This window comes from Trichechus manatus, unplaced genomic scaffold (genome assembly GCF_000243295.1).
Source record: "Trichechus manatus latirostris isolate Lorelei unplaced genomic scaffold, TriManLat1.0 scaffold00138, whole genome shotgun sequence".
Classification (NCBI taxonomy): domain Eukaryota; kingdom Metazoa; phylum Chordata; class Mammalia; order Sirenia; family Trichechidae; genus Trichechus; species Trichechus manatus.
Window position 1 is genome coordinate 2,672,510 of NW_004444074.1, and position 70,707 is coordinate 2,743,216.

The 70,707-nt window shown below is 41.5% G+C and overlaps 1 protein-coding gene across 2 annotated transcripts; it reads right to left on the minus strand.

Annotated features, from left to right (window-relative positions):
* Positions 1-32,561: 32,561 nt before the first annotated feature.
* WSB1 (WD repeat and SOCS box containing 1) lies at positions 32,562-51,666 on the minus strand. Of its 2 annotated transcripts, none has more exons than XR_002825452.1 (9): positions 51,254-51,666; positions 46,272-46,440; positions 45,141-45,406; positions 40,835-40,966; positions 38,872-38,972; positions 36,471-38,021; positions 35,584-35,697; positions 34,488-34,595; positions 32,562-33,995 (listed from the first exon to the last, which is right to left on the minus strand). XR_002825452.1 is itself a non-coding variant. In XM_004385387.2 (9 exons), the coding sequence occupies exons 1-9, from the start codon at positions 51,291-51,293 to the stop codon at positions 33,836-33,838; spliced, it is 1,263 nt and encodes a 420-aa protein (XP_004385444.1). In that variant the 5' UTR covers positions 51,294-51,666; the 3' UTR covers positions 32,578-33,835. The 2 variants fall into 2 exon arrangements, 1 of the variants encoding a protein (XP_004385444.1); XM_004385387.2 differs by having other exon boundaries at positions 32,578-33,995; positions 36,471-36,643.
* Between the last annotated feature and the right edge of the window lie 19,041 nt (positions 51,667-70,707).

Genomic DNA, 70,707 nt, shown 5'->3' on the forward strand with positions numbered 1-70,707 from the left:
CCGGAGGTGACTCAGTGGCCCCGAGCAGATATGCAGATGCTTCCTCTCTGCAGTGAGTGCATGTATGTGTAGGTGTGTATGTGTGTATGCATGTGTGAATGTATGTGTATGTGTGAATGTGGGTATAGGAGTATGTATATATGTGTATACATGCATGAATGTGTGTATACATATGTGTGTGTATACACATGTATGTGTGTGTATGTGTGTAAAAATGGCGTGGTGGCGTCAGAGGTCCTCGGCTAACTTCACAAAGCGGAAGAGAGAGAATCATTATCAGCAGCACAAAACTGATTCCTATGAGGTGGAGATCAGACATACCTCCACCCTCCAACCTTTTTTTTACCAATTCCGACACAGGCCATCCCTCCCACAGCACTCTCTACTTCTCTGCTGGGTTCGATAATTTGTTGCAATGACCACACAGAATTCACAGACCATACTCACAGTTATGGGGTTTCTTAGGCAAGTACCAGGTTACAACTCAGAATCAAGATCAACAGGCTACAACTCGGGATCAGGATCACAAGCATCTAGGCAAAGTCTCCCTTCTTCAATGCAGGACAGCCCTCTCGCTCCTCTTGGCCAAGCAGGGCTCCTCTCGACCCCCTCAAGACAGGCTTCCTCTCTTGGCCCTCAGCCGGGCCTCTGCCCTGGTCGGGCAAGTGTTACAAAGCTCTTTTAGCTCTGCTGATAAGTGCCAGAAGGCACCTCACTCTGCCAGTAAGCCTGCCCTAAGGCACTCAGCTCTCTCGCTCCATGGGTCCGCATGCCCACTGTAGCCACCTCGCTCAGTGGGCCAGGAAGCCCACCGCACCACCTCACTTTGGTCTCCTGGTTCTGCTGCTGCTGTTTCTCTGCAGCTGGATTCTGCTGTGCTTGCTGCTGCTTCTTCTTGTCTTCAGTATTACAGCTCTGTCTGTCTCCTGGGTCTAGGAGGTTCTCAGAGTAGAGACCCCATGCTCAACAGACACACTCCACTCCCGGCTCTCCTTCTTGGTGGTAGTGAGGTCCCCTCTTCCTACCTCTGGGACAGCTCATTTTAAGCCTAGGAGGATGGTGAAATTGACCAGTCCTCTGGTTAAGGTTCCATACACCTTATTTGCATTGTCCCACCCCCACAAGAGTTCCATCCACCTTATCTCCATAGCCCCACCCAGTCATTTTGTGGGAGTCACAAGACTGTGAATGGCTAAAAAGGCCACATTAAGTAATTCACCGCACCACGATGTGTATGTGGGTATATATGTATATATGCACATGTACATGTGTATGTGTATAGTGTGTGTGTAGTGTGTGTGTGTGTATATACACGTGTATGCGTGTGTGAATGTATGTGTGTATATGTGTGTGTGTCTGTCTCAGGCCAGAGATTCTCCCTAGATCTTTAATGCCAGCAGCGCATTTAGCAGTCCCCTAAATCCAACCACTTCTTTTTAGAGATGTTGAAACCAAGGTCCCAAAAACACAACTTGCCTAAGGTGGCACCATTTTCCAGTGATAAAGAAGGAAGTGGCTGGGACTGTGCATGGTCTCCCACAGTCACTCAGTGAAGACAGGAGGAGTTAGCAGGCCCAGCACTGATGCCCACCTTGGGCCAGGCCCTGTGAATGCAGCCACAAGAGCCACCCCAGCAGACAGTGAGCAAAGGACATCCAGCAACCCAGAGAATTGTGGGAAGTAACAAATAGTTGTTTGCTTTAGGCCTCTAAATTTTGGGACAATTTGTTGCACAGCAATAACTGATACATGAAGTTTGTATCTTCAGCAGTACAATGAGGTCCTGATGATCCTGGGGGTGAGCTGGTGAAAACTTTTCTAGTATTCTGATTTCTACGTATCCTACTGTCATGGCTATTTCTTTATTTCTGATTATAAAAAGAAAATGAGAACATACCAAAAAAAGTTTTTTAAAAAAGTTGATATAATCCCACACTTAAAAATAACTATATTTTACATTTTCATGACTTTCAGATTTTCTATGTGTAAGATACACACTTTTTTTTTACAAATAAGGATCATACACTATATGCAGTTTTGTGTCCTGCTTCCTTTATGTAACACTATATCATGAGCCTTCGTGGTGCAGTGGTCAAGAACTCGGCTGCTAACCAAAAGGTTGGCAGTTCGAATCTACCAGATGCTCATTGGAAACACTATGGGGCAGTTCTAGTCTGTCCTATAGGGTCACTATGAGTCGGAATTGACTCAACAGCAATGGGTTATATCATGAGCAAGGACCCCTGGTGGTCCGAGGGTTAACTGCTCAGCTGCTAACCGAAAGGTTGGTGATTCCAACTCACCTAGTATCTCCTCTTCCCCAAAGATTACAGTCAGGAAAACCCTATGGAGCAGTTCTACTCTGTCACATCGGGTCACTGTGAGTCGGAATCAACATGACAGCACCCAACAACAACATATCTTGAGCAATAGTTGATAGCTTGAAATGGCTTCAAGGACGTGGTTCTAAACAGCCACATAACAGTCTCTCATACGGATATACCATCTTGTATTTAACTAAGCCCCTAATGTTGAACATTTAACTTGGTTATTTTTTTTTATTAATAAAACAACACTGCAATCAAAATCCTTAGAAAGAAGTATTCCAGTGTATGGCAGATTATGTTCTTAGATAAGTGTGCCAGGGTGGAATTACTGCATGTTCTGGTTATTCTCCATTTGCTCCCTAGATATGTTCTACACCCTTCCCCTCCCTGCTGTGTGCCCCAACACTGACCCCTAAGCACCACAATCCACATCATCCAGATCCCCTGGCCTCTTTCAGTGGGGTTCAGCCACCGAGAGGCAACAGTAAGGAAAAGTGCAGACAGGAGGGAAGAGGGTATTTATGCCTCCCTCTTGCCCCCTCCTTGCTTTGCCACGGTGGTTCTGGCAGGGACTGTAGCCCAAGGACTGTAACTTCTGTGGGGCAGGCCCCAGTGGGACTCTGTACTGAGTGTTAATGGCTTCCTGCTGTTGTACATGCTGCAACTTCCTGCTGTTAGTTCCCTTAACCCTGTCCAAACCCAAAAAAACCAAACTCGTTGCCAACCAGTCGATTCCGATTCATAGCCAACCCTATAGTACAGGGTAGAACTGCCCCATAGGGTTTCCAAGAAGTGGCTGGTGGATTTGAACTACTGACCTTTTGATTAGCAGCCAAGCTCTTAACCACTGAGCCACCAGGGCTCCAACCCTGCCCACATCCTCTAAATAATTGCTTTATTAAAGATATCAAAATTTCAGCTGGGTGTGGGATATTGGAGAGTATTTCTAGAATATTCTAAAAAATATTTAGAAATATATGATTTCTTTATTCTAGAAACGTGGTATTTCTAGAGTATGTAATATTTCTAGAATACCTTCTGTCATGGATTGAATTGTGTCCCCCAAAAATGTGTGTCAACTTGGCTAGACCATGATTCCTAGTATTGTGTGGTTGTCCACCGTTTTTGTGATTAGGTATGATTATCCTAGGTTATAAATCCTAACCTCTCTGATGTTAATGAGGAAGGACTAGAGGCAGTTATGTTAATGAAGCAGGACTCAATCTACAGGATTAGGTCATATCTTGAGTCAATCTCTTTTGAGATAAAAAAGAGAGAAGCGAGAAGAGAGAAGAGGGACCTCATACCACTAAGAAAGAACCTCCGGGAGCAGAGCGCATCCTTTGGACCCCAGGGTCCCTGTGCTGAGAAACTCCCAGACCAGGGGAAGATTGATGATAAGGACCTTCTCCCAAAACCAATGGAGAGAGAAAGCTGGAGCTCTGAATTCAGACTTCTAGCTCCTAGACTCTGAGAGAATAAATTTCTCTTTGTTAAAGCCATTTACTTGTGGTATTTCTGTTATAGTGGCACTAGATAACTAAGATACCTTCCAATATGAACAAGTTCCCCTTTGCTGGTCATCTTTTTCAAAATGTTATTGACTCCATTGCCTGTGACCTTTAGATTCATTACGTGAAATTCCCCTCAAAAAATCCAATTAAAATTTTTACTAAAATTGCAGAAGACCTAGATATTAATTTGTGAAGCATTGACATCTTTTCATTATTGAGGCTTCTCATTCAGGAATATATGTCTCCATTTATGCAAATTGTATTTAATGCCTCCTAGAAATCTTTTGTTGTTTATAGGACATGCACATTTTGTGTTAAATCAGGTGTTTTATAAATGGCCACTAAAAATGCAATCTCAATAGCGCCAAAGAAATGCAAATCCAGAGAGAACAATGACATGATATTTTTTAGTCTTTCAAGTTAGGACATGTTTTTAAAAACAATACTCAACTTTGGGATGGATTTAGTGAAAAGGGCATTCTCATATACTTCTGGTGGGATATAAATTAGTCTAACCATTCTGGAAGCAGGTTTGGCATTTTGTGTTATAAGAATTTAAAATGTTCACATCCTTTTAAATAAAATATTTCCTATCCAAATGCTTCATTCAAGGCTGCTTTTTAGTTCTCAAAGAAGAATGTGAATAAATGTCCTAAATCCATGATCAGTGGTTTAATATGATTTTTTAAAATAAAATTTAAAAAGTACATACCCTTTGACTCAGTGTATAAAGTCAGAGTCCTTCCCAGAAACAGACCCAAGTACATACAAAAATATAGTCTATATTAAAGGTGGTGTTTTAAATCAGAAAGGACTTATTATATTAAAAGAGAGAGACTGAATAATGGTGTCTGGGAAGCTGACTATGTGGAAAAAATAAGTTTAGATCTTTACCTCAGACTGTATGTAAGCTGACCTTACAAATGCCAGTAAATTTCCTTAAACTAGCCCAAGCCAGATTTGGCCTGCCCCGCATGCGCAAAGGGCCAGCTGTAACCGCTAATTGACCTTAACAGAGGATGCATCAACAGGTGGAATGAATCAGGAGAAAAATCATCACCTGGACCCTATTTCGAAGTGAGAGGTCGGACAAGAACCACGTCACCTCCTGTTGCTTGGCCACCTTCAGTAATTTTTCCCTCCGCAGTATGCCTGCGCAGCCACCATCTTGCTGCCCAAACCACATATAAGCCCTGCTTCCCCATAGCTCAGGGAGCTGGATCTGAGGAACTTCCTCCCGGCTCCTTGCTCTGCACTTGCAATAAAATTACTTTCTCTTTCTCAAAGACCAGCATCCAGATTTTTAGGAGGTCTCAGTGCGCCAGACAAGGACCCACCTTTCTGGGTTCAGCAATAAGATCTTATATGAAAATACATTCCAGATGGATTAAAAAGCTAAATGAAGAAGGAGGAGGAAAAGCGGGGAAAAAAGGGAGAGGGAAAAGAGGAAGAAGAGAAGAAGAAAGGAAAGGAAAGAAGAAGGAATCCAGATTTAGAAGAAAATTGTGGTAACATTTGTCTGGTACTCAGATAGGAACTGTCCTGTAAGCAAAACACAAACGGAGACAGTATAAAGGAAAACATCAGAAGGTCAGACCACATAAAAACTTAAAGGTTTGGTGTGTCCAGAATCACCAAAAACAAACCCAAAAGCTACCTAGGCACAACAATTGATCCCTATTCACCTGGAGCAACAGAGGAAGAAGAAGAGTCAGGAAGAGGAGGAGGAATTGGAATGTGTGGCTATTGTCTCCATGAACAACCACCTCCTTTGCCATGAGACCAGAAGAACCCGATGGTGCCCGGCTACTACTAGAGAACATTTTGATCAAAGATTCTATAGAGGAATCCTGATCAAAAGGGGGAAAACGTAGAACGGAATTTCAAATATTCATGGAATCTAACCTTTCTGGAGCCATGGAGGCTGGATGAACTTCTGAAACTATATTCCTGAAAGAATCTTTAAACCTTAAACCAAAAATATCCCCTGAAGTCTTCTGAAAAGCAAACAATAGTTTAGCTTAACTAGTAAAGAATGTTTGCCTTGAGCATTATGCTTTTTTAAGATCTATCTATATAAGATCAAACTGACAACATAAAAGATTAAATAGGAAATTTAGGGGACATCAAGTTTATGTTAATGGGAGAGGAACAACTCAGAAGAGGGTGAAAATGGTTGCATAATTCAAAGAATGTAATCAATGTCACTGAATTGCACATGTAGAAACTGTTGAATTTGTGTATTTCTGCTGTGTATATTCTCAACAGCAATAAAATAAAATAAATTACAAAAATACTTCAATCTGTAAAAAAATCAAAAGGTAAATTCTAAACATTAGAAAAATATTTGCAACATATATGACAGACTCAACATTATTAATATGTAATGAAAACCAAAAAAACCAAACTCGTTGCCATTGAGTTGATTCTGACTCATAGAGACCCTAAAGGACAGAGTAGAACTGCCCCATAGGGTTTCCAAGGGGCGCCTGGTGGATTCAGACTGCCAACCTTTATGGTTAGCAGCTGTAGCTCTTAACCACTGTGCCACCAGGGCCCCAATATGTAAAGAGCTTCTATAAATCAATAAGAAAAAATAGACAAATGGACAAAAGCTATGACTAGGCGATTCACAAAAGGAGCAATGCAGATGTTCACATCTATTTTTAAAACGCAGCAGACACATGGTCTTTGGTATGCAGAAAGCAGGAAAACAAATTAGGCTTTCAACAGAAAAGGCATTCACTCCTTTCCCATTTGCCCCTCTATTTGAGGCCATCTCAGGGAACAGGAGGTCTGGGATACCGCGGTTTGCCTTGTCCCAGGGTAGCTGGGAAAAAGGAGCCCTGGTGGCGCAGCGGTTAAACACTCGGCTGCTAACTGAAAGGTCTGTTGTTCAACCTACCAGACGCTCTGCGTGAGAAAGATGTGGAATCGAGAAAGATGTGGCAATCTGTTTCTGTACAGACTACAGCCTTGGAAATTTTATGGAGCCAATTCTACTCTTTCCCAGGAAGCGGCTGGGGCTGCCGGGGATCCGGAGAAACAATCCCATCCTTTGTTAAAGCTTTACCCAGGCCAGAGTCTATTTGTCCTTCAGGGAAGGGGTGATTCTTCTCCCAGTTTACCAGTGAGGACAGTGAGCCTCCAATAACCCACCCAGTTGGGGATAGGGCGAGCCCTCCCGAACTGCTTGGTGAGGCTGTGCAGGCAGAAGCGGGGCCCCTCCTCCCGGCTCCCGGCCCGGACGCCGCGGCCACTGGGGGGCGGTGCTGCCCAGGCAGACGCGCTCCGGCCGGCGCGGCGAGCGAGCTCTAGGCCCGGCGGCCGAGGGCGGAGCAGGGAAGGCTTACAGAGGCCCCTTTCTTTCCCTCGGTGGATGAGTCACAGCGGAGATCAGAGTCAGAAATGGCCGCGGATCCAATGGGACTCAGAGAAGGGCCAGAGTGTGGGCTTGGCTGGCGTGGGCGCTTCTGCGTCACCCTGGACTCGCTCTGGACGCATCTGGTTTCCTTGGGTTTGGCAGGGCGCGCAGGGAAAACTGGGTCAGGCGAGTGGCCTAGTTTGCTGGTGAGCAGGAAGGGCGTCCTGATATACCTCCTGGCTCATTCATCTGACAAGTATCTGAGGAGTTCCTGCTAAGTGCAGGGCCGTGTACCAGGCCAGGGAGGGAGAGTAGATGCTCTGACAAGCAACTTTTAGTGAACGCCTATGAGTTTAGTGAACTCACCTGAGTTCAGAATGTGCCATCTCAGGACCCTGGGGGCTGGGCCTGCTGGGGTTTGCCTTGGGCGGGTCCTCAAATCACTGGTCTCCCTGTCACATTTGAATTTCAGCTGCCCAAATTAGAGCTCCTCATCCTGGCACTGAATCCCTTTGTAATCCAATGCTGCCCCCCACCCCCCCAATCTGGCCCCAGCCAGATGGTGCTCACACACACAAACACACACACACACACAGACCCCACATCCTGTCCCAGTGTATAACAACCTCCTGCCTCCCACACCCACCCAAGCCCATCCAGTGTCCTCTCTGCTTCTGGCTTTGGCTTGGGATTGGCCAAGACCTCCACTGTTCTTTCTTTTCAAAATTCTCACTTTTTGCTAGTAAGAGTGGCCTAGCATAGGCTGTGGCTCACGTTGTTATTGTTAGCTGCGTCCAGTCAGCATGGCCACCCCACGTACAAGGGAACGAAATACTGCCCGGTCCTGCGCCATCCCCATGATCGGCTATGGGTTGGACCATTGTGATCCTCAGGGTTTTCACTGGTCCAAAGGCATGAGCTGCTGCCCCTCAATGAAGCTAGAAGCAGGGCCCGTATAGACCAGGTCTGTTTGGCTGGACTGAGGAGGTGGGTGGACCGCTGGAAAGAGCCAGAAAGGATGGGCCTCTAGGGAGAAGGAGAGGGAAGGGTCAAGGAAAGGAGGATTGGGTCAGACTGGCATACAGACCTCACGGGCCAGGAGGGAGGTCAGTGACAGAGTCAGATGGAGGAGGGACTGAGTCCGAAAGAACCTAACTCTTCTTTCTTCCTCTACCTCTTTCTTTCCTTCCTCTTCTCTACTGTCGCCTACTCCCCCACCCTACCCCAGGTTAGGGCTAGTGCCGGAGAGACATTGTGGTGATCTTGGAGTTGGGCTGCAACAGGGTTTCTCTTACAAGTTTTGCTAACAAAACATCATCTTATGCCCCTCAGCCCACCTCCCAGTGGCCCAGAAGCATCAGAGATGGCTCTGCCTGTATTATAGATGGGTACACAGAGGCTCAGAAAGGCTCAATGACTTGCTAGGAAACATGGCCACTTAGAAGGAGTCAGGCAGAGGGGATAAACTCTCAGGCCTCATTGCCCTCCGCATCTCAGAGGATGTGGCCAGAATGAGTGGGAGTGCAGGCATGCTGCACTTTTGCTGGGGAGATCTTGTTCATGGAAGCAAAGGCATCAGTTTGTCTTTGCTGTTGTTGTAGTTAGGTGCCACTGACTTGCTTCTGACTCATAGTGACCCTATGTCCAACAGAACAAAACACTGCCTGGTCCTGCACCATCCTCACAATCATTGTTACATTTGAGCCCATTGTTGTAGCCACTGTGTCAGTCCATCTTGTCGAGGGTCTTCCTCTTTTTTGCTGACCCTCTGCTTTACCAAGCATGATGTCATTCTCCAGAGACTGGTCCCTCCTGATAATATGTCCAAAGTACATGAGACGAAGTCTCACCATCTTCGCTTCCAAGGAGCACTCTGGCTGTACTTCCTCCAAAACAGACTTGTTCATTCTTCTAGCAGCCCATGGTGTATTCAGTATTCCTCACCAACACCATAATTCAAAGGCATCAATTTGTCTTCAGTCTTCCTTATTCATTATCCAGCTTTCTCATGCGTAAGAGGCAATTGATAATACCATGGCTTGGGTCAGGTACACCTTAGTCCTCAAAGTGACATCTTTGCTTTTCAATTTGTCTTTAGGATTTGAAAATTGTTCTTTAAAAAAAAAAAAAGTTTTGTTGTAGAATATCCAAACAATACAGAAGTGGGAGGCGGGGCCAAGATGGCAGAGTAGTCAGACGCTTCTGGTGGACCCTCTTACAACAAAGACGTGAAAAAACAAGTGAATCCATTATATATGGCAGTCTGGGCGCCCTGAACATCAAAGGCAGAGTTGAGGAACCAGACTGAGTGGCAGAGAGAGGGAGAGACGGTTTAGAAGCAGGGAGGAGTTGCCAGAGCTGACCTGGTCAGAGCCTGAGCACTTCAGGCCTGATCAGCTTGGGGGTGAGCGGTGAGGCAGACAAGCAGCCATGCTCAGGAGGCACGTTTTCTGCACTGGGAGAGACCCAGTGCCAGAGAGTCTACACGGCCACCCAGAACCAGTGAGAAGCAGCCCTGGATTGGTGAAAGATGAGTTAATTGTGTACAGCCTACCACATGGATCAAAAACAGCCCTCTTAGGGAAAAACCTCTCTCCCATTTACCTCCCTGCTCCCTGCTCTGCAATGGGTCCCAGGCCAGCTTTGGCAATTGCCAAGTCCCATGGGCTGGAAGTAAGATCCGTCACACGCCCAGAGCCATTCTCCCTGCCTTGGAGAGTGAACAAATTAACAAACAGGGGAATAAATAAACTGCTGGCTCCCCTAAGCCAGGAAACCAGGGTAGGCAAAGCTCCTTTGCCTAGGTATAGGCATAAGGGATCCACAGACTCTGAGTGCCTTTCCCCCTGCATAGACTTGTGTGGGCCCATCTCAACAGCGTAGGCCCGCATTACCACAGTACAACAGGATATGTACCGGAGCTGTGAAGTGGCAGGTTCTTGACATTTGACACTGCTTTGCCCATTACGCAGAGTCTTCACCTACCCACATCAGGGGCCTGAGGACTGGTGGCTCCACCCACACCACCTAGCCACCTGCGATAGGGGCCTATGAATAAGAGGTGCCCCCCAGTCCTTACAGCCAACAGCATTAGGTGCTCATTGTCCGGCTGCAAAACCCACCCACCTATGAGCTCTAGGAAACAGGGACACGCCTTCTTCCTGGACACTCGGGGGCAGCCATCAGTCCCCTGCCTTGCTCAGAGTGTGTCTCCCAGCTGCAGCCAGAAGCCTGTGCCTACACCAATCACCCATGCCTGTCTAGGACTGTAAGTGAGAGCTTACGTCACACACTTGGTGGCTATCTACCTGGACACCTGAGCTGAATCCATACAGGAGGAGTGGGTGGAGTCCTGAACTCCCATACCTAGTAACAGAGCTAACCACCTGGTGACAGGACATTAGAGCTTCAAAAGTGCCAGTACTCAAACTAGCTCGTATGAGCAGCCTATTTGGGCATATCAAAACAAAACAAGAAGCTAGGACACAGTAAGCAAACATAACATAAATGAATATAACAACTTATTGATAGCTCGGAGACAATAGTCAATATCAAATCACATAAAGAGGCAATCCATGATGGCTTCAGCAAGCTCCCAAAACAAAGAATGTAGAAGTTTTCCAGAGGAGGAAAATTTCTTGGCATTACCAGAGGCAGAATACAAAAGATTAATATACAGAACTCTTTGAGAAATTAGGAAGGAAATGAATCAAAATGCAGAACATGCAATAGAGGAAATTAAAAAGATTAGAGAAGAGCATAATGACAAATTTAACAGGCTGCAAGAATCCATAGAGAGACAGCAATCAGAAATCCAGAAGATTAACAATAAAATTTCAGAATTAGACAACTCAATAGAAAGTCATAGGAGCAGAATTGTGACAATGGAAGTCAGAATTAGTGAGATTGAAGATAAAGCACTTGACACCAACTTATTTGAGGAAAAATCAGATAAAAGGATTTTAAAAAATGAAGAAACACTAAGCATTATGTGGGACTTTATTAAGAGGAATAACTGAGTAATTGGAGTACCAGAACAGGAGCGGATAACAGAAAATACAGAGAGAATTGTTGAAGATTTGTTGGCAGAAACCTTCCCTGATATCGTGAACGATGACAAGATAACTATCCAAGATGCTCATCGAACCCCATATAAGGTAGATCCTAAAAGAAAGTCACCAAGACATATTATCATCAAACTTGCCAAAACCAAAGATTAAGAGAGAATTATAAGAGCAGCTAGGAATAAACGAAAAGTCATCTGCAAAGGAGAGTCAATAAGACTAAGCTTGGACTACTCAGCAGAAACCATGCAGGCAAGAAGGCAATGGGATGACATACATAAAGCCTTGAGGGAAAAAAACTGCCAGCCAAGCATTATATATCCAGCAAAACTGTCTCTCAAATATGATGGCGAAGTTAGGGCATTTTCAGATAAGCAGAAGTTTAGGGAATTTGCAAAAACCAAACAAAAAATTATAAGAAATACTACAGGGAGTCCTCCGGTTAGAAAATCCGTAACATCAGATAACCACCCAAGACTAGAACACAGGACAGAGCAACCTGATAACAACCCGGACAGGGAGGTCACAAAAGTAAATCAAAACTAAAACACTGAAAATAGGGAAACAGATGTCAATATGTAAAAGATGACAACATTAAAACAAACAAACAAAAAAAACTTAAAAAATGTAGACGTAGATTTTTCATATGGAGAGGAAGTCAAGGCAATACAAAGAAGTAAAAGACTGGTATAAACTTAGAAAAATAGGGGTAAATATTAAGGTAACCACAAAGGAAACTAACAATCCTACAAGTCAAAATAAAAAACTAGAAAAATGTAAAGACTCAGCAAACACAAAATCAACAACAATGAAAAAGATGAAAAGAAAATACCTAAAAAACAATGACTCAGCACAGAAAATTAGGTGGAACAAAGAAACCGTGAACAACACACAAAAAAAGACATCAAAATGACAGCACTAAACTCATACCTATCAGTAATTATGCTGAATGCAAATGGACTAAATGCACCAATAAAGAGACAGAGAGTGGCAGATTGGATAAAACAAACAATGCAGAAGTGTATGAAATAGAAGACAAATGATTCTGTTCTCCTCCAGTTCAAGTCTCACTATTAACAGTTCGGTGTAAATCCTTCTAAGCTTTTTTGACACATTAAAAAAAAAAAAATACACACACATATGTATGTGTGTGTATATATGTGTGTGTTCATGTGTGTATGTGTGTGTGTATATGTGTACACGCACACGTATATCATCTCATTGAGCATACCCATTGTGGAACTTGCTGTGTTCTCTTACTATAGTTCTACCTCCTTCCTTGCAAAGGCTCCTAACATTCCACCGTCTAGTTCACCTGGTCCTTATGCATGAGCACTTAAGGAGTTTTCTAGCTTTGTCTTTATGGATGCACAACCTTGGTACACTGTGGGAACATGTCTGGGGAGTAACTCTAAAAGTAGAGTTGCGAGAATGATTCTCTGCATGCTTCTGCTAAAAGCTTTAATTTAAAAGCTTGTAACTGCAAGGGGCTGACGGGTACAGGGCAAGCTGCATCGAGCCACCACGCTGAGCAGCTCCAGGTGTCAGCCTCCAATTACCTCTCCCTGGACACCTGGACACCTGCTCCCCTGCTCCCTGGGCCTGTTCTGCGTCCCTGAAGCAGGAAGCAGCTCCGTCTAAAGCTCTGCACGGACTGTGGACTCTGGGCTCCTTCTGCCTCCCCTGACCCCTCACAATCACCTTGTTTGCCATCAAACACCCTCTGGCTCTCAGAAGGACAGATGGACATCTGTCCCATGATGGAGGGACCACCCATTCAGCCATGCAAAGTCTCCCTTTTTCATCCTAGCAGCTTCTGCCTACTGTTTTCAGTTTTGTCCAGTCGATTCTAACCCACGGCAACCTCACGTGTGCAGAGTACAACTGCTCCATAGGGTGTTCATGGCTGTGACCTTTCAAAAGCAAATCTCCAGGCCTGTCTTCCAAGGTACCTCTGTGTGGGTTGGAACCACCACCCTTCTGGCTACTAGTCCAGCACTTAACTGTTTGCATCTCCAGGGACTCCTGCTTACTAGCTTTGGTAACAAACCTATCCACCACCTGCCCTTTAAGGCAGTGACAAAGATAAACAGTTTGTTCCCAAACACGAATCAGTCCACCTTCACTGTGGCAGAGCTGGGTTGTTAGGCCTAGCTCTGCCATGGCTTCTGTCTGCTTGTGTCTAAATGCAAGGTCCTGTGTACACAAAGGCTCTGGATATCTCTGAGAGTGGAACGCTGCCATACCCAGCATGATTTTAAAGAGTTTTTCTCCCCTGAGCCCTGCAAAAAGGAAAAAGAGTGCACGTGGTTGTGACTCCGTAAAAATGGTGTGGGGCGGTGTCTGACCTCCTCCAACCCCCAAGGGGGAAGGAGAACCAAGATCGACAGCACAAGGCTGACTCTCCTGAGGTGGAGGCCAGACAAGCATCCTCTCTCTGCCATCTTTACTAAGTCTGACACCAACCATCCCTCCTGTGGCACTCTCTGCTGGGTTTGATAATTCACTGCAATGGCCACACAGAACTCACAGACCATACTCACAACTACGAAGTTTATTAGGGAAGTAACAGTTACAACTCAGGCTCAAGAACACTCCGGATACAGTTCTTCCATCAGGATAGACTTTCACCAGCTGTGCTCACAGGCATGCTCTCCCTGGCCCTCAGTCTCTGCCCAAAGGCACTCAGCTTTCTCTCTCCGTGGGCCGGGAAGTCCACGACGCTGTCTCCTGCTGCCCTGTCTCTCCTGCTGGTCTCTCCTTCCTTGTTGGTGACAGGTTCCTCTCCACTATTCTGGAATTGGCTCTCTTTAAGGGAAAACTGACCATTCCCCTTGGTAGGCCACAATCACCCTATCACACAATCACCCGGGTGGGATTCACAAGCCCTTGGCTAGAAAGGCCACACACAAAGTAATTGCATCACAGACTCTTCTTCCACAGAACTACCCAGCAACTTGAACGCTAGTAACGAGCATCGTACATTAGTGGGGAACGTTCAGACCCACTCGCCGAGCATTCACGGAGAACCTTCTGTGTGTCGCTGTCTCTGCTGAGAAGCTAGATGTAGAAATATGGTCCCAGCCCTTAAGTCTGTCCTCTCGTCTGCAAGGGAGACAGATACGTAAACAATTCAATACCATGTGATACGTGCAAGAGTAGATGTAGGTAGAAGGAGGAAGACTGGTGATATTCAATGATGATGTGGAGTATTTATTACCTGTGAAATGTTTGGGGTGGGACAGTACCAGTCCATTTTCTTTTTTGGACTTGCACATTTTTACTGAAGGCTATATGTTCTCTGAAGTCCCTGAGTAGAATAAACCTTTTACGAACTTGGCTGGTAACCCAAAGGTTGGCAGTTTGAGTACATTCAGAGATGCCTCAGAAGAAAGATCTGGCGATCTACTTCCAAAAGATCACAGCCATTGAAAACCCTACAGAGTACAGTTCTACTCTGACACATGTGGGTTCACCATGAGTTGGAATCAACTCAATAGCCAACGGCAACTGGTCTGGTTTTAAGTGTTTTCTGCCTTTGCCTCTTGTTCTAGAAATTCCCATTGCCTCAAGGAAACATTTTAGATTAGACAAAGGAAAGATCGTAGCTTTCCCAGTCTAAAAGCAAAATCTCCATGACTCTGGCCCACCTCACTAAAACCTGTTGCTGTCGAGTTGATTCCGACTCATAGTGACTCTGTAGGACAGAGTAGAACTGCCCCACAGAGTTTCCAAGGAGCGCCTGGTGGATTTGAACTGCTATCCTTTTGGTTAGCAGTCATAGCACTTAATCGCTACGCCACCAGGGTTTGCCCCACTTCACTTGTGAGCACGAATTGTCTGTCTTCTCCATAACCTCATACTTCATCCATCATTCACAAGAAAAAGGACACTGCATGTTGAACTCACTGGGTGTAAAACCTTTTTTGGCAAAATAATCCCCAGTGCTGGTGAGGTTGTGGTGAAATTGTCCCACCCACACACTGCTGCGGTTTAAACCGACTCTGCACTTTTGGAAAGCCATTTGGCAGTATGCACAGGAGCTGCAAAGCATGACTTTTGACCCAGAAGTCCATCTTTGGGATTACAAAAGCTGTGTCACAGCACTATTTTTAATTGCAGAAAAGAGAAAGTAACCTTAAATGTAAAAAAAAAAAAAAAAAAATCCCACTGCTATCCAGTTGATTTCAACTCATGGCCACCCCATAGGGTTTCCAAGTCTATAAATCTCTACGGAAGCAGATTACCACATCTTTTTCCAGTGGAGCTGCTGGTGGTTTTGAACCACTGACCCTTCAGTTAGCAGTCAGTTGCTTTAACCACTGAGCCACAAGGGCTCCTTTTAAATGTACAACCACAGGGAAATTGTTAAGTAGACAGAAAGCTCCTTCGATATAGGGACTTTTTCCTATACATAAGGCCTAGTATATCCTGTAGCTCATATTTGTTGCTGTTAGCTGCTGCCCAGTTGGCCCCCAACTCCTGATGAGCTCATGCATAACAGAACAAAACACTGCCTCGACCATTGTGATCCATAAGGTTTTCACTGGCTGATTGTCAGAAGTACATTGCCAGGCCTTTCTTCCTAGTCTGTCTTAGACTGGGAGCTCCACTGAAACCTGTTCAGCATCATAGCAATGGCTCGTAGTAGGCCCTCAGTAAATGTGGACGAGCTGGTGAGAGGCAGTGTGGTATAGTAGTTAGGGGCACAGCTTCTGGAGCTAGCCTGCCTGATTCGAATCCCAGCTCTGCCACTGACAAACTGTGTGACCTAGGGAAAGTTATAGCCTCTCCCTGTGCGTCAGTTTCCCCCTCAATAAAATGAGGATGATGATTAGAGCAGGACCAATCTCATGGGATTATGAAAAGAATTAAAGAAGCTAAACTCTGTGAGGTAGAAATGGGTGTAAGTATTAGCTATTATTTTTATTATTATTGAATAAACTAAAAAATTCCAAAATATCACGTGGCATTTAAAAAGGATAATGCTTAACACTAGCAAAGCAGAAAAAATACTCATGATGTCATGGTCTCCTTCCTGCTGGCCCTGCCTCATGTCTTTGCCTTCTCTGGTACCTTCTTTCTCACCTGTCAGGTAGCTATCTCTGCAAAGCCAAACTAACCCTATAACTGCAGCGTTGGACTTCTACTGCTTTAGATGCCCTAAAATTCCTAGAAGCTTTTTACACCTCTACACTTTAACTATGAGGAGCCCTGGTGGCACAATTTTTAAGCGCGCAGCTGCTAACCGAAAAGTTGGAGGTTCAAACCCACCCAGCAGCTCTGCAGGAGAAAGACTTGGTGATCTGCTTCTGTAAAGATTATAGCCAACAAAACCCTATGGGGCAGTTCTACTCTGTCACATGGAGTTGCTGTGAGTTGGAATTGACCCAATGGCACACCACAACAGCAGCATACCTTAACGAACTACCCCTCCAAGCTGGCAAACTCCTCCTCATCCGTCCAGGCTTAGCATCACCTCTCAGAGCCTTCCTTTCCTGGCAAGGCTGAACATCGTTGCTCACCTTCTCTGAGTCATAACAATTGGACAGAAAGACAGCCTACTGCCCTGCCTGCCCCCCACCCCGCCCTGGTCAGATAGTCATGCGAACAAATACTGTCATTGTCAAATGTAAGCCAGTACCCTTTCTGGCCCCCTTGCTATCTCCCCTCCATCCTTAAGCCATTATTTTCCCAACGTAAGTATTTGCAAACCATCATCATAATTTGAGCCATATCTACCAACCATCTGTACTATAATTTACTTAATACTTTTTTTAAATCGACTTGCTTTTTAAAAACATAAATAAATTTATTTTAAAAAGGCTTGAGAGTAGGCTGGGGGGCTGGCTGGACCACAGAAGAGGAGGGAGGGGACCAGAACAGGAGTTGTGGTTCTGGAATGGCTAGAGGGATCGGGCAGGGTCCAGGTGGGCAGACGCCAGGGCAATGGGAAGTTTAAGCAGCCAAGTCACGGTCAGATTTGCATTTTAGGAAGATCTCCCACGGCTACAGGGAGCAGAGGGGACACTGGTAAGGGTGGGTGTGAGATTATAGCCAACATTTGGAAAACGAATTCAAAATTTGGAGTGCGTACATTTTTCTCTCCATCACCCTTCTATCAGTTTATCGTACGGTGATGACTGTGATGCAAGGTCACCCACAGTGAACAGGTTTCAGTGGAGCTTCCAGATTAAGATAGAATAGCAAGAAAGGTCTGGTGATCTACTTCCAAAAATTAGACAATGCAAACGCTATAGATCACATAGCGTTGTCTGAGACTTGAACTCACTCACTTTGGACATATCATCAGAAGGCACCAATCACTGGAGAAGGACATCATGCTGGTAAAGGAAAAGGCCAGCAAAGGTGAGGAAAACCTTCAATGACGTGGATTGATACAATGGCCGCAGCAATGGACTCGAGCATATCAAAGATCATGAAGATGGTGCAGGACTGGGCAACGTTTCGTTCTGTTGTATCTGGGGTTGTCATGAGTCAGAGCCAGCTCGGCGGCAACTAACAACGTTTTTCTCTGGGAAGAGGATCTCAGAAGGGTGCCTTACTACAAAAGGGTTAAGAATCAGGGCTCCCCCACCATGGAGCTCACTTCTAGGAAGCATAGAGGTCCAGACTGAAGCTGCCTGGAGGCAGGCAGGGCCAACTCCTCCGCAGTTAGCTCCCTGGTCTAAGGAAATCTTTCTGGCCCTGGAGTGTTCGCATCCACCCTTGACCTTCTCCCTGACTGGCTGACCGTGTGTGCTCAGACGCACAGGCTGCCACGCCCCTGAGGAATGAGAGGCTGCTGCATCTGCTCCTTCTCTTCAGGCCTTCCTCAGGCCAACTGTTATCTAAGGAATGTGCCGTGAGGGGTGAGGGGCGTGACCTGCAGAAGTGAGCCATTGAGTGTACTTTTGAACTGGGAACCAGCAGCCAGGTAGGAAGGCGGAAGTGCAGGGCAGCAGGCCCTCCCCAGGTGGAGTTTCTCAGCTTCCTCGCTGGTTTGTGGTGTGCTCCCTGCCCTGGTCCCCTCGCTTTGAGGGTTCCCAATCACTGTAGGGACTGATGGAGCAGTAGTTCCAACAATAGGATAGAAACAAAACAGCTCCTTGGATCTGAGTCCCAGTCTAGGCTCTGCTAGTAATGATCATCTTGTCTTGGTCAAATTGATGGTGTTAGGGATTGACTTGTGTCCCCCAAAAATGTATGCCAACTTGGCTAGTCCATGATTCCCAGTATTGTGTGATTGTCCACCATCTTGTCATCTCATGTGATTTTCCTATGTGTTGTAAATTCTACCTCTATGATGTTAACAAGGCAGGATTAGCGAGTTATGTTAATGAGGCAGGACTCAATCTACAAGATTAGGTTTTGTTTTAAGTCAATCGCTTTTGAGATATAAAAGAGAGAAGTGAGCAGAGAGACATGGGGACCTCATACCACCAAGAAAGTAGTGCCAGGAGCAGAGAGCATCCTTTGGACCCGAGGTCCCTAGGCAGAGAAGCTCCTAGACCAGGGGATGATTGATGACAAGGACCTTCCTCTAGAGGTGACAGAGAGAGAAAACCTTCCCCTGGAGCTAGCCCCCTGAATTCAGACTTCTACCCTCCTAAACTGTGAGAGAATAAATTTCTGTTTGTTAAAGCCATCTGCTTGTGGTATTTCTGTTATAGCAGCACTAGATAACTAAGACAGATGGATTTCACTAAAATTAAGGCTTTGAACCAAATCAGTGGTTTTCAGCTGGGGATACACCTCTGAGAGGCCTCATTGTAGTTCAGACTCAAAATCTCCAGGGAAGGGGCCTGACAGGCATGTTTTCTGGAAATTCTGCAAGTAACTCTGATGGCCAGTGCTGGCCTTAGCTCGTCTCGGGGTCCCTTGTAGACCCTCCATTCTCCGGGGAGTCATGAGGTATGATGTCTGTGAGCTTGGGGAGTGGGGTGGAGCCCGATGGGGGCAGAACCCAGGTGCTGTATTAGGAGCTAATAGCAAAGAAAAAAAAGACTTTAACACATTGAATTATGTGCCAGGGCCTATCCCAGTTTGTAATTATTAAATCCTTTAATCCTCATAACAACTTTATGAGGATGGGATTATTTTTTTTTTTAATTGTACTTTAGGTGAAGGTTTACAGAACAAATAGTTTCTCATTACACAGTCAGTACACATATTGTTTTACGATGTTGGTTAAAAACCCCACAACGTGTCAACACTCTCCCTTCTCGACCTCGGAGGACCTGTTTTCTTTTTTGGTGAAAATATACATAGCCAGAGATACATCAGTTCAAAAATTTCTACATGTACAATTCAGTGACATTGATTACATTCTTCCAGTTATGCTGCTATTCTATCTTTTTCCAAATTATTCCACCACCTTTATCTTCAACTCACTGCCCCCTAAACTTCCCATAAAACCTTTTGAGTTGCTGTTGTCAATTTGCATAGATAATTCTTTTTTTTTTTTTTTTTTGGTACTTTAGGTGAAGGTTTATAGAACAGAATAGTTTCTCATTAAACAGTCAGTACATATATTGCCCTAGGACAATGGTTAACAACCCCACGACATGTCAACACTTTCCTTTCTCAACCTTGGGTTCCCTATCACCAGCTTTCCTGTCCCCTCCTGCCTTCTAGTCCTTGTCCCTGGACTGCTGTGCCTCATTAGTCCCGTTTTATTTTATGGGGCTGTCCAGTCCCCGGCTGAACGGTGAACCTCGGGAACAACTTCACCACTGAACTAAAAGGGTGTCCGGGGGCCATACGCTCAGGTTTCTCCAGTCTCCGTCAGGCCAGTAAATCTGGTCTTTTTTTATGTTAAAATTTTGTTCTACCTCCTTCTCAAGCTCTGTCCAGGACCCTCTATTGTGATCCCTGTCAGAGCAGTCAGTGGTGGTAGCCAGGCACCATCTAGCTGTACTGGACTTAGTCTGGTGGAGGCCTTGGTAGCTGTGGACAATTAGTCCTTCAGACTAATCTTTTCCTTGTATCCTGTTCTCTTCATTCTCCCTTGCTCCCTAAGGGGTGAGACCAGTGGAGTATCTTAGATGGCTGCTCACAGGCTTTTAAGACCCCAGACGCTACTCACCAAGGTAGAATGCAGAACATTGTCTTTATAAACTGTTATGCCAATTGAGCTAGATGTTCCTTGGCAGCATGGTCCCCACAGAGAGGATGGGATTATTACCATCCCCATTTTACGGCCAAGGAAGCAGAGGCACAGAAAGGCTGTTACTTGCCCAAGGTCCCGCAGCTAGTAAGTAGAGCAATGTGGGCAGGTACGCTGCAAATTCGGCTGTCAACAGATTGTCTCTGCTATCTCCGGTGATTAATCAGTTAACCAGTTGCTGGTGAGTCCATTCTAACTCATGGTGACCCCATGTGTGTCAGAGTAGAACTGTGCTCCACAAGGTTTCCAATGGTAATTTTCCAGAGGTAGATCACCAGGTCTTTCTTCCAAGGCACCCCTGTGTGGACTAGAAAGTACAACCTTTCAGTTAGCAAACTGAGTGAGTCTGCACCACCCTTGGAGTTCTGCCTCTGATCAGCCTAGCATGTCAGGAGTGATTAGTGATTCTGCATCTCGCCCTTATAGCAATTATGAGGTTGTCTCTTCATTAGCTGTTTAGTAGTTTCCAGGTCTGTTTACCTCTGCCTGCTAGACTGGAATTCCTTGAGGGCAGGAACTGTTTCTTAGTATCTCCAGTGCTCAGCAAATTCTGGCATGTGGCAAGTGCTCAATGGCTGCTGAAAGAATGAGTGAATGAATGAATGGCGAGTGCTGGGATAAAGGGAGGCACAGATGCCGAGGAATGGTAGAACAACCTCTGTCTGGACAGAGGCTCAGCTGGTTCCCGGGGTAGTTCGTACTGATCTGTCTATACCCTAGTCAGTGGTTAAGAGGTTGGCTGCTAACCAAAATGTCTGCAGTTCGAATCCACCAGCTGCTCCCTGGAACATCTATGGGGCAGTTCTACTCTGTCCTATATACAGGGTTGCTATGAGTCAGAATCAACTCGATGGCAATGAGTTTGGTTTTTTGGTTTGGTCCATACCCAAGAGGCAGCTAAACGATGTTCTCTGATAGTCTCGGCACAAACAGCCCGTCTCAAGGAGTTGGCCCAAGTACTGGTTCCAGCAAAAATCTCCACCCAGCCAGGCTGCAGTCCCAACCCTCTCCTGCCTCCCGTCCTGTAGAACGAGGCTCCTTGCTCAGGCTCCAGGGTTTGAGGGCAGGAAGCTGAGTCTGATTTCCATCCACTTCTTGGTCTCCCCTCCCAGGCCTCCCCGATCACCTGACCGCTCACATGAGACCCAGAGTGGGGTGTGGCTTTTTTTAAGGCTTTTTGCATTTATTAAAAATATATATAATAATAATTAAACTGCACAATACACTCAGAAAATCTGATTTGCCTCCAATGTGTGTGGGGAAGGAGAGGGGCCATTACAAACACCCAAGGCAGTTCTGCGGAGACTGATCTTAGGCTAGGCACAGTGTTAAGTGCTGTTTGGGCTCGATCTCATTTAATTCTGTCAGATAACCCTGGCCTGTAGGTACCATGAGCATGTCTATTTCACAGGCAAGGAAGAAGAGGTTCAGAGAAGTTCAGAGATTTTCTCAAGACCACACTGCTATGAAGTGGTGACAGCCAAGACTTTAAACCTTGATTCTGCAGCTGAGGGTCTTACAGGTGCCCAACCAGCCTTCACCTTGGCCTTGGTTATTCTGGTGAATAACCAAGGATGTGTTTCGGTCCTTTCAGTATTTATTTGTTGTTGTTAACTGCTGTGAGTCAGCCCCCTACTCATGGTGACCCCCACGCACAATGGAACGAAGTGCTGCCCAGTCCTGCACGATCCCTATGATCAGTTGGGGGTCAGACCGTTGGGATCCATAGGGTTTTCATTGGCTGATTTTTGGGAATAAATCACCAGGCGTTTCTTCCTAGTCTGTCTTAGTCTGGAAGCTTCACTGAAGCTTGTTGAGCATCACAACAACACACACCTCCACTGACAGACAAGCGGTGGTTGTGCTTGAAGTGCATTGGCTGGGAATCAAACCCAGGTCTCTCCATGGAAAGTGAGAATTCTACCACCAAACCAGAAATATTCCCCAGTATTTATTTAGTGCCTGGAAAAAAGGACAAAGTGACAAAGTGACCCACTTTCCACAGAAAATCTACAGATAGGCACCCCACCTCTCTTTCTCTGTCATATACAAAGTGGGATCCCAGGCATGGAGTCTCAAACGTTGTTTCTGAGAGAAGAAATAGTATGTGTTTTTTTTTCTTTTTTCTTCGTACTTTTCTATATAGCTCGAGTGTAAAGAATCATGAGCATATGTCTTTGAAAACAACAAAGTCGTGAAGACATTACTTTAAAAACATTATGTGCAGATTTATACTTGTTGAGCATGTATTTACTCTTACATCCTTTTTTTGGTCTGACTGCCAGAAAGCTCAAAGTTGAATTTTGTGCTTAGTTGCACATTGAGTGTTCTGTGATCTTTCTTTCCAGGGTCTTGAATCAGACAGCCTTGGTTTGAATCCTGACTCTGCCATTTTTTAATCAAGTGGTTTTGGCATTAGTTAACTACTCTGTGCCTCAGTTTCCTCATTTATAAAATGGGGATATCAGTATCTATTTCACAGGCTGTTGTGAGGACTAAATAACGCAGGTTAAGTGCTTAAAACGGTGGCTGGATCATAGTGAATGTTTATAAATGTTAGCTATTTTTTAATTTTAAGAGATTTTGGTTGGCTGGATTATATTGTTAAGCCATTTTTCAGTAAGAGCTCACAGATGTTATATCCCTTAATTTGTCATGTTGCAGAGTCTGTATTATTGCCTTTATAAATAAATGAAACTTGACTGGTACAATATTCCTGGGTCACACATTCCTTCTCAGAACTGTTTGTCATAGCTCCACTGTCTCTGGCACTGAGTAGTGATAAAGATGTCTGAAAAAAACATTTTCTCCCTCACAGATGACTTGCTTTTACTGCCTGGATGCCTGAAAAAAAAATCTTTACCCTTGAATTAAAAAAATGCAAGCAAGATACGGTTTATATCAGTTTTTCTGAGATCCCAGGGTGCCCTTTTAATCTATAGATTCCATACTTCGTTTCATTTCATGGAGATTTTCTGCTAATATGTTTTTAATTACTTTTTCTTTTCCATTTCGTGCACTCTCTGTTTCAGGAATACCAGTTATGTTCATGTTGAATCATTTTTGTCCTGTTCAGGCATTATTGTCTAATTGCTTTAATCTCTTTGCTTATTTCAAGCCTTTCATAATTTGATTGTTGGCTTTGTCTATTTGTTCCTTGACGTTTCTGATTTATTTGTTAGTTTTCTAATAGTGTTGTTTTGGCCTTATTTCACACTTACATATGCTCTCAACCTCTTCAACCTCCTGATTCTTGTCAGAAAAGGATGGACATTCTCATTGGCATCCATGAAGCCAGCTATTTGGAGTCCCTAGATACAGACACCATCCAACAGGCAAGTCCAAATCATTGCTGAGGAGGGACCCAAGGGAAGTGAAATAAAAATGGTTGTGACTTAGACTGGAGAAACCCCGAGAGTATTACCCCCAGATACCCTTCTGTCTCAGTGGTGAAGTCACCTCCGAGGTTCACTGTTCAGCCGGGGATTGGACAGCCCTATAAAACAAAACGGGACTAATGAGGCACAGCAGTCCAGGGACAAGGACTAGAAGGCAGAAGGGGACAGGAAAGCTGGTGATAGGGAACCCAAGGTTGAGTAAGGGCAGTGTTGACATGTCGTGGGGTTGTTAACCAATGTCATAGGGCAGCATGTGTACTAACTGTTTAATGAGAAACTATTTTGTTCTGTAAACCTTCATCTAAAGTGAGAATAGCATAACTAGAAGAACGTAATCGATGTCACTGAACTGTGCATGTAGAAATTTTTGAAATGGTATATCTTTGGCTATGTATATTTTCACCAAAAAAAAAAAAAAAAAGGTGGAGAAGGGAGAGGGTTGACATGAGGTTGTTAACCAATGTCATAAAACAATATGTGTACTGACTGTTTAATGAGAAACTATTTGTTCTGTGAACCTTCACCTAAAGTACAATAAAAAAAAAAATTATAAAGAAAAAAAAATGGGACTTCACAAAGTAACACGGCCCCTGAAAGTTCCCATGGAGAGATTTGAACCTGTAAATGCCACAGGGATGAGGAGTCTGTATATGCTTGGTTTTGGAGTCAAGCTAGACCTGGGTCTGAGTCCTTCCTCTGCCTATTGGGCAAGTTGTTTAACCTATCTGCGTTTCTGTTTCCTTATCTTTAAAAATGGAAATGATCGTATTTGACTATGGAATTTACAGGAGAATTAAAAATAGTACCCATAAAACGCTTAGTACAGAGACTGGCACATAGTAGATGTTTAATAAATGTTAGCTCTTCCCACAGTGAAATGAGCTAAGCTGATATTCTGCTTAGAACACTGTTTAAATTCATAAAGAATTCTAGAAGCAAGAACTATTTATCTGGAATCAAACTGACAACAGTAACTCAAAAGGTTAGATGGGAAGCTTAGGGGGCAGTGAGTTTATGTCAATGGGGAGGAAATATTCAGAAAAGGAAGGTGAGAATGGTTGCACAATTTGAAGGATGTAATCAATGTCACTGAATTGTACATGTAGAAACTGTTGAATTAGTGTGTCTTGCTGTGTATATTTTCAACAACAGTTTAAAAAACAGAACTGCAGAAGTATGTGATTTTTGAAAATCTACTTAGCATTAATGAGTGATTTGGCTAAAATCCAAAATATTTTTAATTCCTGTGCTTGTCATTGTGTCTTCACCCCCTATAAAAATGGCGTGGCAGAGCCATCTGACCTGCTCTAGCTTCACAAGGGGGAAGGAGAATCAAGATCAATAGCCCAAGTCTGATTCCCATGAGGTGGAGGTCAGACATACCTCCTCTTGCCAGCCCTTTTTACCAATTCTGACACCATCTGTCCCTCCCACAGCACACTCTGCTTCTCTGCTGGGTTCAATAATTAGCTGCAATGGCCACACCAAACTCACAATACTCACAATTATGGGGTTCATTAGGGACATAACAGGTTACAATTCAGGTTAAGGAAATACTCAGGATATAGTTCTTCCATGTTGTAGGAGAAAAACATCACAAAGTTGAGTAAAGCAAAAAGAAAGTTTTACTGCTCTGACCAGGATCACAACAGAGGGTTCTGGACAGAGCTGGAGAAGGATGTAGAGCATAATTCTAACCCACAAAAAAAAGACCAGATTTACTGGCCTAAAGGAGACTGGAGAAACCCTGAGAGTATTGCCCCCAGACACCCTTTTAGCTCAGTGGTGAAATTACCTCCGAGGTTCACTGTTCAGCCTGGGAGTGGACAGCCCCGTAAAACCAAATGAGACTAACGAGGTACAGGAGTCCAGTGACAAGGGCCAGAAAGCAGAAGGGGACAAGGAAGCTGGTGATAGGGAACCCAAGGTTGAGTAAGGATATTGTTGATGTGTTGTGAGATTGTTAACCATTGTCATAGGGCAACATTCGTAGTAACTGTTAAATGAGAAACTTTCGTTCTGTAAGCCTTCATCTTAAGTGAGAATAACAGCACAATTCGAAGAGCGTAGTCAATGTCACTGAACGCGCATGTAGAATTTTTTGAAATGGTGTATCTTTGGCTATGTGTATTTTCACCAAAAAAAAAAGGTTGAGAAGTTAGAGGGTTGATAGGTTGTGGGGTTGTTAACCAATGTCATAAAACAACATGTGTACTTCTGTTTCATGAGAATATTTGTTCTGTAAGCCTTCACCTGAAGTACAATTAAAAAAAAAGGAAGTTTTATTTGGCATATATTCAAAAAGGTGAAAGTGGGAAATGGACAGCCATGCTGCCAGAGCCATGTCTGCCCAAGTCCAAGGAAATATCACAGAAAGACAAAAGTGGGAAAACAGACAAGTATATTGCTAGCCATGTCTTTCCAGTCCAGAGAATATTACAGAATAGGCAAGAATGGGAAAACAGACAAGCATGCTGCCACAGCCGTGTCTGCAGGAGTCCAAAGAACAGTTACAGAGCCGTCAGTATATATTAACATTACAAGTGGGCAAAACCATTGAAAGCTTCACCTTTTCACAGATTGGCTAGAAACTGTGATCCTACATTTTGAATTGTCTTTCTTAACAATCATTGGTGCAGATTTCAGTAACAACAGTCAGGAGAGTCTTCATTGGTCCAACAAATTTCTATTCACTAAATGCTAATAGAAAAAGGTCAGAGTGGAAAGTCTATTGTGTTCTGTTTGATTGGCTTTATGTGAAAGGTTCCTTAAAAGATATTTTCCAAGATTATCTTAGCTATTGTCTTTATACCTCAGGGCCCAGTGTCGTTGTGAGTCCTTGTGAGTCCAGCTCCAGCTGGGTCACATTCCCTATGCTCAAGGAGAGGGAATAATAACTCCAATATTATTTCCTAAATCATCCATCAGGACAGTCTCTTCTCAGTCATGCCCGTAGGCAGGTCTCTCCCTGGCATTGGCCCTTCAGCCCCTAGGCCCGGCCTCTGACCTGCTTGGACAAGTGTTACAAAGCTCTTTTAGCTCTGCTGGTAAGTGCTCAGAGGTACCCCACTCCGCCAGGAAGCCTCCTGTCCATAGGCACTCAGCTTCCTCGCTCTGTGGGCCAGGAAGCCCACCACGCTGTCTCCTGTCAGTCTCCTGGTTCTGCTGCCTCTACTGCTGCCATTTCTCTGCTGCAGCTCCTTGCCGTCCCCCTGCCACAGCTCTTGCTGTCCTCGTTCTGCTGCCTCCAGGGCTTCTCTCTGCCTTCAGTTTTACAGCTCCTCTCTGTGTGTCTCTCTATAAGCCTAGCAGGATGGCTAAAGTGACCAATCTCCGTCATTAGGGCTCCATACACCCCATCTGCATAGCCCCACCCAGTCATTTGGGGGACCTTAAAAAGACTATGGCTAGAAGGGCCATATTAAGTAATTTATTGCACCGAAGGCCACCCCCTGGCTTTACTAGCCATTGGCCCTTTTATACTTGAAGGATTAACTTCCCCCTCCCAATCATTTTACCAGTCCAAAACAACCATTAATCAGTCCTTCAGTAGGGCAAAGAGTCCTCAGGGTAAGGTTACGCAGGCACCAGCCATTCAGGTCTGCTGCAGGTATCCACCTAATCTGATCAGGTTCTCCAAAAGTTTGTCTTATCTTCACCCTTTCTGGTGTCTGAAAAATTTAACTGAGAAAAGATTATTCCCTTGCTCTGAGCCTCACAAGGTATCAGCATAGGAAAACCTTTAAGGGACTTCAGGTCTGGCCATTGTACTCCAGTCCAGCAGTGCCTCCCCCTTAGTCCACCTTTTCGCAAACCTTCTACCATTACAGTTTTTACAATAACAATTAACCCTGTTAACAATCTGACATTCACAATGCTTGTGTTCCTGCTGGGTCAGCTCCAGGCAAGTAAATCTAAGTTTGTCCAGCACAGCTTTTTCCCCTAGATTTGGCAGCTTGTAACCTGACCTCGTGTTGACCTTTAACGCCAGGGGCTGCAAAGTCAGCTGACTTTCTCACCTCCAGTTACTCTTTTGCTGCTTCCTGCTTCAGCCTGTTTGAGCTGGATTGTGCACATGGACAATAAAAATGATTTGTGTGAGGTAAGTTCCTTAGGAGAGCAGTAAGGAAGAAAAAATTAACCAAGTTCCAACGTAATTTCCCTAGGCAGTGGGCAAACGACAGGGCTCAGCAGTCATTTTCTTGTCTGTGTGGGTTTAAATTGCCAAATTATATTTGGAGTCATTCCTTCTATGTTTGTTTTTTTCCATATTTCAGTGAAAGGTAGGGTGCGTTGGGAAAGATCTAGTCTGATATAGCTGACCCAAGGGGGTTGGCAAAGACACAGATGGGGACTATTGTAAGGGTCTGATGGTGACTGAGTGCCTTTCCTAAACCATAGTGTCCCACTCAACCTCCAGGCTGTTAAGGATAGAAACCAAGCTCTGGAGACAGAGTAACTCAAATATAAATCCTGGACTGTCATTTCTTAGCTGTATGACCTTGGGAAGTGGGTTGGTCTCTCGGAACCTACACAGCTATAAAACAGGGATAGTACTTCTTCACAGGGTTGTGGGGAAGCACCAGGAATAGCGATGAGCACACATGGTCGGTGCTCAACAAATGGCAGTAACAAATGTCCAGGGCCAACCATGTACCTGATGCTGTGCTGATACAAACTAGAAGCAACACCACTCATATAGGGAAGGTATTATTAAAACATTTTGATATCAAAGCTCAGAAAGTTACAAGCTATTAAGCTGCAAGGCAGCAATCACCCAAATCTTTCCTGGGATAGCACTTCCGGAAAGTCCTCTGGGCAGCACGCCCTGGGACAAGAAACTGGACCAACCTGCTATGTGAACATCCTCCTGATTCAAGGCCAGATGGGGCCAAGCCTAGAAGGCTGGGCCTTTGCCAGGTGCTGAGCAATGTGACCCAGACACACACTGATGCAGCTGTTTTCTCTAGGCCTCTCATCAAGCCAGGGGGTGGTCTCTCATCTTTCCATGGCTTCAACAACCAGTCACTGTGACCCAAATGCTAGCCTGGGGCAGAGCCCTGTTGGAGGCTGGGAGATCCCCTCAGGTGTGAGGAATTTGACTTCTAAATGAGGCACCAAGATCTAAGGAGTAACTAGTAATAGGAAGGCCAAGAAAGTGGTACGGAAATTACAACTCTTGATGGAGATCAAGAAATGAGGGGACAGACCACTTTGGGCTGGGTCAGCTTGTCTGTGACTACCGGAAAGAGGGCATCTACATAATGGGTCATAAAATCAAATATCTGCAATAATCAGGCACGCAGTGAAATTGAGTAAAACAAGCGAAACAGGCTCATGTCACACAATAGGGAATGGTGGGGACCTTTGACCTGAGGCCACATGGCCCTCTTCGGTTCCTAGGTACCTGCAGACCCTTGCAACACAGCAGCCTCCCAGAAACATTCGCTGATGTTTCTTTTCGAAGTTCAGTTGATATCATCCAACCAAATCATCCTAGTTTGGGGTCTTAGAAGTGGGGAGATGGTTGGGGAATACATAGTTATGGAAAGTGTGCTCTAGCAGAGCTTACATCTAATAAAGAAGCATAAAGGAGGCATTCCTGCTGGTCCTATAGTCAGCTTTAACTGTGCTTTCCCTCAATTGCTATGAGACAGACACTATGAATCATAAGACTTACTGGGTTTCCCATTTTGCTTTAGTTTAAAGCCAAATATTTGGCTCACTTAGTGAAAAGTTTACGGCTTCCATTTTATATTAACCTCCTTCTTATATCACTATCTTTCTCAGGTATCTTTTAATATTCACCATCCTTATTCTCTTTTTTTCCTATAAGATCATCTCATTAGTAATCAGCCATTGGGAAACATATACACAAAACAACTTATTGGAGTAACCTTTCACAAGTCATTTCATCTGTCTTATTTCCTGACGTGCGCTAGGATGATTTCTGTATTTCACACTTCATGCCTGGAAAACAACTTAAAAAAAGAACCACTTTAAAAAAACAAACCAACCTTAGCCTCATTTAAAAAACAAAAACTGTAACCATCACTGATAGGCAACACTGTATTACAGGTTTTCTTAATCAACGCCTAGAGTTTACCTTCAGACCAGAAGAGCAACTTCTCTGGATTTCTACCATTATCTCTAAAAGACAAACCACGAGGATAATCATAGTTATAGTGTCTAATAGACAAAATAATGCAGGAGTTAATAAAAATTGAATAAATTTTTCTTTCCCCAACCCCAGCCTCATTCAACCTTTTGATTCCTCAGTTGTTAAATAAACCTATATAAATGCCAAATGACAACCCAACAAAGCTACCCAAACATCTGCAATAGGTCACTTTACACCTGGTTCAGGTCAGGTTTTTTTTGCTTTTGGCTAAAGGCAAGCTTTGCAAAGGGCAGATTAAGTTGGCCGTAACTCATCTTCATTCCTCCCAAATATCTTACCATAAATGTAAGCCAACATCCCTAAAACTATTGCTCTGAGATAATTTTTAAAACTTACACCAAAAATATTTCCCGAAGTCATCTTAAAGCTGAACAATAGTTTAGCTTAACTCGTAAAAAAGGTCTTCCCTGAGCATTATTATGCTTTTAAGAACTACCCATACGGGATCAAATTGACAACAGCAATTTGAAAGATTAGACAGGAACCTTCGGGGGCAGTGGGTTTATGTTAATCAGGGAGGAACAACTCAGAAAAGGAGGGTGAGAATGGTTGTACAACAGCAACAATGTCATCGTGTCACTGAATTGTGCATGTAGAAACTGTTGAACTGGTGTATGTTTGGCTGTGTATATTCTCAACAAAAGAAGTAAATTTTAGGAAAAAAAAAAGTAAGCCAACATTATGTGAGTATCTTTCCAGGTTGCACTGAATTATTTGCCACCAACAACCTTTACTTCTGAGGAAAAAGGCTTTAAAATGTTTTAAAAAGCAAAACAAAAACCCTAGTATACTCCAGTTAATGCTTTACCTATGATTTTATCACTGACGTACAATACTAAACCCTCATGTAACTCTACTACACATAAAAGTTAAAATGCATTATCTTAGGCTTACATTTAAATGCTTAAATCACTTACAAACCCTATTCTGATTTATCTGGAGGCTTGATTCAGCCTCTATGGTTTCTGGCTTGTGAGACAATGCTTAACTTCTTATGCTTTGTATTTTCTTATTCCTGTGCTGGCTCCTTGGTAGCCAAGCCCTGTGCAGCCATGAGCCATTGCTTCAACCCACAAACATGCTGTAGTGCAGTGTGGCCTTTTTTAAATCTGGCTGCCCTGACGACAGTGCAAACCAGTCGGATCCAACTTTACCTCAATCACAAGCAGGCAGGGAATTTCAAGAATCATAAATTTTAAGACTTGCCAACCAAAGATCAAGCTACAGGTCTTCAAGTGATTTCATTACTGTGAAAGGACAGTTTGGCCACCAAGTGCCAGAGTCATTTTCTTATGTTCACACGCACCCCGTGGGGTGCTAAAAACAGGAAATCAAATCAGAACATAAATGATCTCTTGCCAGGTCCCCCAAATGGCATGCTGTGGTAATACTGTTTGGAACAAAGAATAGAAGAGAAAGAAGCAGGATTTTAAAATCGAGTAGCCAGAATCTGATTTAACCCAAATCATGTGGGGCTATTTGTCCCTGCGGTCTACCCTACCTTCCTTAGGCCACTCAGTCTAAATGTATTATCATCACCCTGTTATCCTTCCTGGCAAAATGTAAGGGCACTTCTCCCTCTGCAGTCTTCCTTTCATCCTGACACTGCTGTTCTCACAAGAAGAGGTAGCCATCAATTCTGTACTTCTCAGAGAATGTATCTTCTAAAAATGCTATTTTTACTTGATTGGGTATGTTAGCGTGGAGAGTAAGTAACTTAATGACGCAAGAGTAAACTACAGTGTTTTAACATTTCAAATTATAAAGCAGATATAGTACAGGGTAAAATGCAAAAACAAAAAAAATTATGAGGTTTAAAGATAAAAATAAGATGCAACCTGTGCTTCCTTTTGTAATCCTCAAGAGGTAACCTGGGTAGATTTTCTACTGGCTTTCACCTTTATAACTTACATAAAGTTCCTTAACAGAGCCAACTATAATAATATCCAAATTTCTGTGGAAACAATCAAATCTTCAAAGGCACACACCACTCGACTTTTTACGGCTAATTTAACCAGATAGGTTTCCTATAATCCTGTTAAACCCATTGCCATTGAGTCAATTCTGACTCATGGGGACCCCATGTATGTGAGTCGAACTGCACTCCAGAGTTTTCAGTGGCTATAATCTCACCGTAATCTTAGTGTTATGTTCTATATATATGGATGGGGTCACTATGATCCAGAACCAACTTGCCGGCATGTAACAACAATCTTACAGAAAGGTCCCTGGGTGGTACACACTGTTTGTACTCGACTACTAACTACTAACCTAAAGGTTGGCAGTTCAAACCCACCCAGCTGCACAGCAGAAGGAAGTCCTGGCTATCTGCTTCCATATAAAGATTACAACCAAAAAACCATATGGATCAGTTCTACTCTGTAACACAAGGGTTGCCATGAGACAGAATTGAGTCGATGGCAATGGATTTGGTTTTTAATCTTATGGCAGATCACTAGGCCTTTCTTCTGAGGTGCTGCCGGCTGGATACAAAACTGCCAACCTATTGGTTAATAGCCGAGTACAAACCATTTGTACCACCTACAGGCCCTATAAGCCTGTTAGTTCCTCTTGTAAAACTGTATTTTTCTTTGTTTTAGAGCTTTCCTACGGTTTTAAAATCAGCATCACTGCAACAGTTCTCCCAGAACAAACCAATGTAAAAGTTGTATTCACCAAACGCTGAATCAGCCCTAAAGCAGAGACCTAATTCTTCATTATCCTTCTGGCTTAATTTCCTTGTGATGCATCATCAATCTTACGGTGGGGATAGACAAAGAGCATTAAACTTTCCAACGTATTTCAAATACCACGCACAATAGTTGTTTTTTTTTTTTAACAAGTCTTTAATTAAAAAGTCAACAAAAATATATAATCAAGCATTTTACATAATGCATACAGCATACATTCTTAATATCTGCAGGTAAGATAAATAACAGAAGGCAAAAGCAGATATACTGTATTGCTTCTCTTTGGCAAGCACCAGTATCATCCCCTGCAGAAACAGGATACGTGTAAAAAACAAAACAAAAACAAATACCATGGTCTTAAAGTAACTGTCCCTTAGTACAAACAAAATATTTAGCAATAGTACAATAAATGAATTTTTCAAATTGAGTATGTAATACTTTATACCACAGGGGTTAAAATAGATTGTTTTCCAAAATTAAGGCCTGGAGCAGTATTTAAGAAAAACAAAACCAAAAAACCCTTTTTATTAGTTATATCCTGGTCCTGTTCTAGATTTAACAGTGTCACATTCAAACTCCACCTACCAGATGCCATTTCTAAGGAAAACAAAATGATTTCCCTACAGAAAAACTGTGTTTTACATGCAGGGCAGTTGTCTAACACCACCCCCCCGAGTCAAACACACATTTAGTATGAGGCAATGCAGCTTCGTTATGTCAATATTTACCATCTAACTCAGTATCCCAGAGTAAAAAACTTCCTTCCACTTCACAGCAAAGATATATATTGTGGTTCTACTGAAGCAATATATACATGTCAGACACTAAAAATTAGAAAAGCAAAAGAAGAGTTCATTCAACACATAGCAGCTTATATCTAAATATATACATGTATGTATATGTTTTCACAGTTGGACTAAAAAAAAAAATAAATTTACATTTGATATTTTCAGAAATTTCTCCTCTATAAATAATATTTTAAAAGCTCAACTGATCAAACTGCAGTACAAGAACATATCAAATTAAATAAATCTTTTAAACCTTTAAAAACAGATACTTGAAGTCAGTAAAGCTTGAGGTTTGTGTAAAGTGTACTCTGTTTGTCCCTATTAGGGAAGGCGGAGTCTTCTAAATACGATAGGAGAGAAACTCCAGAACTTTGGAAGGAACGGGCAGCTTCTGAACTTCTTGGGTGGGCATCACTCTCCGGACTGACATACGACATAAATGCTGAAGGCTAGGAATCTGCCTTGGAGTGGCCCAAAAATACACACTTCCATCATGCGTCCTAAATGGAAACACAAACCACAAACCCAGTCACTCAAGCATGTATTTCAACATCCCTACAGGAGCCCTAGTGGCACAGTGGTTAAGCGCTTGGCTGCTAACCAGAAGGTTGGTGGTTTGAACCCACCAGCCACTCCTGCGTGGGAGAAAGAAATGGTAGTCAGCTACTGTAAAGATTACAGCCTTGGAAACTCTATGGGGGCAGTTCTACTCTGTCCTATAGCATTGCTATGAGTTGGAATTGACTGGATGGCAATGGGCTTTTTGGTTGGTTTACAGCTCAAATAACCATCATCCAAGGCTTTGTATTAGATTCACAAACTTCACATTAAAACCTAATTAAGGAGACCCAACCAATGATCTATTCTATCACAAATTAACAGTATTATAAGGAGTACTTATGGGAGATTTACTGACAATAAAATAAAATAGTGGCTACTCTGACTAAAAGCACCTTAAATTGCCTTTTAAAAAAATAGAAAGGTATATTTACCCAGCAGCTAAAACACTGCCATCAGTAGAAAAGGCACAGCAAAGACCATTGCTCAAAGATGCAATCTGTACTGGGTAATCCTCATCAATTCTCCAGAACCTCACCATTCTGAAAAGGAAATGAATTGTCTAGTGAATGTTTAGCAGCCTTGAAAATTCAGAAAGAAATACCACTATGTTCTGAGTCACAAAATACACACACAAGGCACTGCAGCAGGCGATCAATGTTGTTCCATGATATATTTTACAGCCTATCCACCAGTTCTTAATTTGGATCAACTCACACTTAGACTACAATGCATGGCTGCCTTCCTTCCCTAGGTCTATGATGTTCACAACTGGAAGCTTTCTCCTGACTTTTTCATAATCAAAACATAACCAGTATGTTTTTCTAAGACAATGAACCCTTTCACTTAGGCGGTGTGTGGCGTAGTATCTAGGCACACAGCAGAGAGTTGATGTTCAGACTTTATCTGAGCAAACAGGAAAACAATGGTTGCCGGCAAATAAAAAAAGAACTCCTCCTCCTGCATGTTAGCTCACATTCTGGAAAGATGATAATGAGCTGCTTTCTGAATTGATGTTACCAAATGGCTTGATCCTATATCCACGCACGTTGTATGATAAAATCTTGAGAAAAGAAGGCCACAACTAGTCTCTGCTTCTTACCAATAAGCAGCACATCTCATGACATTTCATCTTGTAGCCTCAATCTCAGTGGGTATAAATTACTGTTTCTATCATTCATTTCACTTTGGAAATTTCCTTCTGCTTCAACCTTTATAAGCTATTACTGAAAACAAAATTTCTGTGAGCTGACCCAAAAGCTAATTAAAATCTACCCAAGTATGCCTCAACTAGTTAACATGTAAGGAACACAGGGAAAGACATGTTTTATCTGTAGACTATGCAGGTATTATTCAAGCCAGTATTCTTTAAGACACACCAACATCTCTCAAGTCTTTGTCTAGAAAAAGGACATTAAAACCCAACTTGCAGAAAGTTTTTTTTTTTTACACTTAAGAATATTTCCATTATGTACAAGTATCAAAGGAAATTAAAAAAAAAAAAGACCAAGCTATAATTTACACACTCACTTATCATCAGCAAGGCTTGCAATATGCAGTCCATCATGACTAAAAGATACAGAGCGTACCCATCGGTCATTTGCTCCTCCAGCAAATATTGGAGTAGGTGGGGGAAACAGGTGCCTGAGGACAAATACATGTTTTCAGTGAATATAAGGTCACTTCACAAAACAAAACTACCCAGGTACAAAGTACATCTGTCTCTGAATAAGGTTTAAAGTGAACTTAATGAACCCAACTGAGAAGACTGAGTAGAGCTGATTTAAAAAAAAAAAAAAAATCCCACTGCCACTGAGTCGATTCCAACTCAGAGCAACCCTATCGGACAGAGTAGAACTGCCCCATACGGTTTCAAAGGCTGTAAATTTATACAAAAGCAAACTGCCACATCTTTCTCCCATGGAGCAGCTGGTGGGTTCGAACTGCTGACCATTCAGTAGGCAGCCGAGCATTTAACTACTGTGCCACCGGGGGCTCCTCACAGAGCTGATATATCCAAACCAAACAAAAGGGGCCTTAAAAGAATTACTAATCTCTCTTTTACAATGTGGTTTAAGACACTAAGATTATGTTCTTATCTACTTGTTTGGGTTTAACTTTGGTTTTAACTATTTACTCAATATAAGAATACTAGAGATCTGCTAAACTCTAAATATTTTAAATTACTGCGCCTACAGAGTCAGGTACTATTAAACAACAAGACTAGTATCCAGAAAGACAAATTTATTTATAGAATTTATACCTAAAGTTTTGCATTATTCACGGGCTTAAATAACACCAAATTTTTAAAATTATGATAGACTGCATTGTTAGTAATTCTAAACATTCACTTAACATCTTAAAAGCTATACTGATAATCAGAGATGAACTGTACACTAAATTCATGCTGTACACACCCAAATTCCATCAGAATGTCTCCAGTATGTGGATCCCAGATATATACTCGAGTATCATAAGATGCAGTAGCCAGTAATGCTCCATCAGGAGAAAAGTCACAAGCTACCACATCATGGTGATGTCCTTCTAGTTTCCGTATCATGGTATATTTGTCCATATTCCATAGGAAAACCTGCAATAAAAAGGCAATGTTATAGCTTCATTCAAACTCACAGAGGACACAAATGGCACACTTTAAACTAAAAACGCTAAATTCAATTAAGATTATATTAAAATTAAACATTATAAATTATGAGTAATTAAAAGAATATGCTCAGTGTCATAGATTAAAATCAGTCTTTAAGTTAATTAAAGTGACATGCAAATTCTATTTCAAATGTTTCTGTTAAATGTTAATTAAAAAATAAGCCTACACATAAAATAAAGGCAATGCAATTTAACCACAAAGTTATACTGAATTCCATTTATTCCAAAACTAATTAAAATATACAGAAATAAATAGGGTTAAGTACTACAAACCCCCTTCTTTTTTTTTTCTTTTTCAAGAAACTACCAAATTTTAAAAAAATATACAGACAGAAAATGTAAGGTTAACAAATTGTTACTCCATTGGCATCTCCCTTTGAGATAATCACTTGTTTACAATAGGCTTGGATCACCAACGTGAGCCTAGGAAGAGAAACAGATACTGCAAGCAAAGAGAATTTTCACAGCCAAATGAAATTTCTTTGGCAAATAACAAGGATGTTAAACCACATTACAAAATGAAAATGCTACTTTATAAAAACAATACAATCACAACATTTCTTGAATCAAGATTTATCAATCTTACTTTTCCCAACTGACCACAATCATTAGTTATTTTAAGTATAAAACATTTAAATTACTTAAGTACAAGTTTACATATAGTTTTAGATTCTAAAGCTCAGTAGTTATACTGTGCAGAATAGCTCTAAATAAGATTTAATGTATATTTCAGTCTGTTTTATTAAATGTAAGCTTGGAGGTTTATAACAATCCAAATAACACAATCTCTCCTCCTCTTGGAGTAAAGCAGTCCTTTTTGCTACTTTTTTTTTTTCCTCTGCACAGACATAATTTATTACTTCTAAAGGAAAATAAACACAAATTTTAAATTGGATCAATGACTTAATCTATCTCTAGTATCTCAAAGAATTCCAAAAAATAGCACAGAGAAACCATCTGAAGACCAACTGCTTTACATTAAATTGGTTTCACTTGTCAGACTCCCAATTCCAACAAACTGGAAGATAAATTTACTCGGAGGAGTCAGTGGGTTTCACTGTGGGGAAAATTATTTTAAAAAAGAAAAAAAGAAAGAAAGAAAAGCAGAAAGTGGACATCGACCAGCACCTGCGTACGTACAGTACACCTTGCAGCCGAATGCAAGGTTACTTCATCCTATGGTAAAGGTCGCCCCCAGCCCGGTAGCCAGAGATGCCACTCTTTCTGCCCAGCTAACACCATTGTGCGCCTGTGTGCGAGTGGTGCCAGCATAACCTCAATCACACCAATATTGCTGCCACCACCTGTGACAGGGAAAGCAAGAAGCATATGGAAAACACACAGCCTAAAATAGCAATGTCAACATCTAGCTTTGTTCTTCCTACGATTTTAAAAGAACTAGACCAAGTATTTTGTTCTAAACTTCTAACATTTGCAACTACCATTTAACATACTTCTTAGCTAAATAAAATGCATTTCACCAGCCTCCCATCCCCCATTAACTCAAAGTATATTGTGATCAACACATGTATTTGGACTTCAACCATTTTCATAAATACCTGAAGCTAGTAAGATCTCTTTACACAACTCAGAGCTCATAGACAACTAAAGAGAGTTCGTCAATAAGCAAAACCCTCTTCAGAGTCATTTACTTAAGCTGTCTACATATATGCTGTAAGACAGACAATTTCATCTATAATTCATTCTAGGACATACATGAGTGCTATTGTTATTCTTATTAAGTTTTAAGTTACTTTTTTTCAGTTAAATGTCCAGGACCAGCTGGGACTCAAAACTTTAAAAACAGCAAACTGGACAAAAAAATAGAACAACAGAGAAAATAATTAGCAAGGGAATGTCTTAAAATTTGGACTAATCTCTTCTATAGCACATAAACTTCCTAGATCTTACAAAAAACAAATCTGACATACCCCTCATTTTATGAATATTATCTCTAACTAAAAGCAATCCAACTTCTCACTTCACAATCAGTAACTATACTAAATTAATTTCCTTCATGCAAATTCTCCCCCATCATGAAATAAAACATTTATTTGTGACACCGAGCACAGACTTAATAGGTTACTTAGATTTATAATGATTATGCATACATAATCCAAGTCACAATGAACGTACAAGAACTTTGATACATACTGCTTTACTGGCTCCAACTGAACACAGCATAGAAGAGTCGGGAGAGAATGCACAGCTGTACACCCAGTTCTGATGTCCCCTCAATACTTTCATCATATTTCCTGAACAAAAGGAAGTATCTGTTAACCCTAGAATCCATTTCAAATGAGCAGCATTTCAAAATGGCAATAAAGCAGAAAGTCACAAACTTCTACAGCTGACATGATTCATCTAGCATATTACATATGATAGCAGGGGTTGGCAATCTACACCAGTGTCTATTTTTGTTAATAAAGTTTCATTAGAACACAATCATGCCTGTTTGTTTACATATTGTCTATGGCTTTTTTCTTTTTTTGCACTACAAAGGCAGAGTTGAGGAAGTACAAAAAGACCGCATGGTCCACAAGCCTAAAATGTTTACTATTCTTTTACTCCAATCTGCCTATTCTACAAACAGAAACTGGAACACAGCAAGGTTAAGAGACGTGAATATCTTCAAAATGCTTTCTCACCCTTCTTTCCTTTTGGTAACTTACACTCCACTCCCAACGCCCCTGTGTATTATCCACAGTACACATTAAAACTATGCTTAAGTATAATTAACTCTTAATTTTACAAATACTTGCGGACTGGCTACTATATGCCAGGCACAGAGGATACAACTAAGACAAAGTCCCTACGCTCTTTTGGCTCGTACATTTTACTGTGCCTACATCCTTAAAACATGTGTGCATAACTGAAAACATGCTGAGATAAGTAAACACTATTTAATATGCAAAAGAAAACAAAAATTCATCAAAGAATTTTTTAACTACTGGGATTTCTCCCATCCACAGCTGAAGAATCAGAACACTGAAAAAATGCACAGGAGGCACATCATGGTTTTGTAATGTTAGCACATTATTTTATCAGACAATGGTTACTATCCATCAGCTGGAACAATTTCTGCAAATCTGATGGGTCTGTTTGCTACTACATTCAATTTAAGCTGCACTATCTCTTGAGCAAGGATATGAATCTCCAGGTTAAGGATGTTTGAGCACCAACAGACCTCCTTTAAATATAAAGCTTTAGTTAAAAAATGTAAACTATTTTATCAGGGGCTCTTAAAAAATGTACACTCTTTTGTAAGAGGGAAGAGATGCTCATCTCCGGTCCACTCAAACAACGTAGCTTCCCAAACCTTTGTAAGCATCACAAATATTAAAAGTTTTAGAAAAGGCTCGAATACCTTCCTACTGAAACCAATACAGCTTTCTAACATATCTGAAGGGTGTCTTTTATTTTTAACAAAAGAATTTCTTAGCATTACATGTTATGAATTGTGGTATGTAAATTATGTTTTAATCTAAACTTTACTGGTTTACTAAATTATATGTTTTTGTTACTTCAAAAACCAAAAACCAAACCCATTACCATTGAATTGATTCCAACTCACAGAGACTCTACAGGACAGAGTAGAACTGCCCCACAGAATTTCCACGGCTGTAAATCTTTACAGAAGCAGACTGCCACATCTCTCTCCTGCGGCGCGGCTGGTGGGTTTGAACTGCTCATCTTTCAGTTAGCCGCTGAGCACTTAACCACTGCACCACCAGGGCTCCTTGTTACTTCAACTTCTACTTAAATTTTCACTAAGCAAATGCAGGAAATTAATAACCCTCCCTAAAAGAAATAACACAGATCAGATTTTGTAAAACCCTAACACTGATCCAAATTTTGTCCTCAAATAGTTGATACAGATCTGCGTGGTTAGTTTCTGAATAATTTTAGATTGTTTACTTAGAGTAACTGCTGGCTCCTATTCTGGGTCACATTTATGTTTCTGTTTGATTTGTACTGGGAAAAGAACCAAAGGATTAAGCGTAGAAAAGGAAACTTTGATCATACGCCACTTATAAATGCCTCAGATGATCCCAATACCTCTCACTAGTAATAGCAAAGAACTAATCTTTTTTTACAGCCTAGGCAAATAACATACCATCATCTTTCAGGTCCCACACTCTCAGAGTTTTGTCTCTTGAAGCTGACACTAAGATCAAGCTCCCATCTGGAGCAAAAGTTAAATCTCTGACCACTTCAGTATGATCTACCAAGTTAAGGAGGAGTTTTCCTAAACACAACAGGAAATATAAAAAAAAAAATACAATGTTAATATTTTTAATCAGCTTCTACTTTTTAAAAATGGGTTGCTCATCACTAAAAAAGTAAACGAATAGCAATTCTTGGGCACCTCTTTAGTTTAGCAAGTGTTAAATGTAGATTTAGATTCACTATTTGTTTTAAAATCATTCTTTCCAGGATACCAAAGCCTCAATTTATTAGAAAAATGAAAAAAGAACTGCTGAAATGTAAACAAACTCCTAGACCAAGTTAATTTAATATCAAGAAAAATCCTACATTAACATCTTCTAAATCTTTGTATAGTACAATTTTAAAATATAAAATACTTCCTTAGTATTACTGATGGACTGTCGAACTTCCCAAAAGGTACACATTATCCCACAACAACTTAAATTTCTGAACATAATCTCTGTGACAAAATACACTTTATTCATCTAATACTGTAAGAGTTTTACCTTCTAGGAAAATCTATGGCTTACCTTATTTTTTTTTCAAGAATCCAATCGAATTTATTATCCCCACTCTATGTTAGTATCACTTGCTATGTTTTGATGTATGTATTATTTTTTGTCATTGTTGAAAATATACATAGCAAAACATATCAATTCAACAGTTTCTACAATTTAGTGACACTCATTACATTCTTCTAGTCGTGCAACCACTCTCACTCTTCTTTTTTTGGGTGACAAATATTCTCTTTAATAATGGTATATTATTTATAGAATTTTAAAAAATAGTCTTAACAATAGATACAGCCTGTTGCCATTGAGTTGACTCTAACTCATAGCGACCCTACAGGACAGAGAACTGCCTCATCACCCTCCTTTTCTGAGTTGTTCTTCCCTCATTAACATAAACTCACTGCCCCCTAAAGTTCCTATCTAATCTTTGGAGTTGCTGTTGTCAATTTGATCCTGTATAGATAGTTCTTAAGAGAGCATAATGCTCAAAGGACACTTTTTTAATAGTTAAGCTAAACTGTATTGTTCAGTTTTAAAATGACTTCAGGGGATATTTTTGGTTTAAGGTTTAAAGATTATCTCAGGGCAATAGTTTCAGGGGTTCATCCACCCTCCGTGGCTCCAGACAGTCTAGGGTCCATGAAAATTTTAAAAGCTGTTCTGCATTTTCCCCTTCTGATCAAGATTCTTCTGTGGAAGAAGATGTTCAGTAATGGTAGCTGGGCACCATCTAGTTCTGGTCTCATGGCAAAGGAGGCAGTTGTTCATGGAGGCAACTAGCCACACATTCCACATCCTCCTCCTATTCCCAACTCTCTGTTGCACCAGGTGAATACAAACCAATTGTTTGTTGTGCCTTGGATGACCACTTGCAAGCTTTTAAGACCCCAGGAACTACACAACAAACTAGGAGGTAGAAGAGAAGCACTAAACATGTTATTAGGCCAATTAACTGAGATGTCCCATGAAACCATGACCCTAAACCTCCAAACCAAGGAACCAAATCCCATAAGGTGTTTGGCTGTACATAAGCAGCCTCAGCAGCTACTCTTTTTTTGTTGTTGTAAACACACCCTATTTTACGCAAATAACACGTTTTCTGTTTGCGTGATAATTTTTTTTTAAAAGAGCAACATGCAAAAAATGGCAGAGCGGCACTTATGAAAATACCTCATGGGGGAGGGCGCGGTTGGCAAACAAACATAGAAGGTGGGCGTTATTTGTGTAAAATACGGTATCTTGCACCCTTCTGCCAATTCAACTTTTTACAGGTGTACAACTTATTACTGTACAACATTTTATTGTGGTTTAGGTGATACTTTACATAGCAGTTTCCCATTCAACAATTTATACACAGCTTGTTTTGTGACACTGTTGCTATCCCCTCAACGTGTCAATACTCTCCCCACTTCCTCTCCTGTGGTCTCATTTTTTCATTCGTCTAGCATTCCTGCTCCTTCCTGCCTTTTGAACTTTACTTTTGGGCAAATACTGCCCTTTTGGTTTCGTATAGTTGCTTGTTCTGGGGAGCACGTTCCTCACGGGTGTTATTTTTCACTTTATAGGCCTGTCCATTGTTTGGCTGAAAGGTGATCTCCGCAAATAGTTTCAAGTTTGAAGGGTGTCTAAGGACCACAGTCTTAGGGGTTGCACCAGTCTCTATCAGATCAATATGTCTGGTCTTTTTTTATGAATTTGAATTTTGTTCTACATTTCTCTCCTACTCTGTCCAGGGCGTTCTATCGTGACCCCAGTCAGAGCTGTCGGTAGTGGTAGCCAGGCACCAGCTAATTCCTCTGGTCTCAGGCTAGTGGAGGCTGTGATTCATGGGGTCCACTAGTCCTCTGGACTACTTATTTCCTTGGGCCTTTGTTTTTCTTCACTCTTCTTTGCTCCAGGTGGAAAGTGACCAATAGTTTTATCTCAGATGGCCGCTTGCAAGCTTTTAAGACCTCAGTTGCTACTCATCAAAACAGGATGTAGAGCACTGTCTTTATGGACTATGTTATGCCCATTATCCTACAAGACTATGGTCCTTGCACTTCAAGCCCAGTAACTCAGTGTCATGAGGTGTTTGGATATGTCTAAGAAGCTTCCATAACTGTGCCCCCTATGTACTCTATTACATATATATACACATATATGTATATATATATATGTGTATATATATATACACATATATAAAAATATATATGCAGCACATACTTATACATACAAACGCCCACAACTATACCTATATATATACGCAAATATACTCCCATACTCCCTCCCACACTTATACAGCATATATATTTACCTATGTAATTACTCACAAATTTCTGGTTGTTATTACTTACATTTGTTTTTAATTGCCAAAAGAATTTAACTTTTCAACCTATCTAGTTAAACTTTAGATAAAATGTCACTAAAACCTTCCGAAGGTTGAAACAGACCTTTTGTTATTGAGATTTTACACAGGGAAGTATACACTATTCTAGAAGAATGGTTATTAATAAGCAAATGGAAATAATTAAGGTAAAACAATTTGTTTCTTAATATCTTCAATTCATTATTTATTCTTTTCAACTGTTTCTTCTGGGAACAAAGTCTAAATTTAAACCCAAAATATCCTGTAATATAGTTCATCTCTACTCTGACCTAAAGTCCTAGAAAGACTTTTTTTTTATTTTATTGTTGTACTATAAGTGAAAGTTTACAATTCAAGTTAGTCTCTCATACAAACATTTATACATACAGTGTTATGTGACCTTAATTGCTCTCCCTATACGGTGACAGCACACTCCTCCTTTCCACCCGATTTTCCGTGTCCATTCAACCAGCTCCTGACCCTCTCTGCCTTCTCATCTCACCTCTTGACAGGAGCTGCCCATTTAGTCTCATGTATCTACTTGAGCTAAAAAACACTCTTCGTGAGTATCATTTTATGTCCCATAGTCCACTCTAGTCTTTGAAGAGTTGGCTTTGGGAATGGTTTTAGTTCTGGGTTGATGGAGAGTCCGGGGGCCATGCTTTCTGGGGTTCCTCCAGTCTCAGCCAGACCATTAGGTCTGGTCTTTTTACCAGAATGAGTTCTGCACCCTACTTTTCTCCTGCTCTGTCAGGGACTCTCTGTTATGTTCCCTGTCAGGGCGGTCACTGGCGGTAGCCAGGCACCATCTAGTTCTGGTCTTAGGCTGATGCAGTCTCTGGTTTATGTGGCCCCTTCTGTCTCTTGGGCTAATACTTTCCTTGTGACTAGGTGTTCTTCATTCTCCTTTACTCCAGGTGGGTTGGGACCAATTGATGCAACTTAGATGGCTGCTCACTAGCATTTAAGACCCTAGACACCACTCAGAAACCAAGTTTACTTTGAAAGCCCCTAAACCATCAACCACTGAAAAAGTATGTAAGAAAACACCTTGTTACTTAAGTCAGAGAATTAAATTACTAGTTCATAAGTGATAATTAACTAAATAATACCTAGACATCCCCTTCCTGCTATAATATTCTCTTAAGATTGATCAAGCAGTGTCAACTCTATAGTTTTCTAAAACTAAAACCATGAGCTGAATAAATGCTATTCAGACCAATTATAAAGACACACTCATAGTACCAATCCTTGCTTTTCAGTATGTTAAAACTCTCAAATCATATATTCCAGTGTCTGAGGTTTACTTTTAAAACTATGACTAAAAATAGCTTAACTTTATAAAGAATCCATACCTGTATATACATCCCATATTTTGATACGCCCATTGTTTAACCCTGTGGCAAGGAGTAGCTGATCTTGTCCAAATTTGAATCGATGCCATTCTATATTCACACAGCGACTTTCTTTTTCTGGAATTGAAGAGCCAAAAGCAAGACTCCAGACTATATCTCCACAGTCTATAGTATGTTCACGAGGCTTATTTTTCTGGCCATCACTATTTTGTCTTGGCAATCTTAAACTGCTTGAATTGGTGACATTCTTGGGGCCATGCAAGAGACTAGAGGGGAGGAAAAAAGACTGAAATTGAGCCATTATCTACTCTGGTCTCCTGTGGGTACAGAATAATTTTATACTTTTTGTTTGTTTGCTTGTTTATTAAAATAACCTCAACCTCAATATGATTACAGTGATACTGAAAAACCACAAACACCTATAGATAGGAGGGTGAAAAGTTACTATTTGGGCTATTAGAACATAACTGAACAAATTCAGATCATTCTAAGAAATTCTCAGTAGCTAAGGTAAAAAATAAAGCAATTTATAACTTATTCATCGTCCAAATTTTCCTCAAGCATTTGACAAAATCCCATCCTTTCTACGTCTAGTGTAATATATAATAAAACATTGATGAATATAACCATGAAGGTCTACTAGACATAAAAGCAGGGCAAGATTAAATGTAGTATATGATACATTTTAGAAAAACTTCCAATATACACACTCAACCCCAAGCAGAGGGATCATAAGTACATTAAAAAGTAATTTCATGATCTATGTACCACTGTTATATAATAAAATTATTCAAGTCTCTCTGCTGTGAAATCCAAAATGAATCCAAAAAAGCTTCTCATAATAAAGGTCACCTGCCTTGGCATAACACGTATGTACTAACGAGGCACAACTAATCTACCTTTTAATGCACCAAAAAACTTAAAGACACAAAAGTACCTGAGAAAATTCTATAATGTCAAAGGCCAGACAGTCCTTTACACAAATTTTCCAATAAGTATAGTCAGTCTATAATTAAAATACATTTACAACACAGTCAACAAAGGGAAAACTTAAATATCAAAATATTTTATCACCTCACTCAGAAAAACTCCACAAACAGATACAAAGTGCAAAGAAGAAAAGAGTCTTACAAGTTCTTAAGGCACTGGGACCACGGAACGAGCTTTACTGTACGATGTCCTTGTGACCAAGCAAAGTACGAACCATCTGGCGCAAAAGCAACCGTCCAATTTTCACAACCACATTTCTTGTCAAAAGGAGCTGCTGGAGCTAAAAGTTCACCTATAGTACGTGATCTCACTAAATGGAAAGATAAAAAATACAGTTATCATATATAATCAACAATGAATTTGAGACTGCCTCTGTATTACTTTGGGACTCACTGAACTCTATGGAGTTTTCCCCTTTTCTATGCTGACAGGTTATACAAAGTTTTACTTTCTACTCTCCTAGGGGACATATGTGATGTGAAGACCCCTTACTGATAATAACTATCTTTAAGTTTTGGTAAAAGTGATATTCTTAAAATTTCCAGATGCAAGATTTTTTTGAAAATTGCAATAAAAAACTGTTCAAGTAATAACAATGTAATGACCAATTAGGGCTAGCAATTTCTGAAGTCTGATTTTTGGGTTACATTATGTTTTTATCAAATTACAGTACTAACATTTAAAATGCAAGAGACTAAAGTTACTTTGCAAGAAAAGTACTGTCCAAATTACTAAGTTTTTTTGGCTTTCGAAAACCATAAACCATTATAATATACAATATGACATCATTACTCAAAGGAAAGCATTAGAAAGTGGTCTTTTCTAACATGATTATCTTTTTCAGGTCCAGATCACAAAATCACAAAACCCTCAGAACCAAAAGGAGCTTATTCAGTCCAACCAATGCTTTAAAACGCATTACATTTGTGATTCTCAAATGGTGGTCCTTAGGCATCTTCCCAATGGGCTACAAACTGACCCAAAAGTGGAAGTCCAGTAATTATTTTGGTTCTTAAGGACAGTGGACAATTTCATACATTTTTAATTTATTTAGGATTACTTGAATTTAGCATGCATAACAAAAACTGGCATTTACCAGAGTACGGAGAATCTGACTTCCATATTTCACAAGAAGCATGATCAACAAGCTCCTACTGTACATGTGCACATGCAGTTAGCTGGAAGTTCCTCAATCCTGGAACAGGGACTTCTTTTATCAGGGTATCACTAATGTCTTAGGATGGACTTGATTTCAAATTTTGCTACTCTTTTCAGTTATAAATTATTTATTATTATGGTCATTTTAGCTTCCCCATTACTTGTTTTGTGGTTAGTTGTCTGGTCAACTCTACAGTGTACAGTAATATATTTTTACATTACTTTTGGCCTAAACTTTCCAACAACTAAATGCTAGAGCAGATATATATACAATTCCCCAAAATAGACTCTTTTGGTAACATTTTCAGAGTCTGAACATGTACTATGTCAACAGCTAGTACAGCACCTGGTATGACAGGTCCTCAGTAAATATTTATTGAATGAATATGAAAGCACATGTATAAACTCCGGTTCTTAAGTGAATTAAATATGTTCCACGCCCAATTCCTCCATACATTAACAGGTGAGTTAAGGTTTTAAAGAACAAAACAAAACAAAACAAAACAAAACAAAACTGAGACCCATTTGAGATTATCATAAAACTTCCCTTTTAATGACTCAAAATCTTCCTCCCAGTCACCCCACAGTCACCCCACCCACTCACTGGTCCGGACCTAAAAGAATGAGCCTAATGTTGCTCTCACACGACATTCATATGCTGAAGAGAGCCACAACATCAGCTCCTAAATCTTTCCAACAGGCTAAACATCTCTAGTCCTTTCATCATTCCTTAGGTTACATGGTTTAAAGTCCATTCCCCAGCTTCACCTTCATCACACTTCTCCAGGTAAACTCAGGTAATCAACGGCCCTCATGAAAGTGACACCCACGCCTAAACACAGTAATTCAATTTGGTTTAATCACAGCAGTAGACTCCTACATACACTTGCACTATTAACTTCACTGGCAGTCACATGCCTTTCTTAACAAAATTTCACAAATGGCTGACCTCTGATATCTGCAAAATGATTTTTTTAAATATACAAATGAGTTCAGAAAGGGTATGCTGCTCCAGGTTTCCTTACATTCTTCCAAGCCCAGAGTCTTATGTGGCCATTTAGCTAGGGTACCTTACGTGGCTGGCTACTGAATTTGCAATCTTTGCCTAAACTACATCTTTTTAAAATCCATAAATTTTTGGGAGAAAGAACACAAAGTACAAATAAGGGAGGTAAGTTTAAAAACTGAACTGCAAAATACAAGCATTATCTTAAAACAAGAAAGTCTCTAGTTAAACTAGATGAGTATACTAGTATCATTTCTATCTCAAAAAATAAAAGAACAGCCTTTGCATCCAGCTTCAAAAACATCTGTAAATTAGACTAGAATTCAGCTTTCCCCCCAGTGGCACAGTGGTTAAGAGCTTGGCTGCTAACCAAAGGTTGGCAGTTCGAATCTACCAGCCACTCCTTGGAAATCCTATGCAGCAGTTCTACTCTGTCCTACAGGTTCTCTATGAGTCGGAACCTATTCGACGGCAACAGATTTTAGCAAGCATAATCAAGACTAAATTTCCCACAGAAGAGACTCATTTTTTTAGTCTGTATTTTAAGATCACTTTGTATTTTTCTTCTTTTACTCTGGCCACCAAAAAAAAAAAAAGAAAACCTGGTTCAAATGGCAAAGACCACAAAATAATAAACCAATTTATTCTCGAATATACAGAAATTCAAAAAATATATAGAAATTCACTATAAGAACTGCCAAATAAATAGAAGTTATAATGTTCAACAAGGATTTTACTAAAAAAATGCTTGATAGTGTGTCCTTCCCTGTTAACAGGCACACCAAACGATTTCTGAAAGCATCTCAATTTAAATCTTTACTGGTAGATTACTAAAAATCTAGCATGAAGTTTATAATAAAGTGCTGGGGGCGGAGGGGGAAACGACCCTGTAACCATTTAATGTTATATCCTAAGAAATTTATGATTCAATGACCTTGTAGAAGGTAAAGGCTGTCTGCCATGGAAATCAGCCGTAAGGCACAACACCACATTATTAATAACACATCATCTGAGTCATTGCTGAACAAAGCAAATACGGTTTAGTGCCTTCTTCACATTCCTCCCTACAATGTCTTAATCAGAAAGGGAGGATCTGCGGCAGTGCCTTGGGAAAGAGGGCAGTAGCTCAAAGCAGTAACCCTCTGTCACAGATTTCTTTCATAATTCATGGATCCTGTCTCTGTTCTTTAAGTATGTCCTTGAGAAACCAAACAACTACAGTTAATACCGATACAATGCTACACAAAGACGTAAGTGTTTAACCTTATATCCAAATGATCCTTTAAAAAAATTTAAAAAAGAAAGCAACCAAAAGTGGGGTTTTAAAAAAGCTTAGAAAAAGCCAAAGTTCTTTTAGGTATTTGGCACTTAAGTAGTTAACTTTTTACTATATCCCAGTAATAAAACACTGAGACCTAAATATTGGGGAGGTGGGGGGGGATAAATAAATAAAAGGCTACTTTGTGGATGGTTTTTCCTTATGAAGGTATGTTAAGCAGCTCTATTCATCCCTTGGAAGAGAGGACTGGAAAAGTTTTCAAAATGATTCATCAAGATGAAGTAAAAGACAGACAGATGAAAGATAGATCACTCATCTGTCATCACTGTGTGGTGGAAAAAACCACCGGATGAAAAATAAGAACTCCTGAGTTTTGTGCCCCACTCCTACATGTACTTACTGATCATAAAGTACAGTTAAAACAAAAATTGGACACATGTTTTGTGTGTTCTCTGCATCTTTAAAATAGTTATTAAAACCAAGGTTAAGGTCCCCTCCTAAACAGCCATTCAACTTTATTGCTAAGAGAACAAAAGTCCAGAATTCTAAGGTCTAAAGATTCACCCACACACAAGATAAAGGGTGTTTTGGCTACTTCAGCTTCTTCCTTTCTCTAGAAATACCTCCTCTATGTATTTTATTGAAGACATTCATTTACTTAAGGATAGTAGGGAAATGCAAAGACTGCTCAATGGCCACCTCAAATTTTTAATTACCACAGTTCAGTTCAGTGTGACTGAGTCTATCAGTCGATGCACGGCATGCCCTTTTCCCCCTAAAAGTTGTTCCAGTTATTTTATCTTAAGTGAGAGGATTCCAACAATGTGAGCTGCTTTCAGCCCAGCCTTGGGGTAGGTCCTGAGACCCTTAACCTCTACTGCCCTGTCTTCAGGGAGGCAGGCTAGCCTGGAAGTCAGTTTTTAGACCGCCTTTCCAGAGCTTGCTCTCTGTACAACAGCTTTCCTTCTGTCACCCCACCCAACCATTCTGCAACTCCCATATGTGTATGAAAGATAATTGAGTCTCCTCCCCCGAACCACTGCGTTTTTGAACCCCATACTATTTTTTTTTTTTTTTAAAAGAATTGCTTTTTCCAGGCTGTGGGGCACCTCTTCACATCTCTCATTAAAGACTGCTTGGGGTGCAGAAAGCCCCCTGCTTAGAACACACAGGTTTAGACTTCCCATTCTAAGCTTAACTAAAGAGTCTCCGCGACTTGATCAGTAATCCCTGGGAGTAACCCCTCCCCGTCCACTCGACAGTCCCAGTCGCGGTGCCAAAAGAATCACAGGATGCGGCCCAGCGCCGACCTCCGATAAGGGAACTAGGGTTCGGAGGGGCAAGCGCCTGAGCACCCGATGCAGGGTAGGGCCCCGGGTTCACCCTCACCCATCGCCCAGGTTCCACTCCACTCTAAGATTCGCTCATCTGCCTCCCTAGTGCCAGGCGCACAGCAAACGCTCCATCAATACTGAACCCAGTTACCACTCAGCAGACATCCAACGCGGGGCCGTTTCCTTCCTCTTCGCTTAAGGGCTTGCCCCCCCCTTACTCTTCTTCCCTAAGACTCAGAGACATTTCCTCCCGAACCTCCTCGGGGTAGTCCCTTCCACTCCCAAGCCCCCGCGCGCTCACCCCTCCTCACCCACCATCCTCTGAGAAGCCCGCCCCATTCCTCACCGATCTCTTTCTCGTTGACCCTCGGGGGAAAGCTGGCCATCTATGGGGCACCGTCTGATTCCGGGGACACGATGCAGACGCAACGACAGAGAAAGGAACGGCGAGCGCTGAGGGGCGTGACGCGGGCTCGGTCCCTCCCGATCCCGGGGACGGAGGGGAGGGGCGAGGGCGGTCGCTGGGGCTTCTGCCGACTGCCCCGGCGAAACTCCCAAAGGCCTCGGGCCAAACTAAGGAGTTAAACACAGACAATAGACCCTGGTCCCTGCCTCACACCTAAGGACCAAGACGCTAACTCTGACGCTGCGGACTGCAAACGAAACACTGGAGACAAAATGGCGGGCGGCACGAGCGATATCAGGGCGGCGGAGGCGGGGCCTCGTGACGCTTCGCCTGAGGCCCGCCTGCCGCCGCACGGGACGTGACGGCCTTTGCTCGCCGCCCCAGCGCTACGTGCTCCTGGGCGTTGTCCGAGGGGGAGCCGCGGGGGAGACCGGGAGGAGCGGAGAGGCGGGAGAGGAGCCGTAACCTCAGTTGAGCAAAGGCGAGACGGCTGAGTAGGAACTAACCGCCTGTTCGTTTAACCTGATTTCGTTTTCCCGGGCCACGGTGCCCTAGCTTAGTATTTAGAAGTTGAATTGCCTTTAAAAAGGACACAGATACGTAATGGCAAATGTTTTGTAGTACGTATTTCACCACAGTGAAAATTTTAAAAGATAAAAATATATTAGCCCACAACTTAAGTATTGTATGACGTTAAACCGGCTAAACCTAAAAGAACAAAAAAAGCCTTTCAGATTTTAACTAGATTTGGCCGGCTGCTCACCTCCCACATGCTGGGGAAGTGGAGGTTGCGTAGATGAGTTTTAGCGTCGTTATCCCCCACCTGTCTGGCCGTAATTGTGCCTGACGGGAGCCAGCTGGTTTTAGGAAGGGTGGAGGTGACCGAGCGTGAGGAACAGGGTGACCTGGGCATGATCGCGCCCCGCCGCGGGCCCTCCTTGGACTGCCTTTGTCCTGGGTGGTCCCTGCAGCCGGCCTCCTCCGGGCCTTCAGCGGGGCTGGTGGTCTGCGAGGTGTCCCGGATGCTCCTGTCAGCTCAGAAACGACCCTTCCTCCACCAGGTATCTCCGGGCGGTGCCTGCCAAAAAGCCAAGTACCCGCTTACAGGAGGCATTTTTGCATTTTAACGGATCCTTCCATGAACTCGAAACCTCATTACAAAGGAGAGCATCTAAGGCTGAGAATTTCAAGTATGTGGCAGATACCGACAGGAGAAAAAGTTGAGTGATGAAACAGACCTTTTGAGAGATCTCAAATGAGAACACGTAGTGCAAGTACACTTCATCTGTTTCTTTGCCTAAGTGTATAATTCTTCAAATAGTGAAATGCTGGGTAGCAGATATAAGAAATCATCAGCCCTCCTTATTTTTCTAAATTTGCTGCACTAAGCCAACCCATTTACTGAAGGCTTACTCTGTGCCAAGCACAGGGGGCTAATTGATGAATATTCAGAGTAAATAGAACAAAAGAGAATTTTTAGCGCAGCCTTCTGGCTCATATATCAATGCATCAGTCCCATCAATTCTTTTAACCAATGCCAGTACCCCTGTTTAAGGAGCCCTCGTGGCTCAGTGGTTAAGAGCTATGACTGCTAACCAAAAGGTCGGCAGTTTGAATCCACCAGCTGCTTCTTGGAAACCCTATGGGGTAGTTCTACTCTGTCCTATAGGGTTGCTATGAGTTGGAATCGATTCGATAGCAACGGTTTGGTTATGGGTTTTTTGGTGGCACAGTGGTTAACGCTGCTAACCAAAAGGTCAGTGGTTGAACCCATCAGTTGCTCAGAGGGAGAAAAGACCTGGTGATCTGCCCTGCACTTAAAGATTAAAAAAAACAAAAACCTAACCCATTGCCCACTGAGTGGATTCCGACTCATAGTGACCTTATAGGACACGGCAGAACTGTCCCATAGGGTTTCCAAGGCCGAAATCTTTACAGAAGCAGACTGCCACATCTTTCTCCTGTAGACCGGCTGGGGAGTTCAAACCACTGACCACTGTGCCATCAGAGCTCCTTCCTGTAAAGGTCGTAGCCTAGGAAGTACTATGGGGCCATTCTACTCTGTCCTATAAGGTCAATATGAGTCGGAATTGATTGAATGGCACACAACAGTACCTGTTTACCTGTACTATACCATACAAATTCATGGAAAATATCTGTTCTTGAATGTTGATTTAGTAAATAATATTGGAAGCATTTATTCCCTCTCCTTGAACATAGAGAATGTGACTTAGCTGCAGCTGGACTCAACAAGGACTCAAAGGACACATCAACTGGGCCCTGAAGTATAAAGACAATAGCTAAGATAATCTTGGAAAGTATCTTTTAAGGAACCTTTCACATAAAGCCAATCAAACAGAACACAAAAGACTTTCCACTCTGACCTTTTTCTATTAGCATTTAGTGAACAGAAATTTATTGGACCAATGAAGACCCTCCTGACTGTTGTTACTGAAACTTGTACAAATGATTGTTAAGAAAGACAATTCAAAATGTAGGATCACAGTTTCTAGCCAATCTGTGAAAAGGTAAAGCTTTCAATGGTTTTGCCCATTTGTAATGTTAATATATACTGATGGCTCTGTAATGGTCTCTGGACTTAGGCAGACATGACTGCGGCAGCATGCTTGTAGGTTTTCCCACTCTTGCCTATTCTGTAATATTCTTTGGACTTGGACAGACATGGCTTTAGGAGCACGCTTGTCCATTTTCCCACTTTTGTCTGTTCTGTGATTTCCTTGGATTTGGCAGACATGGCTCTGGTAGCATGATTGTCCGTTTCCTACTTTTTGAATATACGCCGAATAAAACTTTCTATTTGCTTTACTAAACTTTGTGATGTTTTTCCCCTACAACAGTGTCTACCTCTAAATTATTTTGGTGATTTTTTTCATGTAATTGTTTAATTCCACTTTAGTTTTTTCATGCTGTCTGCTTTTTATCTGTTTTTTCGTACTTCTGGACTGTTTTTTCAACTGGCAGCTTGTGACAATGGAATGAAAAATAATTTTATTATTTGTGTTTTCATTAGTGATAATATCTAATATTTATTGGGTCCATGCTACGTGCTAGACACTATGCCATATAAATGCTTTTGTGGATTAACCCCATTTAATGTCCACAACAATATGAGTAGTGTTTTAGTCATATACACATTTACAGATACTTGGTTAGTAACTTGGAGCCCTGGTGGCACAGTGGTTAAGAGCTCAGCTGCTAATCAAAAGGTCAGCAGTTCAAATCCACCAGCTGCTCCTTGGAAATCCTATGGGGCAGTTCTACTCTGTCCTATATTCATGTCCTGTCCTATAGAGTTGCTATGAGGCAGAATCAACTGCGCGGCAATGAGTTTCGTTTTGATTGGTTTGGGTTAGTAACTTGACCAGTTATAGAGCTATTATGTGGTAGATCTGAACCCAAGCGTGTCTGATGTCTCTGCCCTTTCTCTTGTAAATGAAACCTAGCTTGAAAAGCAAATATACATTTCATATATAGATATACATAATTTCATGTTTGTTATTTTAATGTATCTATAGTTCACATATATCTTTGTCACATATATAAATGGGCTCCTTATCCCCTGTATATCCTGTAAATGTTAAGGTTCTGCATAGTTCTGTCCTTGCCCCACTGCTTTTGTCTTCCACTCTCCCTGGGTTATGGCAGCCTTTCTTTTGGGTTTAGCTCCAGCTCTGTATGAAGACTCTCAAGTCCAGGCCTGATTTCTCTCTTGAGCTTAAAATTTACGTACTCAAATACTTACAAACAAACTCAACGTTTCAAAACCCAGCACATCATCTCTTCCAAACCTGCTCCATCTTTTATATTCCCTGCCGTAGCATACATGTCCCAGTCACTCAAGCCAGACCTCAGAGTCTTCCTGGACTCCCCTCTCTCCCACGACCCCATGTTGCATCTATCAATTCACAAACCCTGCCAGTATTTTCTCTGTTCTATCTCAGCTGCTCTAGCTCAAGAACATGCCATGTCATGCTCTTAACAATGCTTAATAACCACACACCCTGAGAAACCACCTTCAACATCTTTGTGTATTTCCTTTCAGTCTTTTTTAAATTTACTGGTTGTGTGTCCTTGGGCAAATTATTTAACCTCTCTGTGCCTCAGTCTCTTTATCTGTAAAATGGGAATTGTAATAGCAACTATTTCACAAGAGTTTTGAGAATTAAATGAGTTAATATATGTAAAATATTTAGAGCAGGGTTTGGCACAAAGTAAGCATAATATAAATGTCAGATAATATTTTTATGTTTAGTAATCCCAGCCAACTGCAAAATTGAAAGGTCAAAATCTCATAAAAAAGTAAGAGACTGGCAAAAACAGCATCAAATGCACAATTAAAATAGTAAATAAACTGGAAAGTATCCATTTCCAAAACAAAACTGACCCAACCACTAAAAACCTGTTCTAGTAGATAACCCGTCTCTCAAATCTCACTCTTGAGTCACTCAGAAAACATTGCTGCTGTGTGGTTATCTGCTAAGGTCAATTTACCTATAATTTTTGTTATGCGAATATTATTTCTTTTGAAAATTTTGAACCAACATTTACTCTTTGAGATATAACTTTATATTTTGTATTTGCATGTCCCTTGTTTAATTTTCTCACATGTCAGTAAAATATTGTTTTAACAGCTTAGCATTTTCACATAGTTATACCTTTTAAGGTGTTCTTCCACACCATTTTGTATACGAGAGGGAGGCACATAAGCATAAGAGAGGGAGAGCAATAACTGTCACATTCTTTTGTTCAGGCGAGTGACTTTAACCATGCAAGTGTAAATAATTGCATTAAGAGTAGATTACAATAAAAAACTTTGTATCTTCCTTTTTTCTTTCATATTAAAAAACAATATTATGCGATGTTGATAACTTTTTATATCATTGTAGGTAACCTTAACTTCATTTGGGGGTGAACTTTTCCCCTCCCTCCCCAGACTGCATAATATTTAATAGCATAGAAAGATAGACTCCTCCCCTAATTAACTTTTCATTACTCATTTGAACATTGTAGCTGTATTTCCCTGGATGTCATTCATGGATCCAGTCCATAATTGTGGCCTATCTTCTTAATCCTTTTTTGGAGAATACATAGCCGCTAAATATTAGAGAAATTTAAGTGGGTTGCTGTCAAGAGATGCATCCATACAGATCTTTGAAGTTATAGACAAGCCTTTAAATAAGTTTTAAATTGGGAAGGGTTCCGGCAGAATCTTATTTCTGGACCTATATTTGGTGAGAGAAGAAACTAAACATCCTCTTCCTATACTTAAAGGGAAGCAATATTTGGTTAAACAACAACCAAACATGGATTTAAAAAAAAAAAAAGCTAATGAATTGTAGAACAGGGCCTTGAAGCCAAAATAAAACAAAACCCCAACAACCAAAGTGCCAAATATTTTATTGCTCACTAGTAGTGTGGCTAAATCTTAAAGATGAAAAAGATTGCCATAGTTTTTTGATTCTGTGCTGGCCAAGACCAAATAAAAAAAAAAAAATTTTTTTTTTAGTAACAGTTTGGAATGCATGCATTGTTTAAGCAATAGGAAAGGATTTTTTGCTTTTGCTTTTTTGACCCCTCTGCCTACTTGGTTACTGCAGCTCCCCAGGCTAAGCCTAAGAATTCTTCCAAAGTTACCCAGAGTTTGGATGCTTAGGGCAGGAGTTTTAAGTCATGGAATTTGTGGAGTTAAGTCTGGGATTCTAGACTGAAGATGTGGATTTTGCTCAGGATTCAACTGGACAAGCATAATTTATACACATAAACGTGTGTACTAATAAACAGCAATAGATACACCTATAGTTGTGAGACATTCTGGAAAAATAAGGCCAAGAAGAAAATTTTGGAGGCAACCACTTTGATTGTGGTAGTATCGCTGGGGGTGCAGTGTCTAATTGTGCCCCACTTTTGTTGTTGTTAAGGAGCCCTGGAGACACCGTGGTTAAAGTGATCAATTGCTAACTGAAAGGTTGGCAGTTGGAAACCACCAGCGGCTCCGCGGGAGAAAAATGTGACAGTCTACTTGCGCGGAAATTTACAGCCTTGGAAACTCTATGGAGTCTCGGAGTCAGAATCGACTCGACAGCAGTGGGTTTGTTGTTGTTAGGTGCTATCAAGCTGTTCTGACCCATAGCGACCTTATGTACAAGAGAATGAAACACTGCCCAGTCCTGCCCAATCCTCACAATGGTTGTTATGTTTGAGCCTATTGTTGCAGCCACTATGTCAATCCATCTTCTTGAGGGTCTTCTTTTTTTGCTGACCTTCTACTTTACCAAGCATGATGGCCTTCTCCAGGGACTGGTCCCTCCTGATAACATGTCAAAAGTACATGAGATGAAGTCTCACCATCCTTGCTTCTAAGGAGCATTCTGGCCATACTTCTTCCAAGACAGATTTGTTCATTCTTCTGGTAGCCCGCGGTATATTCAATATTCTTCACCAACACCATAATTCAAAGACATCAATTCTACTTTGGTCTTCCTTATTCATTGTCCAGCTTTCATATGCATATAAGGCAATTGAAAGTATCATGGCTTGGGTCAGGTGCACCTTAGTCCTCAAAGTGACATCTTTGCTTTTTAACACTTTCACCCTATCTTATTTTTCATTTTTCTTCCTGATTTCACAATTTTTTGTGGGGTATTTGACAGTATAGTACGAGCAGAATATTAGCATTGGGTTTTCAAAGATGTGTAATTTGATCTTAGTTTACAGTTATGCCCAAAAGGGCTCAAAGTATATATAGAAAATGGTGCAGCCAATCTGGATGTTTCTGCATTTATGTCTGAGCCAGAATGCTTGGAGGCTTACAGAAAACTATCGTATACCTAAGAATAAGCAGGAGGCTCTGTAGGATTCCTTAGATTCGCTGGTCCAAAAAAAATAAAATAAAGCAAATCCACAGCCATCGAGTCGATTCTGACTCATAGCAACCCTATTGAACAGAGTAGAACTGCTCTAAATCTTTACAGACTATAAATCTATACGGAAGCAGATTGCCACATCTTTCTCCTGTGGAACCACGGGTAGTTTTTGAACCACCAGCCTTGCAGCCGAGCACTTTAACCACTGCACCACCAGGTCTCCCTAGGTTCACTGGTAAACCAACTCAATTCCATCCTCCTCCTCTTTTTACTCCCAAACTCAGGCCATTTAGACGCAGACTCTGTCCTTTAGTTCAGTCCTCCAGCCTCAGGAGAAATCTGTGTAAAATGGAATATTCCATGCTCTGATGGAGATTTTCCTCCTATCAGTCTTTGTTCTCTTCCTCTGATAGAGCTTTGCACTTTCATTTTCCTGAATATTTTTGCCCGTGACCATTCTGTAGAGGTTGTGAGGGAGAAGAAAATTATCCTTCACCAACTACACAAAACTCAAGGATTTCTCTTCCTTGTCCTCCCCCTTCGTTCTTTTGTTTCTTATTTGGAAAATGCTTCCTGTGTCTTCCCGTCTCCAGTTGCCTGACTTTTTTGGCAGGCTTTTTAGTCAACTGTTTCTCCCTTCTGTTGAGGGCAAGGATAGTGGCTGGAATTTGAATCTTTTCCAGGGGCCCCAGGGAATTCTCCTGACAGTTCATAGGGTTATCTTCTCCTCAGCTAGCCTAGGCCTTGCCTAATGGATTTGCATCTCAGATCTTCCTATTGATGTCTTTGCTTGCTAGTTTACAGGTCATAGCTTTTGTAGGCTGAGTAATTTAATTTCTGACTGATTTCCAACACCTCCTCCACATCATTCCTTTTAAGTTCATTTTTATCTTCCATTTTGTTTCACTTTCTAAATTTGTTTTCTCCTTTCTGTGAAATAAATACTTGATATAATGGAAATGTTTCATTTTCTCTACTTAGCTGTAGGTTCCTTAAAGGCAGTGACCTTTATCTTTAAAGCATCTCTAGGACTTTACCATAGTTGGTAGTCAATAAATGTTTGTTCAGTGGAATTGAATTTTATCTTTCATCTGGCTTTCTAGTAGGTTATTTGAGGTTAATTTAGAAAGCAGTGGTCCCATTACTGTCTTTACAAAAATAAAGAGATAAATCAAACTAGAAAGCTTTTGGTAAGAGAGTTCAAAGACTGAGACAATTGTGGATTTAAGCCAATAAAAATCATATTGCATGATTTTGCTTATTAGTTTTATCAGTGCAATGGATCACTTTTGTGTGGCCTTTCTAGCCATGGTCTTGTAACTCCCACCCAAGTGATCGGGTGGGACTGTGCAGATAAGGCAATTGTGGCACACCAAGGGAATTGATCAGTTTTGCCTTAAAAGAAAGCCAATTCCAGAGCATAGAGAAAATCCCACCACCACCAAGGAAGAACAGCCAGGAGCAGAAAGCGTGTCCTTTGGACCTGGAATCCCTGTGCTGAGAAGCTCCTCTCAGCTCCTGGAACCAGGAGGCCCAGAGTGAGAGCGAGCTGTAACCCTGAAGATGGTGAGAAGCGATGGCAGGAGAGACCGGCAGAGACTGAGCAGTGGGCTTCCCAGCCCATGGAGCAAGAAAGCTGAGTGCCTGAGGTGCCTCTGAGGACTTAGTGGTGAGGGCTAAAAAGAGCTTTGTAACACTTGCCTGAGCAGGGCAGAGGCCTAGGGCCACAGAGAGGTGTGCCTGTGAGCACAGCTGAAAAGAGGCTGTCCTGATGGAAGAACTGTATCCTGAGTGTTCCTGAGCCTGAACTGTACACCTGTTACTTCCCCAATAAACCCCATAATTGTGAGTATTTTCTTTGAGTTCTCTGTGGCCATTGTAATGAATTATCAAACCCAGTAGAGAAGGAGAGAGGGCCATGGGAGGTACGGTTAGTGTAAGAATTGGTAAAGACAGTGGAAAGAGGAGGCGTGTTTGACCTCCACCTCATAGGTATCAGCCTTGGGTTGTTGGTCTTGATTCTCCACCCCACTCATGAAGTTAGAGGAAGTCAGATACTGCCCCCACACCATTTTTACAGTTTTACATGGAAAAAAATAAGTGCACTGAAAAGGTTGTCTCCTATATATGTTTAGAGAATCTTCCAGACTAAGCATTTTAACTGTTGGTGGGAATGGAAAATGGTACAACCATTTTGGAAAATGATATGGCGCTTCCTTAAAAAGCTAGAAATAGAAATACCATATGATCCAGCAATTCCACTCCTAGGAATATATCCTAGAGAAATAAGAGCCGTCACATGAATATACATATGCACACCCATGTTCATTGCAGCATTGTTCACAATAGCAAAAAGATGGAAACAACCTAAGTGCCTATCAACAGACAAATGGATAAACAAACTATGGTACATACATATGGAATATTATGCAATGATAAAGGATAATAATGAATCTGAAAAGCATCTCACAACATGGATGAATCTGGAGGGCATCATGCTGAGTGAAATAAGTCAATCACAAAAGGACAAATATTGTATGAGACCTCTACTACAAAAACTCATGATAAGGTTTATACACACACAAAAAAACAATCTTCCATGGTTACAAGCGAGGGGAAGGGTGGGAAGGAAAAACACTAAACAGACAGTAAATAGATAAGTGGTAAGTTTGGTGAAGGGTAAGACAGTACACAATACCGGGGAAGTCAGCACAACTTGACTAAGGCAAGGTCATGGAAGCTCCATAAACACATCCAAACTCCCTGAGGGACCAAATTACTGCGCAGAGGGCTGTGGGGACCATGGTCTCGGGAACATCTAACTCAACTGGCATAACATAGTTTACAAAGAAAATATTCTACATTCTACTTTGGTGAGTAGTGTCTGGGGTCTTGAAAGCTTGTGAGCAGCCATCCAAGATACTCCACTGGTCTCACCCCATCTGGAGCAAGGGAAAATGAAGGAAACCAAAGATACAAGGGAAAAGTTAGTCCAAAGTACTAATAGACCACAACTACCACAGCCTCCACCAGACTAAGTCCAGCACAACTAGATGGTACCCAGTTACCACCACCAACTCCTCTGACAGGGATCACACTAGAGGGTCCTGGACAGAGCTGGAGAAAAATGTGGAGCAAAATTCTAACTCACACACGCAAAAAAGACCAGACTTACTGGTCTGACAGAGACCAGAGAAACCTCGAGAGTATGGCCCCCTGATACCGTTATAGCTTAGTAATGAAGTCACTCCTGAGGTTCACCCTTCAGCCAAAGATTAGACAGGCCCACAAAACAAAATGAGACTAAATGGGCACACCAGCCCAGGTGCAAGGACGCGAAGGCAGGAGGAGACAAGAAAGCTGGTAACAGGGGACCCAAGGTTGAGAAGGGGAGAGTGTTGACATATCGTGGGGTTGGCAACCAATGTCACAAAATGTGTATTTAATTGTTTAATGAGAAACTAGTTTGCTCTGTAAACCTTCATTGGAAGTACAATTTAAAAAAAAATTTAAAAGACTAAGCATTTTAAATGAATTAATTTATCAGAGACAGAGAATCATTTTCAGACACATAGTTGGAAGAGACTTGGAGATGATGTAGTGTGACTTTATTTTACAGAAAATTAAACCGATATCCAATTGTATAAATGACTTTCTAAAGTTTGTACAATTAGTGGCAGAATGAGGTTGAGGCACAGTTCTTCTCAAAGAGTCCAGAACTTTCCTCATTGCACTGCAATTCTTGTAGCATAATGCTTTTTACTGTAGTTACTTGTGTACATGCCATCTCCCCCAAGAGTGAATAGAAGACAAAGGTCATGTCTTTTTCATCTTGCTCTTTAGTATAATGCCTGGCAAATAGGAGGGACTCAGTAAACACCCTTTGAATATTTAATTAAGTTCTTATCTGAGGAAATGTGATTCTGCTTGGCGTCATGTTCCTGAGAAGCCACTCTTTATTTAAAAATGAGAGTGAAAATGAAGATCTGCTTTCAGCTTTGGATCTATATTAAAATATTTCAGTGAGGTGTGAAATATCTTAATGAGAAAGGAAAGAAAGTGACTTCTCAGCTGATCTGGTGCTTTCTTATTGACTCATGTGCATCACACAGAATTTGAGTGCTAAAAGGAACTTAAGGTGACCTCAGATCATGTTGTCAGTAAATGGCAAAGCAAGGTCCAGCATGAATGTCATCTCCCCCCAAAATCCAGTATTATTTCCACCACAAAGAAATCCTTCTTTCCTTTTTTGTTTTGTGGAATAACACACATAGTTGAATTTGACTGTTAATAAAATGGAAATCCATGTTTCTTCCAGATTAGTATCAAAATACTTGGAGAGGGCTATGGAGAGAAAATTGGGGTAGGGGGGAGAAGAGAGCAACTGACTTTTAGCCAAAAGAACAGAAAATGCCCTAGTCATCTGCTCCAAATTATAGAAAATGAGAGCTAGAAGGGTCCATAGCGACCACCTAGTCAAGTCTCTTGGGTTTCCAAGTAAAAAGCTGAGGCTCAGAGAGGGTGAAGTGACTTCACAAAGTCACACAGTAAGCCAGTGCCAGAGGTAGGACTAGAACCCAGGTATCCTGACTCTCCAGACTATGCCCTATCCACTAGACCAGTTTCCTGAACTTCAGTCATATGCAAACCATGTTTACAATTTTTCCCAGTCCAATGTACTAGTATTTACTTAATATTTTTATTTGAATTTATTTTTTCAAAACATAAATTTATTTTAAATAGAAATCTTATGCCATTACCATAAATGGGAAACCTGTATTATTTGTTAGAAGATAAACTTAAAAATTAAAACTTTGGAAATAATGTTTTTTCATTCTGGCTAATTACTACTCTTACTGAAGGCACCAAGCCTGAGGCCTACTCTCTATTTTTAAAGAGGGAAATCAGCAAGTGTTAGGAGCCCCTGGGTAGTACAAAAGGTTAATGCACTTAGCTGGTAACCAAATGGTTGGAAGTTTGAGTCCCCTCAGAGGTACCTTGGAAGAGAGGCCTGGTGATCTACTTCCAAATATTCAGCCACTGGAAACTCTATGGAGCAAGCGCTATTCTGACATACATGGGGTTGTCATGAGTCAGAATTGACTCCACAGCAACTGGTTAACTGGTTAGAGATCCAGAATAAGAACTGTTTCTTGATGTAATCAGAAGTACTCATAGACAGTTGAAAAGGGAATTACTTTCTATGTATTCTGATGTCCTTTTATGCTGCAGTTTTGTGTCCTACCTAAAATCATTTTACATATCACCAGCAATTCACACCCCACATTTTGGGAAACACTGCACTAGTCAATAACATTTACTGAAACTTGTGTTTTGACTCTGCAATTTTATCCTTGAGTATTATCATACTTTGCAAATGTTAAGTGTGTTCTTATCTAACCTTGTGTCTTAAGGGCATAGATTGTTATTTCTTCATCCCACAGATGAGTGAACTGAGTTCTAGAGAGATCTGGAGAATTACCCAGGCATGGCGATAAGTATGACTGAGTTAGGGGTAAATAAGCCAGGAGCTTGAATTCGCAGTAAGGATTTGGCCACCTTCCTCCCCTTTATGTGATCTGGGAATGTAGAAGTTGTGTAATACTTAGGGTTTGCTCTAGCTACCAAGCAACGGGCTGCTAGGGAAAGTGGGGAGAAGGTAAACCTTTATTAAACGCCTACTGCTTTTCTGGCTGTTTGCCAGGTAGCTCATTTAATCCTCCCAGCAAATGTATCCCCATTTCAGACAGGAAACCATCTCTAAGAGGTTAAGTAACTTTGCAAATTCACACACTTTACAGAGCAAGGATTCAATCCCCTCTTTCTGACAAGCTCATGTACTTCATTGTCGCCCTAGAATTGTTTGGAGTCCTGGGTTCTAGATAGATACTGCCATCGAATTGAAATGTAATGCTGATTAAAAGATCAAGGATCCTGAGTCATTATCACCTCTACCCCGTTTCACCCAATCACGGGCTTCCTGTTTTCTCATCACCTCACACCAAAACACAGTGCATCTGAGTAATCGGCCTCCTGACTCCATCTCTCTTCCCTGAATAAGCGCTACTCATTTGGCCCTTATTTTATATTGTGTCATACTGTTATGTTATTAGAGCAATGGCAAAATTTGAGAAGTTGGTAACAAAACTATGTTGAAATTCCCAAGTTAATGCTGCTCAGAATCAACAAAAAAGTGGATGAATTTTTTTCATATGTAGAAATAATCCACATTGAGAGATCAAGTATAAATCATGTGACTTGGCTATACCTAAATCTTATCAGGAAGGGTGAGGGGATAAGAGGGTACTGAGGGAAACCGCTCGAAGGGAGGTCATTTAAAGGTAGACTTAAAGGGCCTAACCACGGGGGATAGAGAGGTCTTAATAGGAGTTCAGAGGAAACTGAGGATGAGGAGCAAAGTGGGGGGGGAGGGGCAGTTAGAGATAGAGGGATGGGTGGAATGGGGGGGACAGAGAATGACAAAGGAAAGACCAAGAAGGTTTTCTCCTTTCTTCAGCTCCTTAGCCTGGTTGCTCAGCTGCAGCAGCCCTGGCATCTCTCTTAGAACCTTTCCACGTTCCTTTATCTGGTAGTGCCCTCAGCCAAGTAGAAGATGAAGTCCTATTGCTCCTTTTTGCTCCCTTTGGACAGCAGCTCCTGCAGCAGCCTGATGCTTTTGAGGATGTCATCATTGGAGGCATGAGGTAGATTCAAACTGCATGCTCTTGGCCGCTGAGCCTGCTGCCTTCTCAGACAGAAACCTCTCGACATTTCTGCAGATCATTCATGGACCTACCTTGTTCAGCCTCCATAGCTGCCACCACTCATCCTAGTTCTCACACTATGGAAGCCGTGCTGCTGCCGCCTCCACGGTCCACCAGGTAATATCTTTTAATGCATAAGTTTTGTAAAGCATCTACAGGGAATACCTTCTAATGGAAAATAAGGGTTTTGTCCTTCAATTTTATTTATTAAAAGATAGCCAAAAGTTAATGAACCCCCATCAGGAACCAGTAAGTAACGTAACACTCTTATTTCACAGTGGTTTGTCTGACTCAGTTACTGACTTGGATGAGCCATCTACCATTCATTCCACCCTCAACATAGCGTATTTCACACCAAAAAAAAAAAATCCTAACTTTTTTTTCCCCAGTAAACTTACAAATCGTGAGTAGTAAATGGCATTTGAGAAGCTGGGATCCCTTCTCAGAGCAACGTCTTATTTTAAAACTTGCAATTATTCTGCATTGGAGAGACTCTAATTTTATTGATATGCAATCTGAAAGTACACAGAAATTATATTCACAGAGACCCAGAGCAAGCAATAGTAGAAATCGTTGAGTCAGTGACTAAGACACCAGTCAGAAACCTCTCACTGTTTGCCAAGCTCTTGACTTGCTTTCTCGGAAAAAAAAATTTCAAACCAAAAAGATCAAGCAGGCATATCCAAAAGGGAATGAAAGCCAGAGTAGGTGAGAAGGAATTAAAAGACCACCTAGTCCCCTAACCTGGTGTCATAGTGGTTAAGAGCTACGGCTGCTAACCGAAAGGTCGGCAGTTCGAATCTACGAGGCTCTCCTTGGAAACTCTATGGGGCAGTTCTACTCTGTCCTATAGGGTCACTATGAGTCAGAATCAACTCGACGGCAACAGGTTTGGTTTCTGTGGTTTAGTCCCCTAAAAGAGCTTAAGTCTTGAGGCCCAGATGATTTCCATCCTGGGGCCCTAAGAGAACCTGCAAATGTGATCATGAAGCCAGGGTAGAAACCCTTTGATGAGAAGTCAAGAAGAACAGGAATTACATGCACTTGTAACTGGTCAATGAATGGAATGAAGCAAATGTCGAGTGACTATTCTGAGAAATTCCTTGTTGGAATTAGCAATCAGGGAGATGAACAATCAATCAAACGGTACCACAGTCTAGAAGGTATATCACTGGGTCTAGAGAGGTGGCTATGAGTCGGAATCAACTTAATGGCAATGGATTTTTTTGGTAGAGAGGTGGCAAAGTTCAGCGGAAAAGTCAGTAACTGTAATTCTGGAATTTGAGTCTGTCCTCCTGACAGGATCCCCTCAAGGTCTTCATTGCATTCTTAGAAATGCTTGGTGAATAAATGAGAAAGTATCTGTGAAATGCTTTGTGTCTCTAGAAGGAAAAATGATGTAAGAAAACAGGATAGTGTTATAATTTTATTTAGGCTGCATGCTTTGTTGGATTCATTAAAAATTTATGTAGCTGGAAGTACCAAATGATTTGAGGAATAAGCTATAAACTGTGGGGAGACAGGATATCCTAAAATGGATATAAGTAAATTAGTAAGATAATACTTAGCTATTTTATTGCTTTGAAAAGACTAGTAAAGCTGCTAAATATACAATTTTTCTCCTGCCAGAGTAGAACAGTTTTCCCCAGAACTTTTCCTTATGTCTTTCATTTTGTCTTCCTCCCAACTTTATGTTGTTCTGTTTTTTTGTTTTAATCTCTCATACATCAATGTCTTTGGAGGGACATTGTTGAAGCATTAACTACTTAACATTTCTCACCATCCCCTTGACTTAAAAATTAGTCCTGATTTTCCCAAATTATGTTTTTGTATATGAACTTGGGTGGAAAATAATTAATGTTGAGGGAAAGGGCAAATTGAGAATGTAGAAGAATTGGCAAGGAACTCAAATCCAAACGATTTGAGTAACAGAAAGGAAATGAATGAGGCTAAATTATAATCAATCTATGTGAGGAATCAGTTTTTTTTCTTAAGTGAAAATAATTTTTTTATGGCTCATGAACTTCTATAACCAGTCCCAGAACCCAAGGCTCCTCAAGTCTATGAAACAGCTGAAAGTTACTGCTTCAATGTGTTATCTTGTTTCAATAACTTCTTAGGTCTGGGTTCATTTAGCACATTAGATATAGATAGGAAAAGGCAGAGGCAGGAGGCCAGAGAAGCCTGGGAATATGTTGCCAAGATTTTCTTTTTGTAGCAAATGACTCGCAAAGAAGGAAGACCTCATTCTCTTATCCCTCTAAACCTCATTGCTTCATATTCCTCCCCAAACTTGACCTTCCTTTCAACTCATATTGGAATCTCCCCAGTAATAAAGTCTATTGTCCAGCCGAAACAATAACCTTTCCTATTTCCTTTCTTCTTGCCTGTCCTATAACAAATAGATGGCATGGTTTTTGGTTTTTATTAAAACTTTTTTGTGACAAATATTTATTTTTTATCTAAATATTCCAGGCAACTAGTTTAGGGAGTCAAACAGCGCTGAAGAGCTGGTACCAAAGCAACAGTCCCTTGGCTGCCCTCCACTCCCACCCCATCATTTCCTGCTGCTCAGAGACAACCACTCAACTTTTAAAATTTCTTTTTACATGCATCCCCATATTTCTCAAAAAATGTTAGATTATCTCCTTGTGTTTTGACACATGTCAATTTTTATGAGTTAGGCAATTGCGAAAAGCTTAAAGATGTGAACAAGCTGTTTACCTGATTAAGTTTATTGTTCTTCAGAATTCAGGTAATAACTTTAATTTAGTTATTAATTTAATAACTTTAGTTATTAAGTGCAAATCCAAAGAAGATAATGCCACTATGCAATTATAAAATCCATACAATGCGATCAGTTAGGATTCAATCAGAGAAGCAGAACCCATTGGGATATACAAAGATGTGGAGAAACCCATGTGAAATTGTGCTCTACAGATTAGTAAGTAAACACAATTAAGTCCATGGTACCTTGCTTACCGGTTAATCCACCCTGCCCACATGCATGAGCTGGAGCCCACATGAATAGACTGAAACCATGTAAGTTCTCACTGCCTCTGACCTTGATGGTATGGATGTCCTGCAGGAGAAGCTGTCCCTCTTCTTCACATACCTGACCCATGAGTTGGAAAAGCTGGAGAAGTTTCCAGAGGAAGATGGAGCAGTTGTGGGCCTGGCCGCTGCCCCATGTCAACAAGGTCAGCCAGCAGATAAGCAACGAAGTGAGCTACAAAATGGCTGCTGCTTTGTGTCTACCCCCTAAATCTGCATAAGAATATCTCGTGTGGCCCACCCTAACCAGAAACACACAGGGATGGAATTCTGGGAAATGTAGTTCAGCCTAGCCAAGACGACACTTGGCACCCATACTTTAAATCATACCTGATCTCCAAATAAAGACAGTAACAAAATCATGCTTCTGCCTAATATGACACAGCTCTCCCACATACAACCAAACCCATGCTAACCTCTTCCCCTTTCCAAACAGGATACAAAGTCCCTTTTGCATCTCTGGGTGATGTTCATTCCTCTATGATGTGCTTGGCATGGGCTGATTACCACCCTCCCTTTGAGACTCTACAGCTTAAAAACTGAAATATGAAGGTAACTGTTACTAATACATTTTATGTTCAATAATAAGGGAATGGTAAGGGAAAGAAAATCAAAATATATTTGGTTACTATAGATAGAAATATGAATATCTGAAAATAAGGAAGAAATAACTCATAGCTATTATAGTCCTTATTGCTACAACTAGTTACATGATCGTATCTGGTCTTTATAAATATTTTTTTCCACTACCCATTCCATATTCTCTTTGCCCCCAGCAAGCCCCTTAGCTGGTTATGGTTCTTTGGCTGGTAGGGTGACAGAAACATTCATTCCTGAAGGGTCTGGGCCATTACCAGTCCTGCCTGAATTGGGTTGTTGTAGTTTTCCATTGACTTTAATCATGTGGCATGGGAGGGAGTACAAAAGAGGAGGCCTAGAAAATTTCCTGCAGTCCAGACATACTCCTCCTTACCTTCACTATATAATTATTGTTGTTATTAGTTGCCATTGAGTTGATTCTGACTCATGGCGACATCATGTATGTCAGAATAGAACTGCTCCATAGGATTTTCAAGGCTATGACTTTTCAGAGGCAGATCACCAGGTCTGTCTTCCGAGGTGCCTCTAGGTGGGTTCGATTGTATAATAACAACTCAATTTCCCCTTGATAATCAGGATCAATCACCCCAGACAGTACCCCTCCTTTGCCGTTGATTCAGAGGCATGAAGAACCCAAAGTGGCAGTTTCTATTTCCAGTCCAGTGGAGTCATTGTTGTGTCCTCTGGTGGAAGCATTTATCCCTGGAACTAAGACCAGTCAGGGATGGGAAGCAAAAATTTTGCTAGTAAATCACTAGAAGTTGTAGTGAAAGGAGGCATTCCCATTTCCACCGCTTGATTTCCAGACTTGTGAATCCTGGCTATGACAGAAACACCACCATATATTAGACGCTCATTGAGAGCATATATTGCATTCTGAAGAACACTGCTCCAGCCCCACAGGGATTGCCATCTAGCTGTTACCATAACTGAACCTTCAAAAATCCTGTTCCCTCAAGCCAGCTGCTTCAGGATGATAGAGAACATAATAAGAACAGAAAATTCCATGAGCATGGGTCCCTTGCTATACTTTATTTGCTGTGAAATGAGCCCCTTGGTCAGGGGTGATGCTGTGTGGAATACTATGATGGTGGATAGGCATTCTGTAAGCCCGTGGGTGGTAGTTTTGGCAGAAGCACTGCAGGCAGGGAAGGCAAACCCATGTTCAGACTGTTTAGTCCATTGAGAACAAAATGCTGCCTCTTCCGTGAGGGGAGTGGTCCAATGTAATCAACTTGCACCGGGTAGCTGGCTGATCCACCTGGAGAATGGTGCCATATTGGGGGGCTCAGTATTGGCTTCTGCTGTTGGCAGATAGGGTACTCAGCAGTGGCTGTAGTAAGATTGGTGGGTGGAAGTCCATGTGGCTGAGTCTATGCATAACGTCCATTGCTGTTGTCATGACTACTTTGTTTATGAGCCCATCGGACAATAACAGGAGTGGCTGGAGAAGGAGATTTACTGACATTCACAGAATGGGTCATCTAATCCTCCTGATAATTAAAATCCTCCTCTGCTGAGATCACCCTTTGGTAATCATTGGCACAAATATCTTCACACTCTGTGACCGTTTGGAAAGATCCATCCATACACCTCTTCCACCAGACCTCCTTGACACCGATTTTCCAATTGTGTTCCTCCCAAGTCCATGACCATTGAGCCAAACCATTAGCCATAGCCCATGAGTTGATGTAGACCCGTAACTCTGGTCATCTCTCCTTCCAGGAAAAACGAACAATGAGGTGCACAGCTCAAAGTTCTGCCCACAGGATTTCCCTTCACGCTCTGTCCTTCAAGGGCCATCCTAGAGTGGGGCTATAGTGCTACAGCCATCCACTTTTAGGTGGTGCCTGCATATCATGTGAAACTATCTGTAAACCAAGCCCAGTATTGTTCTTCCTCAGTCAAAAAGAAAGCAATGAAGTGAGTGTAAGGGCCATGAACAGTTGGGCTACTTCCTCATGAAAATTCCTTATGCCTTTCAGGATCTGTTCAAGTCCAGTCTCATCTATAGAATGCCACTGTGCATGCCCAACTTTATGGCTCAGTGGGTCAGGGTCAAAGATGTGGTGAAACCTATGTGAAATTGTTC

Bases quoted from the DNA above. Each gene is read 5' to 3' on its own strand.
- WSB1 (XM_004385387.2), bottom strand. From the start codon at position 51,293: ATGGCCAGCTTTCCCCCGAGGGTCAACGAGAAAGAGATCG. The intron at 36,644-38,871 runs GTATGTATCAAA...TTTTTATTGCAG, and splicing joins CAGTTGGAGCCAGTAAAGCA to GTTTTCCTATGGAATATGGA. The intron at 35,698-36,470 runs GTGTGTACAGCA...ATTTGTCCTCAG, and splicing joins GACATTCTGATGGAATTTGG to GCACCTGTTTCCCCCACCTA.